We start from the raw sequence: 53774 nt of genomic DNA, 5'->3' as shown, positions 1-53774 counted from the left end.
GAGAGAGAGAGAGAGAGAGAGAGAGAGAGAGAGAGAGAGATTGGTCAGCTTTTGTTTAAGGTACAGAAATATCAAATGATTCCTAAACCACATCTTGATTTAGTGTTGCCCTATCACATGCACAAATCCACCACTGAACTGTATGTACCAATTGTGGTTTTCCCTCTGTCTCTTGCTGGCTCACTCTCTTTTTCTCTTTTTCACCCTCCCATGACCAGGCACTCAGCGTTCCCATATGTTGCACCATTGATGTCAAGTGTAAACAGCTCTCTTCTTAATCACCTGTCTGTTGCCAGGGCAGGTCTCTTTGGCCGGAGCTGTTCGGTGATTAACGCTCCTCTCATCACACTGTTGTGTTAGCCAGCTCAGCTTGCCAATGTCACAGCTCAGCAAATTAGCTTTGTTCTTGTAATCCTCGGTCACCCCTGCTCTTCTGGCAGTGTCTGGGTAAACCGGGTGATGGCCACACCTGGAGCAAAAGGCAAGTCTGGGCTTGCTCAAAATGTAATCCTTTCTTCCTTTCTTCCATCATCTCTTCCTCCCTGACCCCCTTTCGATGTCCCACTCTCACTTTCCATGCATCTTTGGCACCTCAGTATACACATCATATAGCCATGTGAAACCATGACTTTTATCAGGGGCAACTGAAATCAAACTCATGCCAGTTGGCCTTGTTGTTTCTCACCAAGCAATGGTGACTAACGCCATGTGGCTGAATCATGACCTCATTACCTGTCTAAGGCTGTCTAACCCTAGTTCTGCTAGCTCTTCCTACTCCTTTTGGGGTGAGGCTGCTTTTGCAGCAATCCACGAGTGAGTAGCTGCTGCTGAGGTCATTCACACTGTTCGCAGCCTTTACTCCTACCCTAAAGAGGAAGGAAAGATGTTAGAAGCACAGTGGGATATAATGCATTAAAAATACACGCATGGCCTTAGTCCAGATGCTTGGCCTTTGGTTCTTTTCATGCTTACTGGTGCCCTCAGTGTTGTTAAGACCTCCAGCTCATTTCTAGTCTACACTCCTCTGTTCAGTTCTTTAATCCCACTTCGAGCTTGGCCTTGACTGTCCAGCTCACCAAGGGATTCACACAAGATTCCGTGTCCTGTTTTAAACATCTGGGCTGTTTGGGACATCTCAGATTTTGGGCTGAGTGTTCATTGGCTCATTTCTTGGCTTATATAATTCTGAATTATTCTGATGGTCCACAAGAAGCCACTATTTGCATCAAATTTCTGAATTGATAGTCCATTCACTTCTGTCATTTAATGGTAAGGGGAGAGCATATTGTGACCCCATCTGGGAGCAGGGTTACTTCCTCCTTGGCTTAGCACCTGAGCCTTAGCTCAGGACTAAATGGTCCTCAGGACACTCCTCTATTTGAAACCTTTAAGAATACAGTCCTGTAGGTTATGGTGTCCTCTGTTTAATGAGCCATCCATTCTTGATGTTTCTCATCAACACTTACTGCCTAGATAGCAGTCTGAATAGGTCACCTCCTCAGTCTTCTCCACTGTACTAAAATGTACAATATTTCTATTTAAGTTATAATAATCATTTCTAAGTGTGCATCTCTCTCACCATGTGCAAAGATTATGAAAACCAATGCCCTCTTTTTTTGGTGATGCATTTCCTCTCTTTTGGTAATGAGTATGTGGCCACCCTAGCTGTATCCCCCCTTTTTTCAAAATAACATAAAAATGGAACAATTTGGGGGAAATAGACTTTAGGCCAGGAGATGCTCTGCCAAGGCAATATTACAGTGTGATATGCCATTTTTTCCATTTATGTGCATTCCTCATATTCCTTTGTTCTTTGCAAGCAAGTGCTGAATATTCATTCTCCATAGAAGGTGTCAGAAGGGAGTGATCAGTGCAACCTGAGAATGATTGCTCCTTGAACAACAAGTGCTTATGAACATTGAAGCAAAATAGTCAGGAAGAAGTTATACTGGTCTAAAATGAAAACAAGCAGTGTGGTAAAAACATGGGAAAAGTGAAAGTATAAATTCCAAGATGGTAAGAAGCAGTGTGCTGAGTTTCCTGAAGCTGAGTGGCAAGGGCCCTGGTGCTGAAATGCAAGCATATGCAAATCCCGCCTATTGATTCTGGCTCATGCCAGCTGGTGCCCTGAGCAGATCAGCCGGTACAGTGTGGTAGGTGAGGGAAGTCCCTCCTTCCATCTCACCACAGCCTTGAAATCACACATGATCTTTGGAAGGACTCTCAGCCTCGCCTCGCCGCCTGCAATATGAGAATGATTGTCCTGGCCTGTTTTACCATAGTAAGGTTTACTGAAAAGGCCTCCTGTAAGGGCCATTCTCACATTACACAGAAGCAAACGGGAAACTGCAGCCAATCGTGGTTACCTGCCCCATGGGGCATTTATTGGCTGGGGAGAAGTCCATGGTGGGTCCCTGCTGCCTGTTGGCCCTCTGGATCTTCCCTCAGCCCAGATCTGAACTCCACCCATTGGTGCTTCCGAGAACTTGTGCTTTAGTGCAAATGAGATTCAAGCTACACTTTAAAATCAGCACACAACTCTGAGCATGAAAACATTTAAAACCAGCAGAGCAGCCTTGGGGAGCCTCTCCATGGTGCCCCTGGGGCAATTTCATGGGGCAGCTCACGGCTGGTCAAATGATGATGTGGAAAGACCACTCTCAAACCAGCTTTCATGATCTCATCCGTACTGTTACCGATATCTGGAACAAAACGGCCGCAGGGAGCTGAAAACGACTCAGCATTGGAAGGGGAAGTTGCCGTTTGTGCGCTTTCCCCGAAATGCTCTGCAAGCAGCAAAGGGGAAGAAGAGGCAAAGCACCCATGGTGAGCGATTTAGTGCAGTGGGTTGGCATGATGTGTGACCCTGCCCTTTATGTTGTATGTGTGATAGGTGTGTGCACATGCCACTGCTTGGTGCAGTGATAGCAGCCAATCTGAATGCCTTCAGGAGATTAGACTAATATGGAGGCTGGCAACAAGATATGATGGCAACATGGGAGCTCCAGCTTCAGCGGCCAGATGCTCCTGAATCTCAGGTGTGGGGGAACAGCACTGGAGGAGGCCATTCCCCTTGTGCCTTCATGTCCTGCTTGTGGGCTTCCCACAGCCATCTGGCCAGCCATAGCGAGAAGCAAACCCTGGCCGAGAGAGGCCTTTGGTCTGATCCCTCAGGGTTCCTTGGATGTTTGCATGTGTGACATTGTGTGTTTGAATTAAATTAACTCCCATGTTCACAGAGTACCTTTCTGGAGGTGTGCCTCCTTTGCTGTTCCAGCAAAGCAGTGAATCCAGAATTCTGCTCTCCCAAAACCATTGACTCCATCAAGGTATGGGATGTCATGTTGGATAGCAATTTTTAAAAATTTAATTTCATCAGAACATGTAACATGCAGGGAGCTTAACAATAGCAAACCACAGCACAGGGAATATGAGTTGATAAGCTGATGTTATAATATATATTAGAATCTCCATTAGACATTTTGAGTGCATATTATTATGCACTTCCTTTTATTATGCATGTCCCCTTTGCAAGTTTAGGGACATAACAAGCTGTTTACCAGGTCAATTATTAGTCCATATGGATTTGTCCATCTTTCCCATCATCTGGCTCATGATCCTGGGAACTGCTGAAAATATTTGGAGGTCAACAAGCTGGGGAAGGCTGATCTATTGTCTTCTCTAACTGGTAGCATCAGCTCACTTCAAGGACTCCAGCTGAGATCTTTCACACCACTTGCTCCCTGGGATGTTTCACATGCAAAATGTGTATTTTGCACAAAGTTACCCATTTCTAATGCTGTTCATTCCGCCTTTCCCCCCATCATGTGCAATAGGTGCCCTTTCAGCAGGTGTAGCTATTTCTAGGAGTGGCCACACATGTGTTGAATTTCTGCCTGCTCTGTTCCTCAGCCAGAAGGAAAGTAGGATCATTACTCTGTCACTATGACTTGCTGCTGTTTTCCATGGAAAGATGCCAGAGCCCACCAGATGATCGGCACCCTCTCTTCTTTTGCAAGAGGAACTCCCCTCCTCAGGCACCTCTCATTTTCCCTGGGGAAATGGCGCAAAAGGGCGGCTGTTGGTTTGGCTCTGCTCCCTGGGGGACAAAGAGAGTAACAATAGTAGCTTCCAGGAACCGATGACTCATGCAGGGACAACCTTGACTTGCTGCTAAGGCAGAGGGAAGCAAGTGGTTAAAGACAGCTAAGCCTTAAAGTTGGAACAGGAAAATAGAAGATTTCACAATGCCTTTGTTCACTAATGTCGTTACTTGTCTTGAGCCTGATGGAGCACATTCGTTGTTCTTTTTTAAAAAAAAAAAAATCCTTATCTTGCTCATTCCCACAGTATTGTGGTGAAGTAGCTGAGTATAGTTCCCACTGAACAGATGGGGGAAATGGAATCTGGGGTCCCCTAGTTGTGCCTTCAGGACATATCAAGTCTCCTCTTACAATCTATCTTTCCCCAACAGTCTGATGGCCAAACCAGAAGTGGGGAAGTCGCGTTTCCAGGGTGCTTCTAGGAAGAGGTACTCCCAAGCATGGGTTGCGGTAGGTGGGTTTAGGTCTATGCAGGGATGCAGAATTAGGGTTGGGATGAAACTCAGTGGAATTCATCCCGCTAGCATTTGCTGATTTACTTTCATGCTTAGCCCAGTCTCAGAAGGTGAACTGAGCAAGAGAGAGTCGGCAAACACAGCTGGAAGGTTGCACAGCCTGCTAGCTTCTTCCACTCCATGTGCTGCAGCAGAAGCTAAAGCTACTGCACATGATGCAGAAGAGAGATGCTTGCTGTATCCCTTCTGGTGCATGGGGCTTCATCCTGGCAAGCACCATGTGAGCCCTGGGTGTGCTTGCCAGGAACTTGGACTCAGGGCTGCAACAAGCCGACTGGAGTTGGAGGAGGTGAGCCCTGGGAATCCATCCCCAAGACCAATTCCTCACACGTGCCTGCGCAGGTCCTTGGGCCTGGGGTGCAATGCTGGGTCATGGGAAAAGTTTGGGGCTGAGAAAAGGAGGCGTGGCCATCGCCCTTTCCTCACCCCACCTGTTTCTCCTGACCACTGATGGGTGGCTTCCTGGCTTGTGTGCAGCTTGTTCCACACTGTAAAGAATGGGTCCTCAAACTACGGCCCGTGGGATGAATCTGGCCCACCGTGGCCATCCATCCGGCCCGCACCGCCGCTCACCGCCCGTGTGCGCGCTTGCTGCGTGGGCGGGGGGGCAGTGGCTTGCTCGCTTGGAAATGGTTTTGGACTCACTGGGAGATCTCCGAGCGAGTGAGCCATCGCTGCGCCACCCAATGCAGCCTCGTGCGTGCCCAATGGCACCTCACAGGCCCGCGCTCCAGGCACCCCCACCTCACCAGCCCGCAACGGTCACTGCAGCCTTTCAACTGGTCCCCCGTTGAAAAGTTTGAGGACTGCTGCCCTAAAGAGTTGAAATGTCATTCTAAGGCTACCTTACTGGCATGAAGAGCTTTAAGCTAAAATATACTGGTATTTCTGGCTCTGCCCCGCTGGATTGCAGCCCCCAGGGTGAAAATGCCATTTGGCTCTTGGGGTGGAAGGGCTCTGCACCGCTGGTCTTTGCCCTCTGGGCACTGCAGGCACAAATGGCTCTTCCAAGGCAGAGGGGACCTGCTCCGTCTCCAGCGTGCTCGTGATCGAACGCTATTCAGCATCCAAACCCCACTTCCTGAAAGTGCTTTTAGACACATCCACATTGTCATTTCCAAGCTAAAACCCAGTGCTCAGTCCACTCGTGCGCATGTGAGGCAACACATCGGTCTGGTGTGAATTCTCATGAGAAAGTCCATTCCCATAAATACCATTTGAATGTTGTTAAACCAGTCAGAATAGAGTAGCTGAACTTTCCACTTCCTGCTGAGGGTGATTTTTTAGGTGAATCCTGCCTCTAGGATGCAGTTTCTGCATGGAGGGACAGCGAGTATGCTGGGGCAAGGGCTGAATCTTGGTAACCATGCATTCGCAAACATACATACATGGTCATAATGGGAACCATGGCTGATGAACCTGGTGCCCCGAGGAGTACAGGGCAGTGCAAGAGGCACAAGGCTTGTGTGGCATTCAGCCAAATAAGGCAAGAATATATCCTTGAACCTAATCCATCAGCTCAAGGGCTGTAGCTCAGGTCAGTAGTCCAACCCCAGCCCTGTCAACCTTCTCCACTTAAAAAAAAAAAAAATAAACCTTACTCACAGAGGATGCTTGTGGATGGGATGGGTGGCACTTTCCCATGTTTCTGAGCACTTTGAGTGTTGGGGGAAAGTAAAAAAGTTGGAGCACATGGTGAACTTTGAGGTTCATACTTAAAACCTGGAGGATCTTTCTCCAGAGGGAGGGGGGGAAATCTGCTGCCATCTCCTTTTGCCAGCTCATCACTTTGCCTTCACCTGACAGTCAGGCTCTTGACAGCTGAGTGTAAGCAAAGTGACGTTACTGAAGCCTGGCTTTGTTGATGTCCATGGATGGTGCCAGTTTTGACAGCAAGCACTTATCAAAACATTGAGCAGGCAAGGTTTAGAGAGCCCACTTGTACAATTCCAAACTACTGATGAAAAACGTTTTTAAATGCCAAAAATATTTGCACACATTTTGAGTTTAGAAATGTGGGGAACCAGTGATGGCCTCTCCAACGTGCTGTGAGAACTTTGAAAGGGGCTGTCAATGGCTGTCAGCAGAGTATGTTGTGTGAACACGGCCAAGAAGTATGTCAAATAGTCTGGATTTCTTTAAAGGGAAATCTCTCTCTCTTCATGAAGTCGATGACTGCACTGTGTCCCCTAGTTGACTGCATTTCCTGGCATAGTTCTAGAAGGTTTTTAAAAGTAGATCCCTGGTAGTTATTAAAGGCTTTTGAATTATCTTGTGAAATCTGCACTATGAGTGCTGACAGTGACTGAAGTCCTGGGAGAGTCTCACGGACTCTTTCTCTGCTCCTCGCTCAGGAGTCTGTTTCATGAAAAGGATGATCTCAGGCGTGTGGTGCGTCACTGCACTGCCCGGGGCACCTGTATTGATTCACTGGAGAGGAAGGTGAAAGCAGACCTGACCATACTTAGCCTTGTATTTCTTCCACTCAATGCACGGTGTTTTCACTGCCCCCTGAAATGTGATCCCAGGTGCACAGACAGCTCATTAGCCAGTGCGAGTTCTGGTGAGCGTTAAGAAACATTAGTGTGGCACCTTTCCATTTGAACTAGTCTGACAGCTACCTGGAACTGTCCCGAAGTGCAGCCCCAGTTTCACTGGGCAAGCCCTTAATTTAAGTAAGACACAGCAATAACTGAATGGTTATGTACTGGGGAAAGGAGGAGCGCTCTTATAAGCCATGAAATGTCACTCCCATTATTATTTCAGGGAGGTTAGGAAGTGGAAAATGTACCCATTTTGCCCATCCATTCTTACCGCCCTGGGATTTTTCTCTCCAGGTATAGTTCTATGGATTCCAGCTGAGATGGACCTTGTCTAGGGTTCAAAGGAGGTCAGGCTTCTTCAGCCTGTTCACCAGCAACCTGGTAATGGTGGCGAATGATGCTCACAGAAGAGTTTTCTGTCTTTCATGTTTACATGGTTATAGCCAGGTGTAGGGTTTTGCTCTTCTGGCTGATTGAGGTTTAAAGGGTTTAAAGGGTGGCTTGGGATGATGGGAATTATAGTCCAACACACCTGGAGAATGCAAAGCCATCTCTCTTCAGTAGTTGCCTATATGCATGTCTTTTGTCAGCTGGACACACAAAAAGGAGGAAGGCGATGCACTTCTCCAAAGATCTGGAGTATGTGATTTACCTCTTATGCATTAATTGTGGGGGCACAGTGTGGGTGCGTGTCTTCATTGACACGGGTCTGGGTGCAGACATGGGGTGCAGAGCATCCTTCAAGTTATCCGAAACCATTTAGGGCTTAAAGTTCTAAAGCCAGTTGCTCACGTTCCTACCAGGAACAAATAGGCTGCCTATATAACTAACACAAAATTGGCAGCATCACAGAATCCACAGATCAGACCCTTGTGGCATTCTAAGAGAAAAGATGCTCCTTTAAGTTAAGGGATGTCTCTTTATGGCAGTGGACTCGTGGCATCTCTGGTTTGGATGGTGCTTACTGTGCCAGTATGACCTGGTCCCCTGTGCCAGAAACCCGGCAGCAGTTTCATCTATTTTGGCCTTCTTGAGAAAACTGGGCAAGGCAGATTTACAGCAACCCCTGGGAAGTCCTTGACTTTCATTGTGTTTCGATTGAAATAGATTGTGTGTCCCGCCCAGGATTATCTCATGGGAAAGAAAAACCCTGGCTCAGTGACATGTGGCGAAACTTGTTTGGGAGCCAGATTTACCCCAGCTGGTGCACCTCAGTCAGGAGTAAAACCACATGCAGCACAGCAGGTTCATAACATATACTCTCAGGAGGGGGGGGCAGAGCGGGGAGGGATGGGGGCGTTGGTGGAAGCAAGGAAGACAGGGCCCCACAGCTGATCTTTCTCTCTCCAGACCGGTAGGACCAGTTTAGACATAGAGAACTGCGGCTCCCACAAGGTAAAGGGCATGGTGTTCACCTGGGAACTGACATCACATGATGTGGCTGATGATACTTCTCTCAGGGCTGAGTTGAATCATCCTCCCCCCGCCCCGCCACTGCCGTGTTTCTTCATTAGCTTGTACAAGATAGACCTTGACAGGGTCAGAACAATGCAGCATTTATCATTGCGTTGGGAACTTTTGTCTGGGGCAGGAGGGCCCTGCAGTTTGCATGAGTAAGCAGGTTTTATTTAGCAGCACCCGAGCGCTGGATGAGATGGCTTTAGCGGTTGTTGTTTATTGCATCCTTGCCTTATCCTTCTTGGGATCGGAGGCGTGTTATGAATTGTCCAGAGCACAGGTTTTGTCGCCTGTGGTGCTCTTGAAATGTTTGACCACCCACTCTGTACTTCATGGGCTGAGTCAACAGCCATGCTGAGTGGGAATGATGGGAGTTGGAATCCAGCACGTCTGGAAGGCATCAAGTTGGAGAAGGCTGCTCTGCTAATTCACCCGTATTTTTTCCCTCAGCAGATGAAGTCCTTCATGCCTCCCTTAAACCGAGCTGAGTGACACAGAAGGGTTGCTTCTTCTCCCTTCCTGGGCCAAGGTCTTCATTTTTGGTCCACCCACCCAACTTTCCTGAAGAAAGCGTCACTGGATCCAGAGATGGCCACTAATGACCAGTGGCCAACATCCCATTTCTGGGCAAGGTGTTAGAGCGGGTGGTGGCGGGACAACTCCAAGCTCTCTTGGATGAAACGGATTATCTGGACCCATTTCAGTCCGGCTTCAGACCCGGGTACGGTACTGAATCTGCCTTGGTTGCCCTGTACGATGACCTGTGCAGGGAGAAGGACAGGGGGAGTGCGTCCCTGTTGGTTCTCCTGGACCTCTCAGCGGCTTTCAATACCATCGACCATGGTATCCTTCTGGATAGGCTAGCGGGATTGGGGGTCAGAGGCACTGCTTTGCAGTGGTTCCGCTCCTATCTCAATGGCCGATTCCAGAAGGTGGTGCTGGGGGACTATGGCTCTGCACCATGGCAGTTATGCCATGGAGTTCCACAGGGATCCATTTTGTCCCCTTTGCTGTTTAGCATCCACATGAAACCGCTGGGAGAGGTCATCAGGAAGTGTGGGCTGTGGAATCATCAGTACGCTGATGATACCCAGCTCTACCTCTCGTTTTCCACCAATCCAGGTGAAGCAGTGGCTGCACTGAACCGGTGCCTGGCTGAGGTAATGGGCTGGATGAGGGCCAATAAACTGAAGTTCAATCCAGACAAGACGGAGGTCCTGTTGGTTGGCTGATCGGGCTTCAGAGAGGGTGAATTGAACTTAGTCCTGAATGGGGTTGCACTCCCTCTTAGGGACAAGGTCCGCAGCCTGGGAGTGCTCCTTGACCCAGAGCTTTCATTGGAAGCTCAGGTGACAGCAGTGGTGAGGAGCACTTTCTTTCAGCTTCGGCTGATCCATCAGCTGCCCCCCTACCTGGAGTATGACTGCATGGCAACAGTGACACATGCGCTGGTGACTTCCCACCTTGACTTCTGTAACACGCTCTACGTGGGGCTACCCTTGAAGACGGTCCAGATACTTCAATTGGCTCAAAACAGAGCTGCCAGGCTGCTGACGGGGACTGGGCGTTATGTTCACATGACTCCAGTCCTCTGTCAGCGTCACTGGCTTCCCATTGAAGTCTGGGCCCAATTCAAGGTGTTGTTGATGACCTATAAAGCCCTAAACGGCTTGGGTCCTGGTTACCTGAAGGAGCGCTTACATCCATATATGCCCAGCCGCCCCTTGAGATCTGTGGGAGAGGCCCTTCTCCGGGAACCCCCCGTGAAAGAAATTAGGAGGGTAGGTACTCGGAGGAGGGCTTTCTCTGTGGTGGCGCCCAATCTATGGAATGCGCTCCCCAGAGAGGTCCGCCTGGCGCCGTCGTTATTTGTTTTTCGGCGCCAGGCGAAGACCTTTTTATTTAAACGTCATTTTAATTGTTAATATTATTTGCTTATTTTATCTGGCTAGGGCGACTTATTTTATATTGTTAATTTGTTGTATATTTGAATGTATTATATTTTAATTTTATGTTGTGAGCCGCCCCAAGGCTTCAGCGAATGGGGCAGCATAGAAATGTTTTAAATAAATAAACTTTGCCCTGCCACTTGTGCTGCCCTGCTCTGCCTATTCTGCCTGTTTTGTGCCTTTCACCCACTCCTTGATCCACCCACTTTCCTCTAGACTTGAGGAGGAGTCACTCTCTGTGCCACCGAAGAAGGAGATGGCATTGGATGGAAGGGGGGCACCGTACCCAACTGAGCTAACCAACTATAGTGAATAGCGCCAGGGTGGTGCAGTGGTTAAGAGCCTGGGACTGGGACTCAGACGATCCGGGTTCGAGTCCCCGCTCGGCCATGGAGCCCACTGGGTGACTTTGGGCCAGTCACAGACTCTCAGCCCAACCTACCTCTCAGCATTGTTGTTGTGGGGATGAGATGGAGGAGGAGAGTGATGTAAGCTGCCTTGAGCCCTTCGTAGAAAAAGGCAGGATATAAATCGATAGATAGATAAATAAATAAATAAATAAATAAATACTTCAAAGTTCACAATCCAACCAAAAGAAAGGAAGGGTTCTTTTTATGGGTTGTTTGTGGTTAACAAGCCATGGTTTGTTAGCACAGCTGAGTTCAGGCAGTGGAATAACCCACATTTCAACAGCAATTCATGTTAAATGATAACAACCCATGCTCAACCCTTGAGTAGTGGTGACTGAACTCAGTCAATAAGAACATCAGAAAAGCCATGCTGGATCAGGCTCATGGTCCGTCAGGTCAAGCACTCTGTTCATGTAGTGGCAAACTGAGTGCCAACAGGCTCTCTCAAGCAGGAGAACGCAAAAGTTCCACACACCCAAGCAACTGGTGTACTCTTGGCAACAGAGGTAGTACATAGTCAGCAAGGCCAGTAGCCACTGATAACCCTTTTGTCCATGAATGCGCCCAGTCCCCTTTTAAAGTCATATAAATTGGTCACCATTGATGGTATTACCTGTGGCAGTGAATCCCATGTGATGTGAAAAAGTTCTTAGAATCATAGAACAGTGGAGTGGGAAGGAGTCTATAAGGCCATTGAGGCTAATCCCCTGCCCAGTGCAGGACTCCAGTTAAAACATCCCCAAAAGAGGGCTGTCCAGCTGCTTCTTCAATGCCACCAGGGTGGTAGAGTCCACAACCTCCCCAGGGAATTGGTTCCATTGCCATACTGCTCTAACAGTCAAGAAGTTTTTCCTGATGTTCAGTTGGAATCTGGCTTCCTGTAACTTGAGCCCGTTATTCAATACGCTGCATTCTGGGATGACTGAGAATTGCTCCTGGATCTCCTCTTAGTGATAGCCTTTCAAGTATTTGAGAAGTGCTATGGTATCTCCCCTCAGCCTTCTCTTCTGCAAGCTAAGCATGCCCAGTTCTTTCAATCTCTCTTCAGAGGGCTTTATTCCCAGTCCCCTGATCATCTTTGCTGCCCTCCTTTGAACTTTTCCCCCAGTGGTCTGCATCTTTTTTGAAGTATGCTGCCCAGAACTAGATACAATACTCAAGATGGGGCCTAATAAGTGCCAAATAAAAGGGAACCAGCACCTCATGTTATTTGGAAGCTGTGCCTCTATTAAAGCAGCCCAATATAGCATTTGCCTTTTTTGCAGCCACATTGCATTGTTGACTCATAGTCAGCTTGTGATCAACAACAATTCCAGAATCCTTTCGTTTGCAGTACTGTTGAGCCAAGTATCTCCCATCTTGTAACTGTGCATCTGGATCCATTTTCCTAGGTGTAGAACATTGCATTTGTCCCTATTTAATGTCATTCTGTTACTTTCAGCATTCCAGCCTATCAAGATCACTTTGGATGTTCTTTCTGTCTTTCAGGGGATTAGCTGTCAAAACCCAGATTGTAATGTTATTTAATTGTTTAATTTGTTTAATGTCAGTACTGATCAATAGCAGAAAGTGTCTGGGCAGTGAACAACAGCACTAAATACAATAACATGCACTTTCTATGTTAATGTATGACATGCACATGGTAGGCATGAGCGGAGCTGGCAGGAGCCAGGGTTCAGACTAAATGGCCCGGGAGGCCCCTTCTGACTCACTCTGTTTCATTGTTTCTATGTTTCTGTGTTTCTATGTTAGAATGAAATAGCAATAAAACTTCATAAAATTAAATCCACATTTTTACAACCAGTCTAGGCTAGGCCTGCTTACTTCCTGATGGTTAGGACCCCTTGGGTATGGAATGTGCTTCCACGGGAGGTGGTTGAAGCCCCAGTGGTGAGGGTTTTTAAGGATAGGCTGGACATACACATGGTAGGCATGTCATGAATGGAGCTGGCTGGAACCAGGGGTCAGACTAGATGGTCCAAGAGACCCCTTCTGACTCACTCTGCTTCTATGTTTCTATGTTTCTAAAAACAAAAATACCCCCAAACACCCCATGTGCTATTTGGATTCAACAAAGATTATGGTTCCATATAGAACTCATTGAAGTAATCTAGCTTATACAGTTTCACCTGCTGAAGATGAAAAGGAGAAATATAGCATATAAATAAGCATATTGATGGCAATGCCCCCCAAAACTCCAGATTACCCAGATGAGTGGTTTCACGTAGATGTTAAATAGAATGGGGACACAACCAACCCCGGGAGAACCATACACTAGAGAATCCATGGGGTTGGGCAATATCCCCCAGGCCTCACCTTCTAGAGCTGGCCCTCCAAGCAGGTATATGGTAAAGTTCCAGCCCAGACTGTAACTCCAGAAAGGTACCATGATCAATCTATTTAGACGTATTTTACTTTTTTGTCTGTCTTTATAGTTGGAAAATTAATTAAACTATATGCATAATTTTGCAGGCTACTTGTTACACAATACTTTTACTTATATATACCAACAACAGTAAGACCAATTAAAGATCACAAAGAAAGCAAAAGCTTTCAAATCTATCAAAACCCTTTGTTGAGCAAATAAAGAAAAAGAAAAAAGGAATCAGGTTTGAAAGAGTGTTGCTAGATGAGATGGAAAAGCCCTAGTCTGGCCCTTAGTGTTCTTCAAATAAAAGTGGAAAGATAGCGAGCACTGAGCAAACTAAAACTATTAGCAATGTTGTCTTATACAGGATCGTTATAAGCAAATAATGCTTTTTGGCAGAAGTCCAAGGAAACAAAGTATTGCTACTGTTAAAAGCATTGTATCTAAAAGGCCAACCCTAATTAGCAAATTAACTTCCTTGTGGTCTCATCAGCGGTGCTGGCTAAAGAACTGAAGTTACGCCCCACACTGGCAGTTTGTCATGCACTGTAAATAGGATTTAAACAAGGTAGGAGGAAGTCTGAATCTTGTGGAAGTTTTCTGAGCTCAGCCACACCTCATTTTGGGAAGAAGAGGAACCCTGCTGAAGTGGACAATATTGGCTTCATTTCCCGTCCTGGGATCAGAAGCATAGCAGGGTAACTAACGGTGCCAGCTGGAAGTTGATGAGGTTATGCTAAGCCTCTTAAGGGATGTTTTTCTTGAAAATGAGGGGGGGGGGGGGGGTGTCCTTGCCTTTTACAATGGGCAAGACATTTGTCTTTTCCACTGCTGCAAATGCCAGAGTTGGTAAAGTTGGAACTGTGGTGTGGATTGGCTTGCAAGTTATCATTAAGTTATCAAATGAATAGATTTATTTATCAGAATAAATCAGGCTTCCCATCAGCAGGGACAAAGGGGAGACATCCCTCAAGCAGCCAGTCACTAGTCACCCAGCCTCTGCTGGCCAGTGCCACGGGGACCAAGTCTTTCATTCATCCACTGATATGCTTCATATTTATAAAGTGCAATTAGTCTCCAAGGGTCTTCCAATAAAATTGATTTTGCATAAAGTTATATCATAAACAGGGTAGAACAAATAAGGAGGGAATAAATACAAATACTATATGTGACACTCTAAAGCTGGCCTTTCCAAATTAGGTGTAAGGTTTAAGACAGATAAGAAATCATAGATATTTAAATGTTCGCTGTATGCATAAAAGTTAATGTCGTTTGTGATGGATTACTTTAGTGGTTGTTTTACAGTCACTGTACTTTCAGGAAACCTGTTTTCTTAATATGGCTTCTTGCTGCCTAGTCAGGAAAATGGAGCAGTAACAGACATAACAGATATGTGTAATTGTGATTTTCTTTTCATTTCAAAATTTAGCAAAAATCAAGACAAGAAATGCTGTAACTCAGTCAATTGACAGTATGTTTCCAGCAGACATAGCCTTCACTCTATGTCTGGCATAACTGGTATCTATCAACTCAGATTTTGTATTGTAACTTATACCTAAACGTTTCTGCCAATTTCTCCTTCTTTGACATTGTCAGAAAGTGCTTTGTCTAAAATATCCCAAAATTCTGCCTACTGACTTCTATGGTGTGTGTTTGTTTCAATAAACCTAAATATGTCCAGAGCACAAAAGTACCCCAGAATCTCCACTGGAATAGTTGTACTTTTATACCCCAAACAATAGGACCCAAACAAATATTCAAAAATAGCTTCAGTACAGAACATACAGGTGTTTGTTTAAAGCTAAAAACTTTAGCTAAAATCTCTGGGAAACAAAAATCCATAGAGGGAAAGCTTTACTGTGATTTGTTAAAGTTAGTAGGGCAAACTATTGTTCTGCAGGGAAAAAGTCAATGGATTGAGAATTGTCACACATTTTTCTTGTTTTGTATAGCTTCTGGAAGAATTAAAACTGAAATTTCCTGTATTTGCTGAAAGCCATTCTTACACTGATTGAACTTCTCAGCAGAAAAAATCAGTCAGAACAAAGGCTTTTCATATGTACCATTTTTTTTGCCCAAGACAATTTTGTCTGGGGTCAAAAATAACTCCAAATGTGAATAATGCTTGTTTTCTGTTAATGCAGAATAAACCGCTTAGCCTATATTTAATGGCATCTCAAGATCTTGCAGTAAAACACCATGATAATTTTTCAGAAATAGCCTAATGCACAAAGACTCCCTTGGCACACTTTTTTCTAGAGTACAGAAGTTTGTAGAAGTTTCTCTTGATGAATCAAACCCCGCTGTAGAAGGCAGCAAAGGAAGTGAATGATGGAGGATCTCTTCTTAACGCAGCCCTAAACAGATGGCAAGAAGAAACAGCAGAGCATGCACAGGATAGATGGTTGAGGTTTCCTCATGAAGCCACCCTAGAAAGACCTCGGTGGGAGATCATCCCGTAGGGTACAGGCTTTCTAAAGAAGTGCATGTGTGTTGAGGACACACTTGTGTGTGGACACACCAGCTGCATCAAAGGGAGGGTCTGGAAAAATAATAGTTGTTAATTTATTTGAGGCAATAAGACTGCTTGAATCCACTTCTGGTTGCTGGGAGTAAGGGGCAGGATAGCTGATTATGTATCACCAAAACGAGGAAAGGCCAATTACTTCAGCAATCTCTGTGATGGTTAGTAATTTAGGCATGTGTATAAGTATGATTAAGGACAATATTTATGATGCACTGCTTAGCCTTGGTGCTTGAAACTGGTCTGCAAGTTTGTAACTCGTGATTTGCTACTTCCACAGATGGGGCACATGGTGTGACTTTGATCAGTCTTAACTGGACTTTTGCTGTTTTGGACAGTTCTCTTTGATCTCCTGACACGTTTCTTCCACCAGTGAAAATAATGCACAAACTACATTCATGCTCAAACAGAACAATTTTTATTTTATTTTTTAAGAGAAAGGTATTATACACAGTCTCTGGGGTCATGGGAGGAGAACTGGGCACTAATTCTTTCCCTAGAAGGAACACCTTGGGATCCATAGAGTGCTACAATATGGACAACAGCCATGAATCCGCAGGATTACTGTAGGAAAAGGAAGCATGGTTGTCCCACTGGACCTCTGCTGAGGGCATTACCCTGGAGATTTGATCTGTACCACAAGGGTGTCCTAGCCTCATTGCAGGACTTGCCCTGTGTAGAGTGGAAATGTATAGAGACCCAACACGCAAAGTGTTCTCATACAGCAGAATGTACTGTGCCACTCAGGTACAGCAAAGCTCAAGAACTGGTTCAACCATGATGCATCTCAAACAGGCAAATAGGTGGAACCTCTGCTGCTCTTGGGCTTGTCGTACAAGCTGTTCCCCTGAACCTCTGGCTCTCATTCTCCACCCATAGATAACAAGGCCTATGTTTTCAGCATGCTGGGAGAAATGAAGTCACCCCTTGCTTTACACATAGAACATTTCATTTTCATGACATTTTCCCATTTCTCAGGTTGCTTCCTTCATTTGAATAAGAGATATTGCCACCCTTTAATAGATGCGCTCATTAATGATTTCCTAGTACTCAAAATACCCTCCTTGCCAGCATTATCAGACATAACACCTATAAACGTGGCTTTCCACTCTGTTTCTTTCTGCCTCCCATTCAGCTTCTTTCAATTCCCTCCCTGCCTCTCTCCTTTCCTTCCTTCCCCCTTCCCATCCATCTCTGTTCCTCTTATCACATCCATCTCCTTCTCTGACAGTTCCTCACTTTCACGCTATCTGTTCTCTCTCTTACAATATTTGTCTCACATAAAAATTAATGTCTTCCATTTCTTTCAAATGCATTCAGTTCAAGCCTGGTTCACACTATTGCCAGAGTGCAGAATGGCTTATTGTGTGAACCAGTCCAAAGGCAAATATTCACATTTAAACACCAAAACTAAGTTAGCATACCAGCAAAATCTGACTTCTTTCCACAGAAGATAGTAACCTATGATTGTCTCTTTTTTTCTAGGAGCCTTTTAAGTCACATACTCTCTTGTTCAACTGCAACTTTTTTGAGGTGATCTTGCCAGAAATGGTACAAGTACTTATTGTACACAATTTGGCCTTTTTAGGACTGACTTTGAAAGCATTCTTGAATTGTCCAGTTCTTGAAGGCAGATTGTATTTCTCCCAACTTCATCCAACAATATCAAGGTAGATTAGAATAAGCTGCTCTCTGTTTCCATGTAGCACCCTGTGAGGTAGGTTAGGCTGAGTCAGGAACTTGCCTTGGGCTTCAGTGCTAACCCAAATATTCCACTCAAGCCATATTTTCAGAAGTGAGCTTACTGCCAGTATTCCTCTTTGGTTCTTTGCTGGGATACCCAGTTTAAAATATCAGTGGCTGATTTTCAAATGCACTGAACCCAGAAGCAAGGATAAAGATTCCAATACCTCTCACATATGGGCAGATGATATTCCATATGCTCCCTAACAGAGAGGGCCTTGATATAAAGTTGGCATGCTTACAGCCTTGCAGTTCAGTTTTCTGAGGTTTGCTTGTGTTTCCATCTCAGTTCTAAAGAACTAACTTCATCCAGTCATTACTAGTAACAAAACACCAATCTTGGTAGCTGACTTGGTAGGGCCCAAAGGATTTCAAGGAGGAAAAATAAGTTCTACAGATCAGCACTGAGATGTGGTGGAGTATGATACAGGTAAGAATACCCGTGTTTCCGGCAGGGCATGCTCACTTCCTCGTACCTGGATAACACTAGTTGGTGTTGTACTGGATGACATGGTACTAAAAAAGGTATTAATGCTGCCACACAGACACTTGTGCCCATATCATGAGGGAGGGCAATGTAGACAAAGCAAGCCCAGAAAGGCATGGGTGAAGCTGCCATTATGGTTAAATACTCAATTTAGACTGGACATGAAACATGCAGAATTTATGTTCACAAGGGATGATGTTTGAAGTAATCCATTGACTATATTCACCTGGAAAGGTTACATTGGAACAGACAGGCATGTAGCTTTTCCAGGCAGAATCCTTTCTGCAAGACTCCACATTCCTGTTGGAATATTCTTCAAGATCCCCCTATCTCAACAAATCCATCCAATACATTTTCCACATGTGTAGACTCGGGACCACTTCAAACAAGTCATCCCATAGGGTCCAAAGGTTGCTTGAGAATCAGCCCTTTTGGAATCTTAAGGATTTCTCTGTGTCATTTTGTGAGGAAGCCTTTTGTCTTGTTAAGAGTGTGCACACAACCAATATTCCATCACACAATGCCCCCCTCCTCCGCTGTATTTTGAGGGCTTCCTTCCTTTTTAAGCAGGACTGCGGAAACATTTGAGTGATGCTTTCACGTGAACAGGCCACATTATCATGATCTGCAGTCAACCTGGAGAAATCCCTTTATCCTTAACTATGTCTTGAAAAAGGGATATGACCCCCCCCCAAAGTTATAGTTCAAGTTTTAAATCAAGGTTTAATATGATGTGAATTACGAAGCCTTTGAAAGGGCCTAGCAACTGGCCATACTGCAGGGAATCTAAACTAGTAAAGTTGATTGCTCGTTAACACTGAACTCAGTTTGTGAAGCAGTAAACTGTTCCAGTTGCTTAAAGGCTGCATAGACTATCAGGTATCCTGGTGCGTCCACAGTTCAACTTCCTGTTTCCCAGGCAAGATCTACCTTTACCCAAACAGAACTAGAGCTCCACGTCACCTGGGCTTACACCATTCGCCTTGTTGGAGCCATTAATTAGTCGCTTTGACCCTACACAAAAAGGTCTGAGGCTCAGTCCAGCTTATGGGCCAAACCAGCTTCAGACAAAGCAGAAGAACTTCTTCCATCGGCATTTGGAGAGGGTTTTGATTCCTTTGGCTGTCATTTTTTTTTCCTGTTGGGCCTTGTGCTCGACGGCACTGACAATGGCTGTGTCAAAAACCTCCTTCAGGTTTTTTTGAGTCAGAGCAGAACACTCTACGTAAGTCTGAGCCCGGATCTTCTCAGCGAGGCCTTCAGCCTGAGTTCGTGGCACAGGCTTCACGTTGTAGTGGTCCAGATTGATCAGCACATTGACATCATCCCGCAGGTCAGCCTGTGTCCCCACCAGCACCACCGGAGTCTGGGGGTTGTGAGTTCGTATTTCAGGGACCCATTTCTCTGTAATGTTTTGGAAGGATGTGGGATTCACAACGCTGAAGCAGACCAGGAAGACATCGGTGTCGGGGTAACAGAGCAAGCGGAGGCAATCAAAGTCTTCCTGTAGAGAAAGGAGAGAGATGTGGAGGTCAGTTTGTGATGGACCACTGCAACAGTAACAACAGTTAGTGGGCCCTGCGAAAATATCCCCACGCCATCTTTTCCACAAAGCCCTGAAGCAGGAGGACAGCCAGAAACCCTCTCAGAGACTAGCAGCAGTCTGGGCCTCCCGTGTGTCGCTAAGAGGAAGCAATGATACCTTGGCCACTCATCCCAACACCTGGTACAGGATCAGTTGAAACAATGGAAATGAGGGGAATTTAAAAGAGGGATCTCAGGCAAACAAGCAACTGTTGTGGTTTATCTGTTGAATCAGTTCTTTAAAAAAATATATCTTTGCCTTGCTGTTAGGTTCTACCTTGATTTTGCTTCTATTTTATATTGCAGTTTTAAATTTTTAAACTTCATATCATAATATTTCAATTTATATATCAAAATCCATCTCTAAGCTGGTTTACAAAACTCATACATTGAAATATATCATGGTAAACACAAAAACTCATCCATTAAAACAGTTTCAATCCTTAAAATCAAAGCTAAAATACCACAATTAATAAGCAAACTAATTGGATGACACAATTGCTCAGGAAAGGCTTTGGAAAACACTGGTAAAACACTGATATGCAATACAAAGTTGAAAAGATTTCCAGGCCCATTCTAAGGATTACTGGGGAGATATATTTGAAATACAATCAGATACAGTGCTTGAACTATACTAGATAAGAGCACTCATTTATTTGTTAACTAATATCTATATTATTTCACTCTTTTTCCTGGATTTCCATCACCTGCTCCAGGACTTCAAACTTGCCATGACATTGGAAGCAGAACCTGAAGCTTTCATTTAAGGGCCTTACCTGCCCTGCGGTGTCCCACAGCTGGATGCGAACCGGTGCACCATCGACCAGGACCTGCACTGCAAAGACAGAGAGAGAAGGGCTGGATGAGTGAGTGAATGCTTCGTATTGTTCATTTACAAACATCAGCATCTCTCTTACTTGTTTGTATGTTTTATTTAATTTCTATACTGCCCAATAGGTGAAACTCTCTGGATGGCTTACAACAATTCATAAAATAAAACACAGTATAAAATACAAATACTGTACCCAATAAAGCATCCTAAATGTCATAGCCAAACATTAAAATGAAATTTCAAAGAGAGTATGAAAACTTAAATAACTATGGCAAGTTAATACAAGTAGACCTGTTAAAAGAGCTGGTATAACTAGGAGCCCTTTAATTTGGGGAAGTCACACAGGGTCACACAAAGTGCCCAGATTGGCCTTTCCTGGCTGCAATTGACAATGTCCAGGATTGAGGAAATGATACACTCAGACACTTCAAAAGAGAGTTGGGTGCGCCCAGTTCACACAGTCTATATGTGCCAACAAGTTTAACTGACATGATCCATTGCTCCTGCCGACCCATCCGCATCATGAACAGGCAACTGGGAGATCAGCCTAAGCTGTGCAGTCTGCATGGCCAGAGACCAGTTGGGAATGCATAGAGCAGCTTTTCCAGGTCTTGCCACATGGACTCTCCATGCAGCCAGCAGTGCTAATGCTTTGACCCAAAAGCAGAGAATGCTGCCATGCACGTTGTCCACAGAGATCGTAGAGGGACTGTGAATCTTTGGGCTGCATTCCTAACCACAGAGGGGCAGGCAGTGCAGTTCTGTCCACACCAGTTAGGTGAGATTGCAAGCCCTCTTTCCAAAGTCCGAGCACTGTCTCTGTGATCTGGAAATCTGAAGCATCGTATGTTCCCTCAGCTGCTTTCTAGGGAGCCATAGGATGCTGCCTTAATGTGCTTTATCATTGTTTTATTGCATCTCTTCTTTATTATCATCCTGAGAGCTCTGGCTGTAGGGCAACTCATAAACAGCACGAATGAACAATAATGAACAATTTAGCTGTCCATTATTTTTTATTTCCTATGCGGAAGTGCCCTGTCAAAAAACAGCTGTTGGAAAGGCAAGCCTTGTGACTGAAGTTCAGAACTACTCCTTCACTGCCACACTAATGAGTTCTGTACAGTGAAACTGCACCAGTGCTGAATAAAACAGGCGATGTTTGCAACAGCACTATTGCCTAGTTGCAAGGAACCCTGAGTGTTACAACGCACACATGCACACACACCAAACCAGAGGTCAGGAATGCAAACGAATAGCCCTCCCTTAGGGGCTTCATCTTTTGTTCACCTTAGTTAAGCCAGTACAAAGCCCCTAGTGGCACTAAGACCTGTGACTTAATACCTCTGCAAGCAGAGGATTACTACGTATTATGTGAACAGAAATCCTCCAAGCTCCACCAGCTTCTCTAAAGCAATATCCACACAGTTCCAGGATGGCTGGAGCAGGGGTTGGCCCTGGAGCTAGAAGGGAAAATTACTCTCCATACTGTGACTAAACTGCCATTAACTCAAAGCGAAACCAGCCTGCAGCTTTAGGACAGCAACTAGCCTGTCCGCCTTTTCTCCGCCATCAGCGTGTCAGCGGAGGACAGAAGAATACCAATTTTATTGTGCAATAGATATGTATTATACACACTGAAAATTGACTATTAATATTTAAATAGAGGTGCAGCATACTTTACCCCAGTGGGGAAGAGTGATTGGGTGCCTGGGCACTTGCCTACTCTGCTGTGTGGGTGGTAACCGCAAGACGGGATGGCCCATCAAGCACAGGCTCCTTCAAATTCAGGACGGTACTCTCCAAAGAGAGGATACTCCTCTGTAAGCAAGGATATCTGGCCCAGGGGAGGAATTCTAACTCAAGAAGGAAGTTGTCTTGGCCCCAGATGGCACCATGTTATGCTCTTTTCTTACCACTAAATGACTTGTTTATCTATTCTTCACTGAAGTGAATGGAACCATCAATTCAGAAATTTAACCCAACACATTACTTCAACTTGTGGCTTCTTATGGAAAATCATTCATAATTATGTAAGCTGAGAAGTGAGCCAACACACACACAACCCTAAATCTGAGGTATTCTGGAGCCCTATTTAACCATCTTTATATATTTTACTTATGCTATAATACAAAACTATGTCAAATTACTTTTTACATGTTTATATTATTTTCTGTTAACCTGATACAAGTCTAAATACTGGGACCCCAGGGTGGCAATGGCCTTATAGGCCCCTTCCAACTCTTGCTATTCTGTGACAACAATCAGGTATCCTGGGCCTACCCTTTAACACATCTAGGCATGCTGGGCCCACCTGACTCTGGATCCCTCCCTAATCTAGACCAAACCTATGTTTGATACAAGACTTTCCAGAGCTATGCCATTCCCTACAGATGGCCATCCAACTTTCTCTTTAAAGACCCCTTGCAAAGGAACACCACCCTCTCTGTAGTCAGATCTCATTGAGAATACTGTGTCTAGTTATGGGCACCAGAAAAATTTAAGAAAGATGCAGAAAAATTAGAAAGCATCCAGAGAAGGGCAACAAAAATGTTCCAGGATTTGGAAACACTGCCCTGTGAGGAGAGAATGAGAGACCTGAACATGTTCAGCCTTGAGAAGAGAAGACTGAGGGGGAACATGGTATCCTACTATAAGTGCGAGTACCTCAGAGGCTTCTCACTGATACCAGAGTGTAAGACACAAAATAATCAGCTCAAGTTGGGACAACCCAGATTCAGGATGGGTATCAGGGGAAGCTTCCTGACTGTCAGAGCAATACAATGGTGGAACCAGTTGCCTAGAGAGGTGGTGGGCTCTCCCACACTAGAGCCATTCAAGGAGAAACTGGACAGCCATTTGAGTGGGATGGTGTAAATTGGTGGCCTGCAAGCAGCAGGTGTTGGACCTGGTGGCCTTCTTCGTCCCTTTCTACTCTATCATTCTATGATTCTAATTGATCCAACTGCCTACCATCAAGCCACTTCTCCTAATATTCAGCCATAAACTGCTCTCCATTAATTCAAGCCTCTTAGATCTTGCCTTGCCTTGCCTTGCCTTGCCTTGCCTTGCGGGGGCAGCACAGAACAAGTCTTTGGCCCCTTCCTTGTGACAGTCCTTTAGGCGTTCGAAGAGTGCTGTGCTGTTCCTCCTAGGCTTGCTTTCTTCCAGGTGAAACACACCCAGTAGTTCAGCCTGCATGGGGTTGCAGGGTAGATGCTCAAGAGTAGGCCTTGGGACCCCCTGAAAGGCACTGGGAGAAAGCAAAACAACGTAGCAAGCCACTGCCACCAGCTTTGTGTAGGGGCATGCAGAGCAAGCATACAAGCCAGTCAGTGGCTTGAGCTTTCATGCAAATCGGGGCTTGACAACTGTGTGATAAAAATGCATAAATCAAATCAAATTGCGTCATTAGCATGAGTGTGTCACAGGAAAGGAGACATTCTGTGCTTTAGGTGACAACAGCCCATACTTAACACCTACTAGTGATATTGCCACCTTTCCTTTACTCAGCCTGGCTGTGTACAGGTTCTTTATTTTGTAGGAAGACTAAGTTAATCTTTTCTCAGGCTTTAGGTCATTAGCAGATGAATGACAAGAGCTACAAACAACCAACTTCAGAGACTGTAGTAATTTACTGGGTGAAATAAGGTTGTGCTTCCTCGGGGCATTTAGCAGGCCTCTTCATGCCTCAGCCTTTGTTGGATACACCCCAAAGCCTTTCTTCAATGGCAATAGAAAAACATCCCAACTACTCTATACTAGACTGATGCTTTTGAATATTCAACCTTTAAAAAGAGGGGAAAGGCTAGATGTGAAATCCCACTGGAAAAGGGGGGCTGAACAACATTCCATTATAAATAAGGGTGCAATCCTATGCATTGTTCAGACAGGAAAAAGTCCCAGTGTTCCTCCAGCCAGCCATAAAATAATGCGAACAAAAGTTCACAAAAGGGGTGAACCCACCTCTGTGATGACTGCACAGCCACTGCCAGACATATACTGGCCATATACGGCTTGGGTCCTGGCTACCTGAAGGAGTGCTTACGTCCATATACGCCCCCCCCCCCCCCCCCCGAGATCTGCGGGAGAGGCCCTTCTCCGGGAACCCTCCGTGAAGGAAATTAGGAGGGTAGGTACTCAGAGGAGGGCTTTCTCAGCGGTGGTGCTCAATCTATGGAATGTGCTCTCCAGAGAGGTCCGCCAGGTGCCGTCGTTATTTGTTTTTCGGCACCAGGCGAAGACCTTTTTATTCAAACGTCATTTTAATTGCTAATATTATTTGCTTAATTCTTTGGCCAGGGCGACTTATTTTATAATGTTAATGTGTTTTATATTTTTAGTGTTTTATATTTTAACTGATGTTTTGTAAGCCGCCCCAAGGCTTCGGCGAATGGGGCAGCATAGACTTTTTTAAATAAATAAATACCCAGCCAGATGACCGCTGCCTATTTGCTGTCCTGGACACCCACCTGGAGGGTAGGGTGGCCTTTGGGCAATGGCAGACTTTGGGCCTAGCCCCATGTGGCCTCACAACCCCCTCACAAAATCCTCTGAACCCTCCTCAGAAAGAAGAGGTAGTCCTGTAATTGTTTGACCCTTTATTTAAAAAATACAGCTACACTAGATTTGTATGATCAGGGTTTACATGGCATCCAAAGAATAAAAATGAACATCAGTTCAACATACGCATGCGCATTTGTTTAGGAACAACATGGGAGAGGCTGTCAGGACATCCCACATCACAACCCACCAAAGTCCACTGACACTGTCTTCTAAGGCACAACAGTAGAAGTAGTGAATGTAGCATCTCAATAATCACAACGATATTTTCCCAGGTACAAAATCTTGCACTTTAAGTAAGTAGAAGACTTAGGAACATAAGAACTGTGCTGGATCGTGGTGAGGATCCACCTAGCCCAGCATTCTGTTCACACAGTGGCCACAGGAAACTCATGAACAGGACAAGACTGCAGCAACCTACCCATGTTCCCCAGCGATTGGTTGGTGTACATGGCCATCCTGCCTATGATACTGGAGCTAGCATATCGCCATCAGGACTAGTAGCCACTGATAGCCTCTCTTCCCTGAGTTTGTCTAATCTCCTTCTAAAGCCATCCAAATCGATGGCTGTCGCTCTAGTTGGTGGAAGTGGATTCCACAGTTTAATTATGCACTGTATGAAGAATTCCTTCCTTATATGTCTTGAAGTTCCCACCAATCAGCTTTGTGGGATGTCCCCAGATTCTAATAATATGAGAGAAGGAGAAAAATGCCTTGTCTCCTCTCCTCTTTGTCCTCACCACGGGTAATTCCATGCATGTCTATTTTGTCTCCTCTTATTTGCCTTTCTTCTAGGCTAATCAGTCTTAGGTAATCTTTCCTGATAGGGAAGTTGCTCCATGTTAATTGACTTTTTTGGACTTTTCTGTACTTTCACCAACTCTGCAATAGTCTTTTTAAAGATGTAGATAGTGATCAGAACTGCTCCACTACCTTAAGTGTGGTCATGCTTCAGATTTATATTAAGGAGATATTATATCGAACATCTTCATCAACAAAGCACAGTCTGAGGGGAGAAGTGAAAACCCCATGCATCAAACAAAAAACAAATGTACATTTATTGCCCTTTAAATTGTGGGGCATTTTGGAATTGAGAAGGGGTAAGGTTCTCTCATTCATTCATAGACACGTGTGCACGCTTACTCTGAAGTGTGAACTCATAGTGCAGTCTTAATACAAGGCCAGGCATATTACTTAAACAGTAAATCAGTGGGACATTAGCTAGTCATAACTAATTGAAGTCCCATGGATTTTCATGATACTAAACTAGGCTAGAACTATCCTTGACTAGAACCAATTCATAATTTGTGGGCATATGTGCAGGCCACAGAACAATTCATATAAGTAGCATAATAAAAGCATTCTTATGCCCTGGAAGACCCCACAGTAGCCGAAATACACAGGGAATGGTGTTGATTACAAAAAGATGAAGAGCACTTGTCTTTCAGGCATGGACCCATTAAAACCATGAATGGGAAACAGGACATTTCCTCACAGGGTAGGCTGCACAAGAAGGGAAGCCGGCCACTGGGAAGCCCCAAGACAAGCTGGTACCTGGTAATTATGATAATAGTGCCTCCATAGTGGTAAAGGTATCACAGACAAAATAGATCCTTTTATGGTACTGCTCCCTTCATAGTAGCCTGGCTCTATGTGGCAAGCCAGATAGAAAGATGACTTGCCTTACCGGCAGGACTAATGGGGTGGAGATGTGTGCATACAGCAGCTTGTCACTGGAATATCAAATGGATCAGGTCCAGCACTCATCTGGAGTAGGCAGGTGAAATGTCCTGTTTCAGAAAGCACTGTAAGTATGATAGTGTGTGTGTGTGTGTGTGTGTGTGTGTGTGTGTGTAGGTGGTGGGGAGTGGAGAGTTGATGACAGGAACTGAGTGGCACAGCAAGACATTTCACAGGGTTGGCTGCAGTAGAGACAGGGACATTTGCGATCTGTTTCAGGTGGTGTGATGTCTTAGGCCAGCACTGAATAGGTGAGAACTTCACAACCTCCTCATCAGAGGATGGAAATGAGGGTCAGGAGAGAAGTGATGAAGTTATACATGCCCTTATTGAATATTAAGGCATTCAAAGGCATTGTCTGGACTCCCTAACACGTTTAGGCTACCACTAATACTTTGCTTACCACTTTATTGGGAGAGTAATGAATTTAATGATGCCTACAATGAACAGTTGATCCATGGATATGCAGAAAGAGTAAAAAAAGAGAGACACACTGATAGATCCAGGTCATACAATATCTTCTCAACCATCAGAGTAGCTGTTTGGAAAGTCATTGCTTCCTTATGGCTGAGAGTCAGTTGAATTCATTAGCATAACGAAACCTCAGAGAAAGAAGAGAAACCTGTTCCTGATCAAAAGAGCTGCTGAGATTCTGGTTCGATCTTCAAGATACTGGGCATTTCCCTCTTGGTGTCTTGTTTCTGAGTACTTGCTCTACCCACATTATATATGGAAAATAGTTGCTAAGTGGAAAAAAGATGATATAGTGCTCAGTGTGGAAGAGATACCATTACAAGGTGTCACAGAGTGCTACCCCAAGCATGTGTGCTGAAGCCAGATTTCATATGTCCAGTGCAGTTTCTGGACTGCCAGCTCCTGAAGCTCAGATGGGCAGTGCAGGTGATGAGGATGCAATGCCTACACCGGAAGATTTCCCCCAACACCGGAAGATTTCCCCCCAACTACAACAGAAAACATTGTCCTTGCTGGAAGATGAATGAGTTCTGTAGAAGGGATATAAAAATGTCGCCTTCCTTGGTCTCAAAGATTCTGGATCAGCATCAAAGATCACCCAGAGTGCCAAGGAGGAGGGATAATCACCCACCACATCTCGGCTTAGGTCCTAGGATATGTTAGCTTAAAGAAACTCATGGAAGGAAATTTTCACTTTCCCTCTTCTTCCTTGCATTCACTGCAGCCCTCCAACTTTCTGGAGGATCAGGTGACCCTCCTGATGGAGGTATGAGGCTCCTGGGGGAAAGGGGAATCATCCGTCATTGGGGTTGGCTCCTAAAATAAAGTTAAACTCATGGAAGAAACTGTTCCCAATGCCTCCTCTTGCCATGCACCCCAACTCGATTACTCCAGAGATCTCCACCCATAACCACTGAAGCTTTCATGGAGAAGTGGCTGCAGGTGGGAAATGGCTAAAAAATGGCTAGATGTTTCTTCCCTAAACTTCCTGAAGAACATAATTCTGTGGAAGTTTAGACCCAAACACAGCCTACAACTCGAAGCATACCCCAGCCAGCATGGAGTTGTAGGACTTTTTCCCTGTTTAAACATGCAAAGGATTATGCCTTTTGTTAGCTTACCTTAGAACCCAGGCCTGACCTAGTCCTATCACCAGACCTTGCAGCTCATACCTTATAGCCTATTGCCATGGGGTCAGTGGTGCCATCAGGACAGGATTTGGTGTCCTGGGCCCCACTCAGTAGAGTGAACAGGAGGGCCCCCGCATGCAATGGGGATGAGTTTACTACATTTTGGAGTGAGTGAAATCATATACATTGCCATCTAACGTGCTTTCCCATTAAGTTCCGAATCTAAAACAACCTCAGTGCATTAGGAAGGCCATCTTGCTGATGTGACCACACACACATATACTGTGCCAGTCTATTTTTAGATATGCTACCACCCCAGTGACTGGCCTGCACATTGACCGGTCTGTATATTTTGGCCTGGGCCCTAATTACTGTCCTCCATTCAGCAGAAAGTAAAAACTCTCATGCTCTTGTATTGCTTATTTTGCTGTCCTCACCTGGGCAAAACTGCACTGAAAAGGAAAGATGACAGAGGAAAAGAACTGGGGGGAGAAGCAAGGGCTTGGTTTTTCTCTAAAATATAGCAACAGAAAGAAGGGCAAGAGGCGATGGTGTGAAAGGACAGCCAAAAGCACTGGGTCCGTCCACAGCACACTGGCAGGAAGAAGCTGGTTTGTTTCCACCCCCATCAGAACAGACCTGTAGGCTTTTCTCGTTTAAACCTTGCATCGGCCTCTCCCATAAACGATGCAAGAGTTTCAGTAAAACAGAAAAGCCGGCTGAGCAAGATAGCAGGGTGGGTGACGGTCAATATTTACGCTTATGACTGACCCCAAGAGCAGAACGATGTTGCAATGGGAAATATCAGTGTCTCTGATCTCAGCATATACCCATGGGAAATATATTTCCCTGTTCTCCTTTCCAGTCCCGCTCACAGTGGGCTGTCCCCGCTGCTTACAAAGCCTGTGTTAGCATCTTGTCACATGATCAGTCGTAGCATGTCCTGGCAGCAATTTAGCCTTGGTTCATTTCATTCATTCACAGCATGAAACGCCTTTTATGTAACTCCTCAAGAGAAGACACGTGGGGGTCCCTGTTGCTGCCTGCCAGCCAGGCACGGCCTGCCCAGGAACACAGGAAGCTTCCTCACACTGAATGAGACTGCAGGTCCATCTAGCCTGGTATGGTTGACACTGACTAGCAGCTGCTTTCTGTGGTCCTACCTGGAGATCCTGGGGATTGATCCTGGGCCTTCTGCATTCAAGCATGTGCTGTGCCACTGGGCCGTGGCCCATAATTAACTCCAGCAACCTGGATGCATCGTGAGCTTGGAGGTTATACCCCAGTTATGCCTTTGTGCAACCATTAAGCAAAAACCCAAGTTCAAAGAAGAAAAAGAGTGGGGCAAAAGCCTTCCTGCTTGCATGTGTGTGCCTATACGTGTGTCAGTCCCCCATAGCCTGTTGAGAGCGAGTGTTCCCCCTTCTCTCTCTCAGACAGGCAGCTCTTTGGCCAAAGCGCTTTCTTTCCGATGTATATTTTCAGCAAGCTATAGCCAGCAGAGTCTCTGAGCATGCACAGAGCACATTGCACCCAAACTAGAAATGATTCTTGAGAACCCTCCTTTTGAATTATCTGGGAATGCCCTCTGAAGATGGGCAAGCCTTCTAGCTGTACACAGGCCTTCTAGTTGGCCAGCCCTTCTCTCCCAAAGCCACATCATGGGGTGAAGGACCAGACCAGGCTCCTCTCCCATGTCCCCTCCCAGCACTTCCAGCCCCCAAGTGTTCTGAGGCAGGGCCCATGAGATAAGCTTTCTCTCCTGTGTCATGTTATGCCTGCAGGCCTCCCTTCCCAGGCTCCACCATCCTCATCCCAAGAGTCAGTGTTACCCTGGCCTTGGGATGCAAGCCAAGAACAACTGCCCCGTTCATTCCTAAACTGCAAAGAATATGGGAAAAGAGCAAAAATATTAGAAATTGAACACTGAAAAGATGCAATCTTTCTATTCTTGAAGCACAACCTTGAGGAGAGGTCTATGGTCAGTGCATCTTCTAGAATAATAATGAAAGAGGATTGGGGTCCTTCTATCAGTACCACAATTCCAAGACCAGGATACCCAGGCACTTAAAACTTGGCGTGCATGCTAAGGAGCCCATAGGGCTGTGTGCCGTGCAGTTATTTAATTTTTTAAATGCACCAATTAAATGTATTGAATGTATTAAATGTCTCTCTGTTTGAAGCCTGCAGTATCATCACCAGCCATTTCCCTGCCAGCATGTTGACCAGGTGTGAAGCCAGGAGGGTGTGCTTCAAATGGCAGCTGCCCTTTCTTCTCCCTGCTGTGAGGCAGACCCCCGCCCCCCGCTCCAGGGAATGGAGAGGGTAGATCCCCCCACCAAGGTGGCAGAGGCGTTTCATGGGGATGCCAGCGGGCATGACTTCCTTCAGATGAGGCAAACATGATGAGCCCAGTTCTTTCAGCTGTGTAACTTTGAGTACTGCATCATACCAAACTAAAGCTACTCAGACCTGGCTTTGTTTGCTAGTAGCATATCGAAAACAATTCTTTTGTGTCATTTATTGTGGGAAAAATCCCCAGTTAAGTTTTATAGCCGCTCTAATTTGGGTTTATGGCTAAGGCTTCTCCTTGCATCTAGGATCAGAAGATAATCTGAGTTCCTTGTTTCATTTACCTTGACCTGGCAAGGAAAACTAATAACACATCTTTGTGGACTATTTGAAGTACACATGAATTTGAGGGAGCACCAAACAGCACTGCCAGAATATATGGAAGCCAAGGATCAATTGGCCACTTGGCTATGAAAATTCATTGGGTAATTGCTATCTCTCAAGGAGAGGGGGAAGAAAATGTCAGATAAGGATGCATTGTATCCTGGCCTTGGAGTAGTGTGGAAAATAAACCAACAGCATTACAAAGGGGACTGCAAGGATTGCTTCAACCGGACAGGTCAACGGGCATCTGCAGCATGCATTGTGCTAGGCATGCAGCTCCTGTGACCCTCTCTTGGAAAGCAATTGGCAGAGAGGAAAAGCTGCTGTATACGATGGGTTCAGTCCATATTTACAGATACGTAACTGGACCGGCAGACTCTGCCACCCTGCTCACCATGGCAGCCTCTGCTGGTTCCTAAAGGTGCAACACAGGGGAATGGGAGGAGTTGCAGTGCAGGGGGAAAGGGAGCCTCTAAAACTTGGCAGAGGCACCTTCCCTCAGCCTCCCATCCCTGGAATGCTGCTCCTGGATCCAGCCCTCTGGCCATCATCCGGACCTTGGGGCTTGACCCAGGCGAGGCCTTGCCTGTCCTCCAGAAGGCTTGCCATCCGATGAGATGGAAACAGGGAAGGAGCAAAGCCACCACAGCCTTCATGTTATCAGATACCGAGATTTGTTTCTAAAGTGATAAAAGTGCTTTTTGAAAGTGAGTGTATGCAGAATGCAACTCAATTGTTTGAATGGTTGAGGATGCAATCCTAGGCATGCTTGGACCAAAACAAAAAGTCCTACAACATCCAGCATGCTCTGTCTGGGAGTTGTAGGACTTTTTATGTCTCAGTTGGCATCTGATTGTATGCTTCAAAACTTTTCTAAAAATGTTAATCCTTTTTGATTACAATACAGTATATAGCAGAATGCAAAAAAAAAAAAAAAAAAAGCAGCTGATAAACCTTAAAATAAATGAACAATTAATTGCATAAGCCATTAGCAGAATGAGGACTTTTTATATAAAATTAGAACCAATGTCCATTGTGTCACCTGGCCTTCACATGCTCCAAATTATAACAATAGGTATCTTACTTCAGACTTCTTCCTAACTTCACCAAGTTATGCATTTTCCTACAGGAGACAACACGATTCAACCGAAGCAAAAAGCAAATTCGCCTTACATGCCACTCCTACACACGTGAAAGGTAAATAACACTTAACATTTAGAGTGTACAAATGTTTGCATATATTTTAATCCTTATCACAATCCTGCAAATATCCTGGACTTATTCCTATGGTGCAGGTGGAGGGGAAGGGCAGCAAATGAGAGAGCGCCACCTAGTGAGTTTAAGGCAGAGCGGAATTCCAGACTGAGAACTTGTAAATGTGAAATGGTTTCTTCACCACTGCACTAAACTAGCTATTTTTGCCCTCTCATAACTAGATGAATATACTCTATTCCTACACCCATCCTCTGCCAAATATCTCAGTCTAAATGTGTGTGTGTATTTAAGTGACATAAAAGTATTTCCAAAATATAAAGAGGAATACTTCTGGAAACCTTCTACCCAAGAAGAGCCTACCCAAAACAATATCTACAAATATGATCAAGGCTTGCCAGTTCTTACTTAGGAAGAAGGCTTCAGAACTCACTGGGTCTCCCTCTCAAAAGCATACACAGAATTGCAGCCATTCCTTTCTAAGACCCCCTTCCACATCTGCAGATAAGGAAATCCCTGTGTTCAACTAGGCACCTTAGAATTAGCTAGCTGCATAAGACTGTAACCTCAGACTGGCAGGTTGCAGTTACAACAATGAAGACAGATTACGGTATGACACCATAAGGATGGGGTAGTCAAAAGCCCACTTCCTCAGAAACATTCAGTCAACATACTCTTGATTGCTACAGCCTGTTACAATCTGAGACCCCAGCATGTTCCAAACCCTTCCCAGTTTTGGATGAAAGGCCTCACAGGGCCAGATACAAAATCCCCCAAACCTTTCCACACCTCTGCCTCCCCACAACTCCTTAGACCAACCCTTCCTCCACCTGGCACCTTCCTGATGTATTGTCTACAAGTCCCATCATCCTCACCCAGCACAAATATTAGGCTTGCTGGCTGTGGGTGGAAGCTGTAGTTCTCAAGGTCCATCCTAATTAGGGATACACAAAACAGCCTCACCCAGCACTTCCTCCAAAAGGGCTCTTTGCCCTGGAGCAATTAACCAGCACTCCAGGAGAGCCCTTTCCTTCTCCTTACAAGGCATCCATAGACTGCCAGAAACGCCCTTGGGGCAGGGACTCTCCCACTAGCAGGCTCTGAAGGGCCCTGAGAGATGGTGCTGATGGTCAGCCATCATCACAGGCCAGGCACTAGGATTTTTGACACTCAGGGGAAGCAATCACTCTAACAGAAAACCAGTCCTATTTCCAAGTATTACTTTTCCATGTATTTATTTTTAAAGAGTTCCCATATGAATGAATTCACATAGCTTCCAAAGCTGAACTAAATGAAGATGAATAAAATACGAAATATTCATCAGTACAAGCCATTGAAAAAGCAAGGCTTTTTACCGTTCCTGGAAAGGGAACACAGAGGTGAAAACAGACAACCATTTGCAGAGCAGTAACATACTATTGAGTGGCTATAACCTCTTGGAAAGCTGTGGGTATAAAGTATCCCATCAGCTGCCTAACATTGTCCTCCACGGGAACACAAATATATTGCATGGCTCTATTCCATAACAGCTGCAGGTGTTCAGTAAGTACTTCATCACTCTGCCAACCCACTGTCCTCCAGAGGTGCTGGCCTACAACTCTCATCATCCCCAGCTAGCATGTCCAGGGCATGTGTGGCCAAGGGATAATAGGAACTGTAGTCTAACACATCTAGAGGGTTCCAGGTTGTGCAAGGCTGACATAATGCATGTTCTCACTATTAGTAAGCAAACCATCCGAACTGGTACCTCTATTTTATCAAGTAACCCTTCCTGCATTTCTGGTTTCATGCCTCCTCTCTTGACCTGCAGTGTGGGAAACTGATGTATAGACAGACCTGAGCTAATCAAACATCACACACTGTTGGAGTTTCATCCTAATAAATGAATTACTAACACGAGGTCAACTGTCTCCTCCCCGCTATATGTAAGTTCTTGAGTTAACTCTCCCAGTTAAAAAAATGCCCCAAACCAGGTCAAACAGACTAGAAGCACAGTTAGGTAACCTGGAGAGTTACTACCCAGGTTTCCAGTAAAAGACCAAACCTGTTTTCTTTGTGACCTTTTGTTGAACATTCAAGGAAAAGATTCATTTACATTTTTTTTCTTCCAAAACATCTAATTGATGTTAACACTAAATCAACACCACTGGGTTTTAAATGCTGTGTTAAGCTGCAATCCTAGGCACACCTATCTGGGAGTAAGACTCACTGAACTCAGTCAGACTTACTTCTGAGGAGGAGTGCAAGGCATTGTGCTGTTAATGAAGTTGGCATGGGAAAAATATTGCTTCCCCTTTGATTTATTTTATTGCAATATGTTGGTCCACCAGAGCCCTACAAACCACTGGTTGATTACACAGTACAATGTTCTGAATATCAGCTGTTTGCAGTAGCATGCCTACATTGAAACTGTAAGCCCAAACTGCACAGAAAACTGCACCCACCAACACTTCATCTGAAACAAAGATCACAAATAGGGTCTCCATTCCCCCCCCCCCCCGTTAAGGCCCCAATATAAAGGGGATGGGGGGATTTTGCTCGCTGTATCTGCCTGCTGGGAAAAGCTGCACCTGTTGAATTGCTGCTTGACTTACTACACAGCAGATACACTTCGGAATATGCCCCACTGAACTCGTTCGGCTCTTACTTCCAAAGCAACGTGCATAGGCTCAGGCTGCCAGCCCAACATGTCATTTATTGGTTTGGTTTGGTTTTTTCAGTGATGGCAGCATCGGTGGTCTGACAGCCATCAGTATAACCGGTAAAAGACCAAGTGTGCAAACACCAGCAGCAAAGACGAAATGCCGCTCCTGCTCCCCCAACCCCGCCAGCGAGGAACGAGCTGTCCAGCCGCTTGCATACCTGAGAAGGTGTCCAGGGCGGTTGGCTGGTACTGATCGGGGTATCCGTTGGTCGTGTAGCTCACGATCAGGCTGGTTTTGCCCACGGCCCCGTCCCCTATGAGGACACACTTGATGCCCAGCTCGGAGCCACTGCCCCGGCTGGGGGTGCTGCATCTTCTCAAGGTGGGGGAGTAATCCAGTAACTCCTGGGGGGGCATAACTTGAAGAGAGGGAATGAGGGCAACTGGCGCCCCTCTTTTGAAAACGCTGCGTGACTTGAAGCAAGAAATGTTGTCGTTCGTTACTAGTTTCTTCTCTTATTCCCTTAAGCAACAACCTTTCAAGGCACTCCTAGGGATGAAGAAGCCGCGAGCGCGAAATATGGGTCAGTTCCTGCGATTCCCACTCAGCATCTTGGTAGTTTCTCTTTCGGCGGGATTGCATCTCTTCTTGGAGCTGGAAGAAAAGTTGCAACAGGGATGTTTGTATACTGGGAGGGAATTCCACCCTCTTGAGTTTGCATTTAACGTCCCAGACCTGTATGGGTTTTTTTTTTCTTCTTCAAACCCAGCCGCTGTGATTTGCATGGGTCCACCCCTTTTCCCTGCAACTTGAGTCTCCTTAAAGGTGCTTGAGCAACCGCCAACCTCCTTGCCTTCTTAAACATTTCCTTGCGCCTCCTGGAAGGCTGTGCTCCCTGGCGCTGCTGGACTGATACATGGGTGGGCAGCTGAAGTCGAAAAGCACGAATGCAAACCAGACACTTCTGGTTTCTGCAGTGCCCTCTGGCCAACTCGCTTCTGAAGTGGCCGCCCTCCAGAGGAAACAGCCCAGAGGAATTACAAGGGAAATTTCAAATACTGAACACACCAGGTGGTTTGGCTGTTGTGATGAGGTCAGGAGCTGAATGGGATGACAGAGAGAGAGAGAGAGAGAGAGTTATATTTATTTAGAGCTTTATGCATGTTTTATGCATGCTTAGACAGAAGGAAGTCCTACAGCTCCCACTGCTAGAAGAGAAGCAGAAAAGGAATACAAATGGCATATTTACATTTCCATATGTGTCTGCACCATATGGTGGACCTTCCATTTGGTGGCCAATTCTTCAAAAGATTCCTCCCTTGACTTTTCAGGAAGTAAGATACTGCACTCCAGAACACCACCCTGTTTCTGACAGAAATTTCTAAAGAGGCTCAGGCATAGTGACTTTGGTTAGCAGAGAGCTCTTAGCAACATAAAGCAAATGGAAGGCAGGTGGCACAGCGTGTTTCTTGTGTCCTGCAAACATGGTATCGCTGGCAAATGAGTTATGGTGTTTTGAAACAGATGGTATCTCTGTCGTGCTTCCTGCAAGGTGTGATACACAAGGGCTCCAGATGGGCCTCCTTCTCCCACATGTATTCCTGGGGGCATTTCTCATCCTCAGTGGAAAAGCCAGGCTTCTGCTGTCAAACAGCACATGGCTTCAGCACTAGAAATCTAGAAGCACAATGCTGTGCGTCACCACTGAGAAATGGGTCCACTGAGTGCAACAGCTCTTACACCCAGGTAAGTGCACACAGGATTAAGCTCCAGTGGAGCTCTCCTATGCTTGGACGTGTCACCCACTGAATTCAATTAATAGCTTATTCCTGGGAAGGTGGTTATAATCCTAAACGATTAAGGGCAAAATCACACAGCTGGGACTCATCCTGCTCCCTCACAGTCAGCAGGGAAAGAACCGTTCTGGCTGTCCCCTTGCTCCTGTTGGCAATGGGGTCTTGGAAGAAAGGGGACAGGAAGGGGAGGAGGCCACGGCTCCGTGGTTGCAACCATTCCAACTAGCACCCAGTCCCCTTCCCTCCTGCTTCTGGCTCTAAATCAGCCATTGAGAGAAAATGGCGGGTGCAGAGACCACTGCCACGCCTGACACCTTGCACTGGGAGCTCATGAGCCTCCAAATGTAAAGGCTTATGAACATCTGCTGTAGGAGTGCATCCTATACGTTTTTAGACGGAAAGAAGTTGTACAACCACCAGCATCTGCCAACAAGCATCCTGGGAATAGTAGAACTTCTTTCTGTCTGAACACACATGGGATCACAACTTTCATGTATGGACACAAGCAATCCCACTGTCCCAGTGGTGGAAAATTTGGGAGACAGGGATTAGGAGAGTGACAGACACTCCTCCCTCCCTCCCCGCATGTCATCAGGGCTTCTTTGGAAAGATGATTCCACCACCCATTGGCCTTTGCATGAGAACAATGCCTTACTAAGATATTGCAATAGAAATCAATCTGTTGTGGTTCCCCCTTATTGCTGTTTCCTCCTCCAAGCTCAGCACTCATTTACATGGAAAACTATGGCACACCTAATTCATGCAAGCCAAATGGAAACAAGACTTGGTTCATTCCCTGTCGAAACTGCAGATGCGCTAAGCCACCAGTGTGGCAATCCCATCCATACGTCCAGCAAGAACGATGTAGCCACCCCTACTCATAAAAGTATTCTGTGTGTGGTAACAAACCAGCAAATTATAGCAAACTTGTAGGTAGATATTCCCTAGAAGTATGGACCTCCACTATCAGGTTTGAAAGATCCTCTCTGGTACACCACCCACTCTTAGCAGGTTGCAGCAGCAGTGCTCCAAGGGCAGATGGGTCTAGCCCACCCTGTTAATGTATCACCTGCCCAAGAGTGACGCTAGCTCATGGGCATATGGGGACTGGAAAGAGGGGCCAGAGCAACCTGGCGCATCTCAGAATGCCAGCCCAGAAAGGAAAAAAATTAAACTCTGCCCTAAGGCATCGCAAGTGGGCCCTCCCAGGGTGCTGGTGCCCGGAAGTTGCCCTATTATGTAAGATGTTGGTGCTGGCCCTACCCGAAGCCAACCATCTAGCGTAGGCTCCTGGATCTGCTGCCTTCCAGCTGTTCTGGCCTGCAACTCCCATTGGTCTCAGCCAGCAATGATCCTGCTTGAGGAGAGTGATCCCTTGACGCCAGCTGCACTGATCCCTTATTGCTACCCTCTTGAAACCCATGGCTGGGTTTGCACAACACAACAAGCCATGCTGGGATTTTTCCCCTGTAGTTGGTCTCTTTCATTGTCTGAACCTAACCATGGTACAGGGAGTTACGAATGTCCAAGTTATGAACAACCATACTTACAAACAAAAAGGCTATTCATTTAAAAATTTGAGTTAAAGGCCTACCATGGGATATTGTAATCACAAGAATGAGGGAGGGAGGGAGCAGAAGAGGAGAGAAGGAGGGCCTCCAAAGCTTCGCCATAAAGAGAGAGGAAGCAGAACAGGCCTTCCTGACCTGCTCATCGGGAGGGGGAAACCCTCTGGCATTTTCTTGCTGAAAGAAGGAGGTGCTGCTGAGTTCAGGCAGTCGGCAAGGGCTAGAGATATTCATGTTTTTTCCTCTTTCATGGGAGTTCTGTGCCCCCAAGCCCCACAAACATGGGGGGTTGATTATACATGATCCGATTTACCCCCCCCCCCAAAAAGACTTAAAAATTAATTTCTGTTTTCTCAGGAGCAGAACTCATTTGTAACCTGGGGGCTGCTTGTACAGTGGTACCTTGTCTCACAAACTTAATCTGTTCCAGGACTCTGGTCGTGACCCAAATTGGTCATGAGCCAAGTTAATTTCCCCATAAGGTTCAATGTAAATAAGGTTAATTCGTTCAGTAACCATTTTTTAAATCAGAAAAATGTGAAGCAAAGTGACAACAGCAAAGATCGCAGCCATCTCCCCCCCGCCCCCGATCACAAGCATGGCCATCTCCCCACCCCCACAGCACAACTGAGATCGTGCCTGTCATCCCTGCAGGTGCCTGTCATCCCGGAAAGATGGGCCCAATCTCAGCCATCTCCCCCCCGCCCCCAGTACAATTGCGGCCATCTCCCCACTCGGGGGTGGGGTGGGGAGATGGCCTCGATCGTGCTGGTTGGTGGGGGGGAATGGCTGAGATTGCACCCATCTTTCCTGCAGGAGTGCGCCTCTGATCACGCATGCCTTCCCTGAACGAAAGCAACTGTGATCGTGACCATCTCTCCACTGGGGTGGGGTGGGGAGATGGCTGCGATCTTGGTCGCCACCCAATGCGGAGTTCATGACCCATGTCAAAATTTTAATGACATTTTTGTTTGTGACCCGATTTGTTCATGAACCGAGGCGTTCGTGAGCCAAGGTATCACTGTGTTTCACTATGGTAAATCTGAGCTTTATAAACCACAATAAGCCATGGGGAATTTTTACCATTGTAGGTTACTGAGTCATCCAGAAAGATTTAAAAAAAAAAAAACACCTTTATAAGGCAAACAAAGCTGGTCTGAGCAAAAATTTCTCAAGGAAAAAATGCATATACTGTATAGCAGAAAGAGGAATGGAATGTAGTTGCTAGAGATAAAGAAGCAGAGACTAATAAGTTTGTGGCACAACTTGAAATGTAGGACATGCTGTATTTGCCTGATAGAATTTTTCGTAGGATTTGGTGGGTGTATATCTCCTTATCTGTTTTCTATATAATCTTTGGCCTATGTGAACATTGGTAGAGTTGAGCAGCAATTTCAGTTGAAACCTGGTCTCCCATGACACAGTTTTGAATGACGAGATCTTTTATTTTCTGTCTCAGTCCTTGTGTGAGTTAAATTTAAAAGACCCAGTTCCAGAGTTCCTGTGTAGTAGGATTAATTTTCTGAAACCAGTGAGAGAATCAACAGTCCATTCTAAGGTCGCTGCACTTCATTGTGCATTCTTTAGTTGTCTAGATCCAGGATCACCATTTTACTGTTGTTGGTATAGCAAGAGTAACCACAGAAGTGGCTGCTTTTAACCTTTGATCTCTACTGCCCACAGTTCCCTAACAACAGATGCATCATCGTATACGTTATTCCCATTGGCTGAGTGATGTGTCCATCTCTGTGTTTACTTTTGGAAATAGGAAATAGGAAAACAGTGCAAAAATACATGGAATGAGAAGGGAGGAATCACAGCAAAACTGTTTTTCTTTTAATAAAAATCTCTGTGGGGGCTGGAGAGGCTGGTGGGTGGGAAGCCACTTCTTGGGAGGTGAAAGGAGCAATCCTCAGGACCAGAGCGGGCCACTCAGGAGGAGGCTCCAGCTCAACAATAGGCAAGAATAGGGAAAGGATGAGAATTTTGCTCATTGAGGGCTGATGAGTTGCATAGTGTATCCAGGAGGATGGAGGAGGAAGCACAGAAATCACTCTGCCTGGGTAACCAGATGATGGTCTGACCAGTAAGTTCAGGGAAAATTTCACATGCCATGGAAACAGCACATTGTTGTTTGCCATGTCATGTGAACCTAGCCAATGGTTTGTTTTACGGTTTATCCATACTTTATAACTTTTGTGTAATCTGAATCCAGGAGCATGATTGCCCCAGTCTTGGTATGCAACTACAACAGAATCACCTGGAAAAAGCAGCAGCCACAGGCCCTGCTCCAGCCATTCAGCCTCTGTGTGCAGACCAATGAGGAAAAGGCAAGTGACATAGGCAGGGACCAATGAATTTCAGGTGCAGTGGCTGATGGGATATGTGCCAAAAGTGGGATGACTGAGCAGGGAGGACAGAAACCATGACAATCAGAAACCACTTGATCATCTGTCACCTGTATCATGGCAAAAAACACAAACTGTGGTAATTACACAGGGTTACTTGTCATTGCAGGCACTGAGTTCTGACCTGCCCTCTAAGTACGGCAAGTCCTGTAGGAGATTAGATTTTTCTTCACTCACAGGTTTCTTGAAATATTAGTTTTCTTTTTAGCAACACTCTTCTGCTTTCCACCCGTGTCAGGCATTGTGACAACAGTTGAATGGAATGACTGCTTTGCCTCTGTGAGAATTCTCCCGTCTGTATAAACCATCTCTAATCTGAGCAATTAATTCATTGGAAGCAAGCAACCCTGCTCCCACAGGCGTCTTTCTCATGTGTTAGGTGGCTCCAAGCATCGTGAAAAAACCTGCACGTGTAGTTTCACTTAAATGCGGAGCGTTTCTAGCAATGGGTGGGGTCGTGGGACACGGCAAGCCACACTGTGGGACGAACCAGGTAAATGTGGCTTGCCTGCCTTGGGCCCACACTCTGCCCAGCACCCGGCAGGCACTCCCCTTTCTCCCCCCTTGGTCCTCCTGCAAGTGTCCGGGGAGGGGTACCCCAGCAGCAGAGAGGGTTCCAGTGCACCCTGCAGCCACAGAAGTCCCCATGGCAGGAGAAATGGGGAGACGGGGGCTCCAGTGCTGCCTGCCATCACTACGCACGGGTGTCCCCGTCCCTTACCGGTTTGTGGTGTGGAGTGGTGCCCACCCAGGGCTCGAGAGGGCCGGTGTGCACTGCCTTGGCCAGCTGCCCAAGCTGTGTTCTTGCTAGTCTTCCCCAGGGACCAGGTGCAGCCTGCACTCCCGGTATCAGCAGCACCAGTCGCCTGTGCCCCAGCACCATCTGGGGCTTAAGTGGGCAGCACCCGGTGAAACAGGGCTGGAGGGGGCAGTGTGCAGGAGCAGCCCCACTCGGCTGGGACAGAGCTGCCAGGGAGAGAGCAGAGCCGGGGGACAGACGAGCTGCGCTGCTTGGCAAAACCCAGGCGATTCTGCTACAAAGGGTGCTTTGCACATGGGCCCTCCTTAATTACAATATAGCGGTGGGCTACAAAGGCGCAATTTGGCATGTATACCGCATCCAAGAAGACAAGTGTCCATACCAAATTGCAACTTTGTGGCTCACTGCTAACTTTTTCCCCGGGGTTTTTTTTTTTTTTTTTTTTTTTTAAGGTAGGGTGTGCTGAAAGCACCATGCGCAGGTTTGGTGGGTGTTCACATGGCCCTGGGTGGCCCCCACTTTCCCAAGGATGGATAATGCCAAGGCCCTTTTTGAAAAAGTCAAGCCACGGCTAGTGTTAAATTGCTTGCCCGGGAGACATCTTAGTGCACCTGGAGTGCCCACTGGGATGCCATAGGAGGACTGAGGTGGAAACAGGGATGAGGAGGCACATCTGTCAGACACAGAGGAATTTTAATCACACTTCATGGTTAAAATTCTCAAGGGGGTTATGTCAAGAAGCCAGCCAAAATGCATGTATGTGTGTGTGTAAGATTAGACGCTACTGAAGAAAGAAAAGCAGAAGCAATTATGCCTTGTTCTTTTTCATTGTGAGTTTAAAAAAATAAAACAATGGCTTGTTCTTTGTCAAATCACTCATGGTTGATTCTGTTCCCTGTCTGCTGGAATGGGATTATCCATATAAATTATCCACCAGCTCTGTGGAAGAGCTGGCACCCGTGCTTCGCCAAGGTAGGTAGGACAAGCAAAAGTCTTGTGGCACCTTAAGGACTGGCAGATTTACTCTGGCTTAAGAGTTCGTAGGTTTCATCTGATTTGTGGAGTTTGATTTGGTGTTGATAGATGATGCACACACTCATCCTACTTAGAGCAGAGACTCCGGGATAAATGGGGCTGGATACAGCCCACATATATGGGCACTGAGAAAAGGGTGCAAGAGCCATGAAATGCAAGAGATAGGAGAGAGGGTTTATGGTTCTCGTCCCTGGAACCAGGCAGTTAAAGCAGGGAGGGGAAGGGTCTTGCGCCGTGCAAAGAAGAGAAAGCAGGGGAGCAAAAGCTTATGCTCAGAAGCAATATAGAATTGCGCCACTGACCAGTCTATGCATAAACACTTGATAAGGCATAAAGATTTATTGTCTGTTGAGCAGAGTTGCTCCATCATTCTTCCTCATAAATTGACTGCTTATAATCCTTTTGGTAAAGAATGGAGACAGATAAAATGACATCAGTGGTGAAGCAATTCGGCTACCTGCCTCCCACTGAGAATTGCAACATCGCTCAACTAGGGGTGAAGGGCCAAGGTAGAAGGATGGCCACTCTTCTGTTATAGGCAATGTGTGGCAGCCTCAGGGTGTATGTGAGCGGGAAGAGGCTTGTTTGGACCCTGTGCCCACACAGCTACTGGCCTCCTGAAAGCCTTCAGTTACGTATTCACCGGCTGAATTCACTCCTGACAACAAGCCATGCTGGAAATTGTTTGTCGTCATGTGTGAATCCAAGCAAGCATGGTGAGGTGTAGTCTGTCTGGTTACTGTTAATCCCCACAGAGAAACAGAGATTTTTCTAGGGTTTCCATGCTTCACTGTTGCTAGTTGTTGCATGTGACCCCCAGTTGCAATGTTTTGTGCCATTTCTCCATTTGCACCAGTGAGTTTGGCAGCAGGAGCAGCTGCAGCCAGATGCCCAGTCACCTCTTTCTCCTGGCCTGTTCTGCCTAGCAACTGCTGAGTTGCCAGCAGCAGGATGCTGATTGGCTGCCTCTGCATTCCATCTCCTCCCTGCCCAGGTGCCCCAAAGTTCTGCCATGGGGACAGGCTCCCCCCAGCAGTGGGGCACTGTGGCAGTGAGGCAGCTGGATGTGCTGGCAGGGAGGAAAGGGTGGTGGCAGCAACCACGGGGCAGCCATCTGTCATGCTCTTGCCCAGTCACTTCCCTGTGCTGGGGTGACAACTGGTAAGTGCCCTTTAGAGCACCTGCTCTACTCTAGTGAGTAGATGGTGGCTCCGTGGAGCAGCAGCTGGCTGAGAACACACTGGGGGAGAGGCAGGCGAGGTGTGGCGCATCCTGGGATTGATTCCCAGCCACGGGGGGCTGATTTGGAGGGAGGATGGAGGCACACGGAAATTATTCTTCAGTAGATACTATACATGTGTGAACACAGGACAGAAGGTGAGATACCATGCTGCACAGTCACTGTGTGGCATCGTTTAGCGTGATGTGTCAGGTCCTCCATCGCTTCCCATTATGTCTAAATCAGTAAACTATGGTTCCTAGGTTCAAAGTAAGCCAGCTTCTTAACCAACGACTAACTAGAAGGAAAGAAGTATGGTGCACTTGCACAGAGCACTCATATCAGTGTGGTGTGGTGGTTAAGAGCCTGGGACTGGGACTCAGACGATCTGGGTTCTAGTCCCCGCTCAGCCATGGAGTCAACTGGGTGACTTTGGGCCAGTCACAGACTCTCAGCCCAACCTACCTCACAGGGTTGCTGTTGTGGGGATAAGATGGATGATGTAAGCTGCCTTGAGCCCTTTGTAGGAAAAAGGCAGGATATAAATTGAAAAAGGAAAAAGGCAGGATATAAATTGAAAAAAATAAATATCTTGACATGTTAAGCAAGATATGCACATCCAGCTAAGCCAAGGATTCCTCCTCATGACAGGTAATGCTTTTCTCTTCAATAGTTGAAAAGGATTTATCTGCTAGATCCCTGCTGGGGAAGGGGAGGCAGAAAGGCTGTCAACCCTAGCAGAGGCATATTGGTGCAGTCCCATGGGCCCAATCCAGCCCGCCTGAGATCCCAGTTGGCCTCCCTGGGGTTGCCAGATGGCCATGTCCCCTTTTCCCTGGCTGCACCCATCATGCCCGAACTGCCACTGTTTTGGTGGTTTCCTGGTCTTTGCACAGTCTTCTTTTCTAAAAGTTCAAAATGCCTCTCCTGAGATTGAGTTGCTGACAGTAAGAGCTTTGCACTTAAAACGTGCTGGTTTGCTTGGCCCCTTTTGCTTCCGCCCAGCCTTATTCAGTGCAGCTCATGATCAATCAGCCAGACACAACCTGCCAAGGCCTATCAAATCCAAACTCCACTGCAGCTGCCATAACACATTATACCCCATATGCTGCCCTACATTAGTTTATTTCCCTATCAAAGGGATATAAAGATGAGCTTAACATGGGCCTTCCTAAGGAAAGAAATCAAGTGTCAGCAGTGGTATCATGTCCAATGGAGCTAGGCTAATCTAAGAGAGGACACAACTGGAGAAGTCCTCAATCCCTAAAGAATATAAGGAAAGGAAGGACTGGAAATTACCTGGCTGAAGCCAACAGAAGCTCTTACTCAGCCTTGCCCAAACTGGTGCTCTTCAGATATAGAAACAGAGAAACAGAGCGAGTCAGAAGGGGCCTTCCGGGCCATTTAGTCTGACCCCCAGCACCAGCCGGCTCCGCTCATGACATGCCCACCATGTGGACGTCCAGCCTATCCTTGAGCACCCCCACCAATGGGGTCTCAACCACCTCCCGTGGAAGCCCATTCCACACCCTCGGGGTCCTAACTGTCAGGAAGTGCTTCCTGGCATCTAAATGGAACCTTGGTTCCCTGAGCTTTGCTCCGTTGGAGTGCATGTTAGACTGCAAGTCCCATCATCCTCAGGCACATAACCTAGATCTGGAGGATTGTCGCTTGGGGAAGGCACATGTATTGCTTCCTGTCATGCATGCAACTTTTGAAGAACCCATCAGTGCTCAGCCCCTTTAAATGGAATATAGCTCAATTCTTGAACATTAACTTGCAAGTAAGTTTACTTGGGATAGAGCAAAAGGGATTGACTTCCAGGAGAAGGTGCATATTGCAGGCAACCTCTGCTCTTTGTTAGCTTCCTTGTAAATGGGATGTAGTGAAATATAGATGGATGCTTCTAGAGTTGAGACATACAACAGCCTTGCCAATCATATGCTTAATTATTATCCAGTTATTCAGAGAGCCAGCTAATGCTGATTCATCCTCTAACAGTTCATCTCAGTCCACTGTGGGAGAAAAGCTGACCCTCATATCAAAAGTAAATCTTCCCTTTATTTAAAATAGTCTCCTCACTTCTTAAAAGATGGTCATGATATGAAAACTTTGAGATTAAAATGTAGTGATCCCCTGTAAGGGATTCTAAATCCAAACCTCTGTAAAATTGTATGTGATTGAATGCTCACTGTAACAAATGGGAGATTTTGTTAAGGCATGGGGGAGGGGGGTTGTTTGCCACTTAGGTGGCTGGCCCAACCATTTGCATTTGCAAACCCCACTGGGAAGAAGGGGAACATTTGTCTCAAATCAACATCCCCTTCTCTGATAGATGCTAGACTAGAGAAGGGAATATAATTTGCATTTCTCCATCCCACCTTTGAAATGACTATGTGTGTTTTCCTTACTAGCTATTGTATTAAGACACAGAGCCTGTTGCTGGGAACTGGGTACCTGTCATCACTCTTCTCTTCATGAGAGCTCTTCTTAAAGGGCTTGCACCTGCTTGCTTGTTTTGTTCGGACAGGGACACGGCAACATGGTGTTCAGGCTTAGGATGGGCAACCTGGAGCCTGCACAACTCAGGATAGTTCATGAAATGCAAGGATATTCTTCTCTTGCCTGTATGTCAGTATTTTCAAAGAGCACAGTGCTAAACTTTGTTAGGCCTTTGTATTAATTATTAGTGGACCGTTTGATCTTGGTGTATATTTAGGATGAGACGTTTAGCCTATTGGTAGGATCATGTAAAAGTTGTTATGATTTTAATCATTAGCTATCTGGAAATGTTACTGTATTATGTATTTTTCTGATGCTTCTACAAGGCAAGGCATTGTAGGCAAGGTTCAGCCATGGAACACCGACGTACAAATAAACCAAGGACAAATAGCGAGAACAAGAGAGGTGTCCCTTCCAAATCTGGGTGGCTTCATCTAGTGCAGTGCTTGTTCTTTTCTATTTTTGCAAAATCAAGGGTGCAAAAGCTCAGGCCTTAGAGTCCTACTCTGACCTCCTGAGGGTGTCTGTCTGGCCCTCCAGACACTCTAGAAGGCCATGCACTCTTCCCCTGCACCCATCCCACTTCCCCTGAATAGACAATCATTGGGTGGTTTTCTTGTTTGCGTAAAGTTTCCTCTGCCTCCACCATCATTGTAAAAGGTTGAAATGCATCTCCTATAATTAGTGTAGTTAGGGCTGTTGTTACAACTTTAGGGCACAGTGCTATGGGCGCTGCCCTTAACAGCTGTAAGCTGCTGAACTCAGAAGAACGCTCATCCTATGTAGGGCAGGAGAGATCTTTAGCTCCCTATCAGCTTACCCTGTGTTTCCACTAGACCAGCTCTCGTCCACAAAAGCATTTTTGGGGGGGTGGGGGTGGGGGTGGGGAAGCCTTGGAACAAGCAGCATCTCCAGTCTTCTTCCCTTCATTGTCTGCCAGAGGGGAACAAAATCCCTTTCTAGATGAGTTTAGGGTCTTTTGAACTTAGGGTCATCTTCCTTGGTAAATGCTGCCACCTACTGGACAAAAAAGCATGAAGGCAACCAATTAGCTGTAACTACTAATGTTGTCCCAGTATCCCTTAAGCACAGCAGGACTTAGTGCTAAGGAAACTTATATTATTATGGCACAAGCCTCCATCATCAGCTAGGTCAAGCAGACAGCTAGAGCCCCATTGTAATGTTAAAAAATATGGCCTCAACTATTCCTCTTGTATTTGTCTGTTTCTCCATCAATAGAAGCAATCCTAGGGAGACCCCTGAGTGCCAGCAGAATCCCGGCCCTGGTGGAAGCCACACTGGAACACTTGCCACCTTCTCCTGCACTTGGCACACTTAATGGCCAGCATTCAAGTGGACTTTTCCCTCCCCGCTCCCCCTCCCCCCTTTTTGTAAAGCCTTGCCTGGAGAAGATATCCAGAGTCCAAAGGAGATGCAGCAGTCCCAATGCTTGTGGATGGATGGATGGATGGATGGATGGATGGATGGATGGATGGATATTAAGTGCTTTTATGTCATTCCACAGTCAGAAAGGGTCCCAGATCATCCTACATCTAATCAATTAAACAAGACAGGGCCTGCCTGCAGCATCACAATTTAAAACAACCAGGAAAAAGGAAGAGGGAAACTAATATTGCAGGACTGAACATTGGTCTTGCTTTCTGCTCCCATCTCCCTCAGTCCAGGTTCCTGAAATGGTTGCTGGTGTAACAAATGAGGAAGATATAGGCATAGACAAAGGTATATCTTTGTGGATATAGATCCATGTGATTATTAAGCTCATCGGAGGAAGGCTTGCTGGTTGGACTGTGAGCTGCAGATTGCCATCTGGCCTTCCCCAGGGTGACACTCACCTTGTGATATGCACTCCCCACACCTCTGTATTTCTCAGCTTCCAACTTTGGCCGGCTTTAAGTGCCCACTAAAGATCTACCTCTTCACCCTGACCTTCCCTGACCAATTGTGTTGTCCATCTTATTGGATGGTTGTGCTGTGTTTTCTGATTTTAAAAGTGCCTAAGATTGCAACCTTTACAGAATCATAGATGGCCGGGGGGGGGGGGGGGGCGAGGCACAGGTCATCTAGTCCAACTAGGAGATCCAGCACACCCCCCAGGTCTGTATGCTCAGGGATTGTGTTGCGAGGCCAGGGAGAGGAATGAGTCAGTTCAAAGCAGGAGAAGGCTGGTGGACAAGGAGTCCTGCTGCTCTAAATGGAAAGGATCAGTCTGGTTCTGAGATGCAGGCAAGAGACGGACACCACACCTATTTTGTCAGCTGCTGAGGTTTATAAACACAATGAAACCGTTTGCATGTAATCCCTGATTTTAATTTGGATTAAACTTAAAATGCACAAAGCAGATGAGGATTTTAAGCATGGTAGGAAAAGAGTACTGCTGCTCCCCGCTCCCCAGTCCCACCCTTTCCTCCAGGCATTCAGCACCAGCTTGCTTGTCTTGTTCTCAAGGAGCTCTTGGGAAAACTGGAATGGATGGGTTTTCAAAGTAGTGGCTTTCTCTAGTGGTTGATTTCAGTCCATAGGAAAAAATAGTACAAATAGGGGTTTTCCCCCCCAAGATATTTTGTACTGAACTTCCTCTATTGATATAGCTATCTGTTGGAAGAATTTAAGAGATTTTTCCATTTCAGAGTGCTATTCGTCACTGGCATATATTTTTTCAACTTCAAAGCATACTTCTGTAAGTCCTACTGAAATCAGTGTTTATATGCAAGTAAATATGTACAGATTCTTGCTGTAACTGCATATCTATACATGTCTACTTGGAAGTAAGACTCATTGATTTCAGTGAGGTTTACTCTCAGGTATGCAGTCTGAAAGCATGCAAATGCAAGTTGATAAAAAGGTACCACTTCGGTGGGCAGGTAACAGCGTTCCGTGCACTTCGGTGTTTAGTCATGCCGGCCACATGACCATGGAAACTGTCTGCGGACAAACGCTGGCTCCCTCAGCTAGGAAATGAAGATGAGCACCGCCCCCTAGAGTCAGGCATGACTGGACTTAATGTCAAGGGGAAATCTTTACCTTTACCTTTTTACTCTCAGGCAAGTCCAATCTAGAGAAAAGATTCATATTTGGGTGTTTAGTTACTTCTAAACACTCACCAAGTCTTCCTTTACCCACTTAGATGTCTCTCCCAATGTTTTATTTTATTAATTTTGTTAATTATACTTAAAAGTCATACAGGGTTCTATTCCAGGCCCATTACTCCTCTACACTTCATATTCATAACAAGTAATACAAAGTGCATGATTTAGCAATAAATAAATCCCTGTTTGCTTATACAATCATACTTCTTCCTAATTCCTATTATGAAATCTACATACTTCATATTGTTTTGCAAAGGTAAATTCATACCTTTTCCCCAAGGTTTGCTAAACATTGTCTGTGCTATTTTTGAGTGCTTCTTTGTACATATACCTGAAGATTGTTACTGAAATTTTGCTGTTCTTTCAACTTGACCTTCAGAGGTGTATTTATAAACAAAACACTGATCTTCAGAAGCACATCCTTTTCCACCCAACAATCTTCGACTATCCATTAAAACCTGTGGAAATAATTTCCCATGGTTAAATTCCATGGGTGAGGAGAGAGGACGGCATTTGATTTCAGAAAAAAAAATAAGGCAGAGGGCCTTGAAACCTATAGTGGCAGAAAGATTCAAGACAGGCAACAGGAGGAGAAACACATGTGGGTAAAAAGGTATCTAATACCACTAGACTCCTATATCTTTATTTCAGTAAATGCCATTTTTTCTAGTAACATGGAAAACAAGGATATTCAAAATAGCTATCTATACAATGGACTCCAATCTATTATGTTACAGTAAATCAGTAAGTCTTTAAGGCATTCTGGCTTTTAAACACAAAGGAGCAAGACTACAGCCTCTTCCCACATCAATTCAGCTTTCAGTTGCCTCGTGCAAAACAGCATCTGGCCACATGGAATGTGCAAAAGGCAGAAAGAGCGCTGCAGAGCCAAGGAGTTCCAGACACGCTCAAGAAAACCTGGGCAAGCCATATGCACATACGTTGCCTTGTGCCAATCACTGCTGCTAATTCAAACACTTTTTGCAGGCAAAGCCCTCTTCTCTTTTTCCCTGAAGTAAATGGCCTGGGCCAGCTTGGAGGAAGCAACAGATGAGGAAGGCCTCTGGCACTCTGATCTGTGAACAACCAATGAGCCTGCTGCTCCCCTTGCCAGGGCCTTGAGACCTATAGTGGCCCAGGGCACAAGTTCACAGGTCTCCGCAGAGGCAGGTATGGTGCTGTTAGGCAATTTTGGACCCTTCACTTAAGAAAAATAATGAGCAGACTGTGAGAGGAAAGCTACCAGTCTTTCATCCAGCTTAAAGGCTGGTGTCCTTGTGCTATGCTCCGTATTGATCTGTTAAGGGTGTGAGTCTCCATGTATCCAACGCTACTAAGTTCCAAAGGAAGAGGTGGGAGATGGCAACTGAGCCAGCTCTAAGGATCCTGGGCACAGCTCAGAAAATCTGGAGCTTATGCTTATTCAGGTGACCCTGTTTTACCTGAACTCATCTCTGGAAGTATCCCAGAAAAATAATTAAGAAGAATGCAATAGGTGCTTCCAGTTGCGTGGCTGCTTGCAGTACCAAGCTTCACAATGAGGCTTTTCATAGTAGCACCATTGTCCTGCCCCAGTCAGAGAATGTTATGCAGATGAAAAGCTATGAAAGCTACACAGGATCAGACCAAAGGCCCATCGAGTCCAGCACCCCATACACATGGGGGCTAACCAGCTGACCACAGGATCTCTCAAGCAGGATAGGTGCAAGACCTCCTGCTTGCAGGCATGCCACTTCTGATTAGCACAGAGCCAGCAAGGCTAGGTTTGCATGGCAAAGATACTGGAGTAGGTTGCCATTTCCTTCTCCAGTGGGTCATGTTTTGTCAGAGCTCTCTGCTATGATCTGTCCGTCTTGGGTGGCCCTGCACGGCCACAGCTCATAGCTTCATTGAGCTACGCAAGCCCCTTCGCCATGACAAGGCAGTGATCCATGAAGGGGAGCTACTGAAAGCCTCCTCTTTCATGAATCTGCCCAATCCCCTTTTAAAGCCATCTGGACAGCCAGACTTTACTACTTCCTGAGAGAGTGAATTTAGTACTTGTGTGATGAAATACTTCTTTTTATCTGTCCTAAGCCTCTTACCAATCAGCATCATGGTATCGCTCCGGGTTTGAGTATTATGGAAAAGGGAGAAAATATTTCCCTCTCTACTTTCTCCACAACATGAATTTTTTTAAACACCTCTATCATATGTCCCCTTACTCGCCTATTTTCTAAGCTGAACAGTCCCAATTGTTGAAGTCACTCCTCATAGGGTAGCTGCTCCAGCTCCTTGATAATTTTTGTTGCCCCTTTCTGTGCTTTTTCCAGCTCAATAAAGTCCTTTTTCAAGTAAGGCGACCACAACTGAACACGATATTACAAGTTGCATTAAAGATTAGTGTAAGGGAAGTAAGATTTTGGCAGTTCTATTTTCAATTCCGTTTCCAATTATGCCTAGCATGGAGTTTGCCTTAACAGCAGCTGTGCACTGCGCCAACATTTTCATCGAGCTGTCCATGAATACCCCAAGATCGATTTCTTGCTCAATCACTGCTAGTTCAGACTCCATCAGCCTGCACTTGAAGGTGCATTCTCATGCACATGTACTGAATCCACCAACTAAATTTCAAACGATTCCCAAAGCAGGCAGCCCATCAGTGTTAGTGTTTTGTGTTCCCCATTGAACAGCATCCCGTCTACCCTTCCTCCAACAGCAGGAGCAAAGCTGGGATCATGCAGTTTCCGAGGCGGCTCTTCCTGCATTGCAAGAGAGCGCGGGGCTGGGGGCGCATTTTTCAGGAACCGAAAACAGCAAGCAATTGTGTTGTGGGCAGTGGAAGCTTTCCCCGACGCTGCTGGAGGAGGGAAAACGCGAAGCAAGCGTGCCCTGACGTTCTGCGGAGGCAAAATAACAGCATCAGCTGACTGACTCCGCGTTTGCGCCGCAGCCAGTCCCTCCCGCCCCGCGCAGCGGGCTCCCGGGGAGGCGTGGCCGGCCCGCACCGCCAGCCTCTCTATGGCCAGGCTTTCGACCCGGAAACCGGAAGCGCCGCCTGCCCGTCGCCGCTGCCCGGGCCTGCCTCGGCGCGGGGCCGTGGCGCGTTGCGGGCGGGACTCGCTGGCAGAGGGCCGGCGGGTGTGTCAGCGCCGCTGCCGGAGCGCCGGGGCGGGAGGCTCGCGGGGGAGAGCGCCCGGCCCGCCAGGCTCGGGGAGGGACGCTTGTCGGAGCCGCCGCCGCCGCCGCCATGGCTTCCATTCTGGACCAGTATGCGGACGCGCTTTCCCACTCGGCGTCCTCGCAGCAGAGCCGCACCAGCCTGGGCATCCCGCACACGGGTGAGAGTGGGGAGTGGGGCTGGGCGGGCGGGCGGGCGCGCCGCGCTTTCAGCCTGCCCCCTCCTCGCCCCCTCGGTGCCTTGTACTCTTGCCTGCGGGCCTGTGCAGTTTCTCCGCCTCCATCTACCGGACTACGTGCATAGGCCGCCCGTTGGCTTACCGTGTGTTGACGTCTGTCCGATGATCGCCAGTGATTTCAGGGCAGCGGAGGTTGTATGTCATAACAGACACCATACAGAGAACCATCCGTGTTTTAGATCGCTAACTTAGACATGTTTGGACAAAAGAAAAAAGGTTCTACAACTTAGCCTTTCCCAGGTGCTTGGGGAGTGCTGGAAGTTAATTATATTGTTTATTTATTTGTTTTTTGTCTAAAAGTGCATGGGGTTGCACACCCAAGCTTTGGTCACATGTTTCATTCAAACTGTACTCAAACCTCGAGTAGAAATCATACTTTGTAGTAGACTTATGATTTCTTCTAGTATTTAAAATGTAAAATCTTAATCCATAGAGGTTAAGGCTCTGGTGTTCAACACCCGAAGCTGGAAGTAATTGGGAATAGGTTTAATGCAGGGGTGTCCAAACTTTTTGCAAGGAGGGCCAGATTTGGTGAGGTGAAAATGTGTGGGGGCCGACCATTCAGCCTGACATTCTTTGAACCATTAACATTAAATGCAAATGAACTATTTTATGAAAGACTAAACAAATAACTGCACTAATGTGAAGGGTGATACTGCGATCTCGACTGCATTATATAGGCCAGGTCTGGCTCAAAAACAGTGGTTTTGATGTGCAAGATGCCACGCAGGTGAAAGTCACTTAGTCTCGTCACTTAGGTTCTTGTTAATGTTCATAACCGAGAATGTCTTCTCGCACAAGTATGTCGAACCAAACAAGCTCAGCATTTCCTTAGCAAATGTTCGAATCTCTTGGAACCTGTCTTTATCCAGCTGGCGGTGAAAGTTGACAAGAGGGAGCTGTTGGTGCCGAGTGCGACACTCGGCATCACATTGCAGCTCAATGAACTTTTATTTATTTATTTATTTATTTTATTTTTTTATTTATATCCTGCCTTTTTCCTACAAAGGGCTCAAGGCAGCTTACAT

General features: G+C 46.1%; 2 protein-coding genes across 2 annotated transcripts in view; one reads left to right on the top strand and one right to left on the bottom strand.

The window, feature by feature from the left end:
• Positions 1 to 19163: 19163 nt before the first annotated feature.
• Positions 19164 to 35369, bottom strand: RHOV (ras homolog family member V). The gene is made up of 3 exons (XM_044436413.1): positions 35171 to 35369; positions 20461 to 20519; positions 19164 to 19604 (listed from the first exon to the last, which is right to left on the bottom strand). Exons 1-3 carry the CDS (start codon positions 35367 to 35369, stop codon positions 19164 to 19166), a joined length of 699 nt encoding a protein of 232 aa, XP_044292348.1.
• Positions 35370 to 52534: 17165 nt separating this feature from the next.
• The window catches only part of VPS18 (VPS18 core subunit of CORVET and HOPS complexes), a 17529-nt gene continuing 16289 nt past the window's right edge, over positions 52535 to 53774 (top strand). Inside the window, exon 1 of the mRNA XM_044436507.1 lies at positions 52535 to 52668. Coding sequence (XP_044292442.1) covers positions 52578 to 52668 — 91 coding nt within the window. The 5' untranslated portion in view covers positions 52535 to 52577. The remainder of the gene's footprint in view (positions 52669 to 53774) is intronic.

This window comes from Varanus komodoensis, unplaced genomic scaffold (genome assembly GCF_004798865.1).
Source record: "Varanus komodoensis strain SLA01 unplaced genomic scaffold, ASM479886v1 scaffold3, whole genome shotgun sequence".
Lineage (NCBI taxonomy): Eukaryota > Metazoa > Chordata > Lepidosauria > Squamata > Varanidae > Varanus > Varanus komodoensis.
Note: the sequence above shows the minus strand (reverse complement) of the source record. Positions and strands in the feature narration are given on the sequence as shown.

Bases quoted from the DNA above. Each gene is read 5' to 3' on its own strand.
- RHOV (XM_044436413.1), bottom strand. From the start codon at position 35,369: ATGCCCCCCCAGGAGTTACTGGATTACTCCCCCACCTTGAGAAGATGC. The intron at 20,520-35,170 runs GTATGCAAGCGG...CTGTCTTTGCAG, and splicing joins CGCCCTGGACACCTTCTCAG to TGCAGGTCCTGGTCGATGGT. The intron at 19,605-20,460 runs GTAAGGCCCTTA...CTTTCTCTACAG, and splicing joins TGTGGGACACCGCAGGGCAG to GAAGACTTTGATTGCCTCCG.